The 72,089-nt window shown below is 38.4% G+C and overlaps 1 protein-coding gene across 2 annotated transcripts; it reads right to left on the bottom strand.

The window, feature by feature from the left end:
* Positions 1-29,643: 29,643 nt before the first annotated feature.
* On the bottom strand, positions 29,644-34,362 carry LOC141677550 (putative serine/threonine-protein kinase PBL16). Of its 2 annotated transcripts, none has more exons than XM_074483535.1 (6): positions 33,749-34,362; positions 32,678-32,988; positions 32,437-32,572; positions 31,567-31,703; positions 31,356-31,479; positions 29,644-30,171 (listed from the first exon to the last, which is right to left on the bottom strand). In XM_074483535.1, the coding sequence occupies exons 1-6, from the start codon at positions 33,810-33,812 to the stop codon at positions 29,840-29,842; spliced, it is 1,104 nt and encodes a 367-aa protein (XP_074339636.1). In that variant the 5' UTR covers positions 33,813-34,362; the 3' UTR covers positions 29,644-29,839. The 2 variants fall into 2 exon arrangements, with proteins under 2 accessions (XP_074339636.1, XP_074339635.1); XM_074483534.1 differs by having other exon boundaries at positions 29,644-30,234; positions 33,749-34,348.
* Positions 34,363-72,089: the final 37,727 nt, after the last annotated feature.

Here is a 72,089-nt window from a genome sequence, read left to right as displayed (position 1 = left end):
ATCATACCCGGGATCTTATTACTTGGGTTTCCTTAACCTTTCTCAATATATTATATTCCTTTTATGATCCTCTTATAATCCTTGAATTTAAATCCTTTTTATCTTGTTACCTTATACTCAATTCTTTCGGTATCTGGTGGATTTTCAGGAAAAAATCAAAGTGTTCGGATTTGGATTCTGACGATCTTTACATACAATTATTTATCATATAGAGTACTAATACGATCTCAGAATAACAATAAAAGAACCCCTACATAGTGTGGCATGAAAAGTTTTCTTATGCAGCATAATCAGCAAAAAGCACTATTCATAAGGGTTTCAAAAATTCCAAAATTTGGGGTTATTACAAAGCTTCATATGGTGGCATCCCTATACTGGCATGGTAGATGTTATTATACGAGAACTCAATCAAAGGTAGGTGCTCGTCCCAATTACCCTTAAAATCTAGAACACAGACTCTCAACATATCCTCTATGGTCTGAATCGTTCTCTCACGTTGGCCGTCCATCTGAGGGTGATAGGCGGTGCTCATATTCAATTTCGTTCCTAGGTACTCTTGGAATTTAGTCCAGAACCTGGAATTAAATCTAGGGTCTCGATCCGACACTATAGAAACAGGAACTCCATATTTGGTAACTATCTCATCCAAGTATAACTTCACTAGCCTTTCCAACGAATACCTCTCATTAATCGGAAGGAAATGCGCCGACTTAGTCAATCTATCAATGATTACCCAAATAGCATCATGATTTGCTCTCGTCTTTGGCAATCCCACTACAAAATCCATAGCAATGTCTTCCCATTTCCATTGAGGAATCTCCAGAGGTTGTAACAATCCACTCGGTCGTTGATGTTCTGCTTTCACCATCTGACACACGTGACATTTACTTACCCAATTGGCAATATCCTTCTTCATTCCTGGCCACCAGAAATTTTTCTTCAAATCCTAGTACATCTTGGTATTACCAGGGTGAATAGAAAACCTAGAGTTATAAGCTTCCTGCAATACTTCGTTCTTCAACTCTGTTACATCAGGAATCCAAACTCTGGACGAAAACCTATATAAACCTTGACTATCTTTTTGAGTACACAACTCTTCTCCTGTCAAAGTATCCAAATCCTGTTCCATAACTCCTTCTTGACATCTTCTAATCTTTTCCATCAAGTCCGTTGAAAAGTAATTTCATATAGTTGCTCTTGACTTTCGCTAGATCCTCGAACTTCAATTTCCATTCTTTCTAAGTCTTGTGCCAACTCTTCAGCAATCTTAACCGTATCCAATCTTTCCTTCCTACTTAAGGCATCAGCCACTACATTGGCTTTACCTGGGTGATAATTAATCGAACAATCATAGTCCTTAATCAACTCTAACCACCTTCTCTGCCTCATGTTCAGATCTTTCTGCGTGAATATGTACTTCAGGCTCTTATGATCAGTGTAAATATCATATTTCTCTCCATACAAGTAGTGACGCCATAACTTTAAAGCAAATACTATAGCCGCCAATTCAAGGTCATGAACTAGATATTTTTGTTCGTGAGGCTTTAGTTGTCTGGAGGCATACGCAATCACTTTGTCATGCTGCATTAACACACATCCCAATCCTTTCAGAGTAGCATCACTATAAATTACAAAGTTTCCCGTCTCATCTGGCAATACTAACACTGGAGCCGTCACTAATCTTCGTTTTAACTCCTGGAAACTCTCTTCACACTTTTCCGTCCAAACGAACTTCTCATTCTTCCTGGTTAACTTGGTTAGTGGGGATGCAATCTTTGAGAAATCTTTCACAAACCTTCGATAATATCCTGCTAATCCAAGAAAACTTCTTATTTCCGTTGGTGTTTTCGGTTGCTCCCATTTTGATACGACTTTAATCTTTACCGGGTCTACTTTAATACCTTCTTTACTTATTACGTGACCAAGGAATTGTACTTCCGTCAGCCAAAACTTACACTTAGAAAACTTAGCATACAACTGCTTTTCTCTTAACTTTTGAAGGGCAATCTGCAGATGTACCGCGTGATCTTCTGGATTCTTCGAGTATATGAGGATGTCATCAATAAATACAATAATAAACTTATCCAGATACTCCTTGTATACCCTATTCATCAAATCCATGAAAGCTGCTGGCGCATTCGTCAATCCAAACGACATTACTAGAAACTCGTAATGGCCATACCTTGTTCGAAATGCAGTCTTAGGGATATCCTCGGGCTTTATCTTCAATTGGTGGTAGCCAGACCTTAAGTCAATCTTTGAAAAGTAACATGCTCCTTTAAGCTAGTCAAACAAGTCATCGATCCGCGGCAAAGGATATTTATTCTTTATCGTCAACTTATTTATCTCTCTATAATCAATACACAATCTCATACTTCCATCCTTTTTCTTCACAAATAACACTGGAGCACCCCACGGGGAAACACTGGGTCGAATAACTCTTTTATCCAATAAATCCTGAAGTTGCTTAGCCAATTCTTTCATTTCAATCGGGGCCATTCTATATGGAGCCTTAAAAACTGGTTCAGCTCCAGGTACCAAATCAATGGAAAACTCTATCTAACGATCAGGTGGCAATCCTGGTAATTCTTCTGGAAAAACATCTGAGAATTCTCTTACTATAGGGATGTCATCCAAAATAGGGGTCTCTTTCTTCGTATCCACTACATGAGCCAAGTACGCTTCACATCCTTGTCTCAACAATCTTCTTGCTTGCATCACTGAGAGAAACTTTCTATCTTGCCTTTGCCCTTGGTAACTGATCCTTCTATTATCGGAGGTGTACATAACAACTATCTTTTTCTTACAATCAATATTTGCCCTATATCGAGACAAACAATCCATACCTAGAATAACATCAAAGTCTCCCAACTCGAAGGGTATTAAGTCAACAGGGAACATATACCCCGAAATCTCTAGGGAACAACTAGGACAAAATTGTTTTACAAGTACTTTATCCTTATTAGCCACTTTTATAGTTAAGGGTTCATCTAAATCTTCTAGCATCAATTGCATTTTATTCACACAACTCACAGATATAAAAGATTTGGACGCTCCCGAATCAAACAAAACGTTAACAGGTACGGAATTTAGAGTAAGCATACCTGCAACCACATCAGAATCATGAACTGGAGACTTCTGGGTCATCTTAAAAGTCCTAGCTCTCGCAGTACTGGTTGCTGGTCCTTGAGACACACTCCTTCCCGCATTACCTTGGGTCACTGATATTATGGATAAAGTACTAAGGTTATTATTTGTTGTATTTAATAAAAAGGAATGTGAGCTCTAAGGCTCGATTTGACTGCTCTTGTGTTTCGTGACTCAATCTGCCTTAACAAGATGCCTACGTACCTTGCTGATTGCCAAGGATCAAGTCAAAAAACGTAGTTCTGATCTGTGGGGTGAGGCCCCTTATATAGATGTTGGGAGTCCTTGAATTGGACTTGGTATAGGAGACTTGGTGGGCAAGTCTCATAATTAGAATGGACTTTGGAGTCCTAGATAGTAGGAAATTGATTCCTTATCCTTTTAGGTCCCCTTGAGGCTAATCTGTAAGGATTTATATCCTTATCGGGACTCTTCTCAATAGCTGATTTTTCCCTTATTAATTAATTACGAAATTAATTAATAATCAGGGTTTTTGGGCCTTCTTTGTTCCATCAGGCCTGATCTGGTCCATCAGGCCTGATCAGCATGTTAACCTTTCTGGTCTGAATGTCATACATCTTCTTATTGGGCCTAGCAGTCCACACCTTAACGCAATATTTAATTAAACTATCATAATTTATTTATCCCTATCATTTGCCCCCCAACTTTTGGGAAACATTGATTAGGTTTCGCAAAAGTTAAGTCTATTCGTTCCCTTACAGGGTTTCGTTTTTCCGTAAAGTGTGGAGCGACCTACACATTTACGATGAATTTTCCTTTTATTCAGGAATTATCTTAATTTCCAGGAATTTTTCCCTTATTTTCGGGATTTGTCCCTAATTTTCTGGATTTTTCCTTTATTTTCTGGGATTTTTCCCTAATTTCTGGATTTTTACCTAATTTTCTAGGATTTTTCCCTAATTTTCAAGGTTTTTCCCTTAATTTCTGGATTTTTCCCTAATTTTCTGGGATTTTTCCCTAATTTTCCGGGTTTTTCCCTTAATTTCTGGATTTTTCCCTAATTTTCTGGGATTTTTCCCTAATTTTCTGGGATTTATCCTTTAATTTCTGGATTTTTCCCTAATTTTCCGGGTTTTTTCCCTAATTTTATCCTTAATTTCCTGATTTTTCAGATTTCCAGCCCTTTTTCGACTAGGATCCTAGTCGAAATTTCGACCTGGATCCTAGTCGAAATAGGGGTCAGCCTTGCCATCCTGGTCGAAGGAATTCGACTAGGATCCGCGACCTGGAATTCGACCAGGATCCTAGTCGAACTTTCGACCTGGATCTAGGTCAAAAACTCCCCCACTTTTTTAGCTCCTAGTCTTGAGCCTATGGACTAGGATTTCGACCAAGATTCTAGTCGAAATTTTGACCTGAATCCTGTTCGAAAATTCTTTGATTCTCTTGCTTCCTGGTCGAAGGATTTCGACTAGGATCCACGACCTGGAATTCGACCAGGATCCTAGTCGAACTTCGACCTGGGTTTTTAATCCCCATTCTTAAAAGATGCTTGGTTTATTCGACCTCATTCCTGGTCGAAGTTTCGACCTCAATTCAGTCCTATTATTTCCGTTGTTTTCGTGTGTCTAGTCGAAAAATTTCGGGCAGGATCCACGACCTGGAATTCGACTTGAATCCTGGTCTTTTTTACCCGTTATTTTTGGGTGCCTGTTCGAAAGTTTTCGGGCAGGATTCACGACCTGGATTTCGACCTCAATCCTGGTCTTTTTTACCCGTTATTTTCGGGTGCCTGTTCGAAAGTTTTCGGGCAGGATTCATGACCTGGATTTCGACCTGAATTCTGGTCTTCCACTAGCCTTCTTCATTTGGCTTTAATTTAAGGTATTGTATTTTCCAAATCCTAATTGGATTTGGGCCGGGCCTTCTTTATTGGGCCTTATTGGGTTTTTCCAAATCTTACTGGGCCTCTTTTATTGGGCTTTTCCAAATCTTACTGGACCTCTTTTATTGGGCTTTTCCAAATCTTACTGGGCATCTTTTATTAGGCTTTTCCAAATCTTACTGGGCCTCTTTTATTTGGTTTTTCCGAATCTTACTGGGCCTCTTTTATTGGGCTTTTCCCTGTTTAAAATCCTCTAGAATTCCTAGGAATATTCTGGAATATTCCTTTTTCTGGGCTTTTTCCCATGGGCCTTTGTCCTTAATGGGCTTTCGTCCCTTCAACTTCCGTGTCCTCTTATATAAAGGACTGAGGAGAGGCTACTACTCCTTACCTTCTCATTTCTAAGTTTTCTTCTTTCTCCTCCTGCTAAGATTCTCAGAGCAATAACAGCAAGTCGGAGCTCAAAGCCTTTTTTAGGAGCGTTTCTTCAGGTAAAATCCCTCCCTTTTTCTTTTCGCGTCTATTTTTCTATTGTGTGCCCTTTTAAGATATCCTGTATGTGTCCTTTTTTGCAGATGGCTGACAAGAAAATGACTCGTTTGGCCAAGATGAACGTGGCTAGAAAGTCCAATGAGTTCCCTATCCGATCGAGGTACACTTCTTTAATCGACATGATCAATACTCGAGGGGACGAGTACCCGTCTGATACGCATCTGGACGCGCACGATCATATTAGTGCTTTAAGGGATCCCAAGGAGCTGGAAAAGTTGAGCAGCTGCTTCAAAATCAAGGAACCTTTTAAGCTGGTTCTTGCAGGTCCGGCCGACAGGGCCTGTCAGTGGAAAAAGGACGCGCTATGCATCTATAGGGATACTCTAAGGGCAGGTATCAGACTCCCTTTTCATCCATTCATTCCTTTATTACTGGCTGATGTGGGCATCAGCCCTTGCCAACTCCCCCATAATTCTTGGAGGCTGATTCTGTGCTATCTGTCACAATGCGCCAAGCACAATGTCCCCACTTCTGTCGTTGTCTTCAGAAAGATTTTTCAGTTCAAGAACAGCCCTGATAAAAGTCCGGGTTGGGTTTCTCTAAACCAGCGCCCCACTATTCCCCATATCGTGAATGGGAAGTCCATCCCCGACAACAACTTGGGGTGGAAGAAAGATTTTTTGTTCATTGTTTGGGAAGGTGGAGACTGGGGCTCCCTGTTTCGATCATCCTTCGGGCTGGCCGTGGATGGGAGCCCAAATGATATAACTTTTTCTGAGGAGGAGGCTAGAGCTTTCAACCTCCTTACGCAAGACAATGGGACTTCCCATTCTTGGGACCTTATCCGGGAGACCGTCCTGGTAGAACGCGGCCTCTCGCCCGTTCATAAGAAAAGTAAGTTCCCTTTCTTACCTCCTTTTTATTTCCTTCATTTTCTATTCCATTGATTTTTCAACTGACTTCGTTTGTTGCAGTGGCTGAGAAGATTGAGGAGGCTACCAAGCCTAAGGACCTGGAGACAACCAGGATGAAGAGGGCTGGGAAGGTCTTTAAAGACCCTCGCCTTGGTGACCGCTTCCCTGAGTTCCTCCTCCAGGCAACGGAGCCAAGCGAGGAAGGCCCCAGCCAAGTTTTGCGCACCAAGCAAAGGCCAGGGGCCTATTTTCAACCTGCTTGGGGGATTCGGGGCAAGGATTCAATCGTGGGCAGCACGGCGCTGTCCAAGGAATGCTCTAAGCATTCCATCTCCCCGGTGGACTATCAAGACTTTGTCCTTCAACAGGACTTAGAGGGGAATGAGCTTTTTGGAGCCCAGGCTCTGGCGACAGTACGTCCTTTACCTATGCCCTTCATACTTGCCTTTTCATGTTTCTTTTCTCATACTTTTGCTGCTTCTCTTGCAGGCTAACGCCCATTTCCAAGGGGCAATTCACCAAGCTAAGGCTTGGAAGGTTGACCTGGAAGATGCTAACAAGAAGTTGGAGGAGGCCAACCAAAGAATAGAGGCCCTTGAAGCTCAACTGGCCTCTTCCACTTCTGACCTGGAAACGGCCCGGGCCGAAAATGTTATTCTGAAGGCGCAGAAGGACAAAGCCTTTGACGGCTGGATGGATACCCAGGAATTCAAAGACTTGATGGTGGAGCATGATGCCCTTCTTCACCCAGTTAGCTATAAAGAAGGCTGGGATGCTGCTGTGGAGGCCATCCCGGATGATTTTCCAGAGGTCCTCGAGCAGTCCTCCTTTCCTTGCCCTATGCGAGTTCCGGAGCTTGGAGGCGTTACTAACAAGCTATCTGATATGATCAAAGACGGCCCTTTAGGAAGTCCAGGCCACAAGAGGAAGGAACTGGAGTTTAGCTCTGGGGAGGAGGAAGCTTCATCCGAAGAAGACCCTGCGCCTGCTGCGAAGAAGATCAGGGTGGAAGAGCCTCCAAGAGCTGCGCCTCAGAATCCAGTGTCTCCCGCATCCTCCAAAGCATCTGAAGGCAGTTCTGACGGAACCTCTGCAGGGACTTCTGAAGGGACCACTGAGACGTCCGAGAAGACCTCGGATAGTGGTTCCGAAGAATCTCAGCCTTCCGAGGCCTAAGTTTTTTTTTGTATATCTTTTTTCGGGACAATATGTGAATTTAGTTTATGTCAGAAGTTGTTACCCTTCGGGGCTATATTAGATATGTTGTTTTCCTTATTTGCCTCTTTCTTCTTTACAATACTTAATATGCACTTAAACTTTAAGCATCCTTAGATTGAGAAATAATTTCAAACTCTTTAATACGAAGTCCTTACATAGCATGGGTTCGACCCTAATCAATAATAACTTGACAATGTAAACTCTAATAGAATATAAAGTCCTACGCAAGCAAAGCTTTAAGGTGCTTTTAAACCTGCTTGTCATAATGACAAGCAAGAATCGTACTTCGACTATCTTACACATAGTAAACCTTCAGGTTTTGTGCATGCCAGGTTCACGGGACTTCAAAACCATCCATAGTTTCCAGCTTGTAGGTTCCTCTACCCTGAACGCTCTTGACTTTGTACGTCCCTTCCCAATTCGGGGCAAGCTTTCCTTTTTGTCCGACACCAGAAGCTTCTATCTTTCTCAAGACTAGGTCACCTTGTTTGAAAAACCTCTCTTTAACCCTTAGGTTGTAGTAGAATGAAGCATTTTTCTGATATTCTACTATCTTTGCATGTGCCTTATCTCGCACTTCATCGATTAAATCCAGGGCTAACCTCTGCCCTTCTTCATTTTCTTCTGCATTGAAAGCCTGAATCCTTGGAGAGGAATGTGATATCTCTACTAGAACAACTGCTTCTACCCCATATGCCAACATGAAGGGAGTTGCTCCTGTCGTGACTCTACAGGTAGTCCTGTAGGCCCATAATATTGGAAGTATTTCATCCACCCAATTATTTCTTGACTTCTCGATCCTCTTCTTTAGTCCATCCAGTATTATCCGATTTGCTACCTCCGCTTGCCCATTGGCTTGCGGGTGAGCCACAGAGGTAAACCGTAACTCAATTTCATTTTCTTCACAATACTTCTTGAATTCCTCATTGTTGAATTGTGTTCCATTGTCAGTGACGAGGATACGGGGAATTCCATATCGACATATAATGTTTTCCCACAGGAATTGTGTAACCTGCTTAGTTATGATTTTGGCCAAGGGCTTGGCTTCAATCCACTTGGTGAAATAATCAATGGCTACAATCAGAAACTTCCTTTGTTCCGTGGCCATAGGGAAAGGCCCTAGAATATCCATCCCCCACATAGCAAAGGGAATAGGCGAGTTGATAGAGGTCAGCATCTCGGGGGGTTGTCTAACAACTGGTGCATGAGTCTGACAGTGATCACACTTCTTCACATATTCTTTGGTATCAGCCATCATTTCTGGCCAATAGAAGCCTAAATGGGTTATCTTATGAGCCAAGGCCCTGCCCCCCAAGTGTTGCCCACAAATACCTTCATGCACTTCCTCAAGAGCCAAGCGTGCCTCATCGGGCCTGAGACACCTTAAGTAGGGAATCACGAAAGATCTTTTATAAAGAATCCCATCTATTAAAGAGTACCTTAGTGCCCGAACAATTAACTTCCATGCTTCAGTTGCATCGCTTGGCAACCAACCGGTTTGAATATGAGCCTTAATTGGATCAATCCAGGATGTCCCCAGGCCTATAGGAGCCACAAGCTTAACATCTATGCTTCGTGTCTTCAAAACACTGAAGTACACACTTCCTGAACTTTCTTCTATCTCAGATGAAACAAACTTTGATAGCGCATCTGCTTTAGCATTTTCTTCCCTTGGAATGTGTTCAACAAGGCATTCATTAAATTGGGTCATCACAGCCCTTACTAGGCGGACATACTTAGCCATCGTATCATCCCTTGCCTCAAATTCTCCCTTTACTGGGATATGATCAGCTTCGAGTCTCCACGGACCTTTAAGTTTTTGACTCTAAGTGTCCCAGCTAGACCAAGGCCAGCTATCAGGGCTTCATACTCTGCTTCATTGTTTGTGGTTGGGAAATCTAGCTTCATAGCATAGTCAATTAAGAACCCATCAAGACTTTGCAAAACCAAACCTGCTCTACTGGAATTTGTTTTTGATGCTCCATCAAAATAGAGAACCCAATATTCTTTCTCCTTATCATCCTTCTCTCTGTCCCCATTATCGACTCCCTTGTCTTGAGGTATGGTATCTTCCTGCCCCCCAACTTCTTGGCTGGGTATGGTACATTCCACCACGAAGTCCGCTAGTGCCTGGGCTTTTATGGCCGTACATGGCTTATACTTGAGATCGAACTCTCCCAACTCTATTGCCCACTTAATCAATCTCCCACTTGCCTTGGGACTGTGAATGATATTTCTCAGTGGCTGATTCGTTAGCACCTCAATCTGATGAGCCTGAAAGTATGGACGCAGTTTTCTTGAAGCCATTACAAAGGCTAGAGCAAATTTCTCAATAGTTGAATAATTTAATTCAGCACCATGCAGAATTTTGCTGACATAATACACGGGTTTCTGGACTTTTAGCTCCTCCTTAACCAACACCGCGCTCAAGGCGCTCTCTGAAACAGCCAAGTACAAGAATAAAACTTCACTCAGAACTGGCTTGGCCAACAACGGGGCCTGGGCCATATACTTCTTTAACTCTTCAAATGCCTTCTGGTTTTCCTCACTCCATACAAAGTCTTTGATGCTCTTTAGTGACTTGAAGAATGACAAACACTTGTCTCCCGACTTGGAGATGAATCGTCCTAGCGCAGCAACCCTTCCTGTGAGCTTCTGAACATCCTTGACAGTTTTTGGTGGTTCCATGTCCAGGATCGCCTTTATTTTATCCGGGTTAGCCTCAATTCCCCTCTTTGAGACCATCAGTCCCAAGAATTTTCCAGATCCTACTCCGAAAGCACACTTCGTAGGATTCAACATCATCTTGTGGTACCTCAGGACCTGAAAAGCTTCCCTCAAATGGGTTATATGATCAGTCTTTACTAGACTCTTGACTAACATGTCATCAACATAGACTTCCATAGTCTTACCAATAAGATCCTTAAAAATTTTATTCACCAACCTTTGATAGGTGGCTCCTGCATTCTTGAGACCAAACGCCATAACAAGATAACAATAAACAACAAAGTCAGTGATAAATGATACCTTTGGAATGTCATCCTTATGCATTTTGATCTGGTTGTATCCGCTAAATCCATCCATGAAACTCAGCATCTCATGTCCAGCAGTGGCATCAATCAAAGTATCAATTCTAGGCAGCGGAAAACAGTCTTTGGGGCATGCATCATTCAGATCAGTGAAGTCTATACACATCCTCCACTTTCCATTAGCCTTCTTCACCATTACAGGGTTTGCTAACCACTCCGGAAATTGAATCTCCTCAATGAAACCAGCCTCTAAGAGCTTTTCTACTTCCTGTTTTATAGCCTCTTGTCTTTCCGGGGCAAAATTTCTTTTCTTTTGTTTCACTGTCTTCCGGCTTGGATCTACGTTTAGCTTGTGAGTAATTAACTCCGGGTCTATGCCTGGCATATCAGCTGCTGACCATGCAAATACATCACTACTTTCTTGCAAAAATTTCACTAACTTCCCTCTAAGGGGCTCCTCTAATGTGGCTCCAATGAAAGTCATCCTCTCAGGATTCTCGGGGTCTAAAGGAACCGAAACCAATTCTTCTGCTGGCCTTCCTCTATTCTCATCATTTTCTCGAACATCCTTATCTTTAATAGGAAGAACCTGCCCCCCGACTCCATCTGCCCTCAAAGAGGCCACATAACAGCTTCTAGCCATTTTTTGATCTCCTCTCTCTTCTCCAATCCCGTTTCGGGTGGGAAACTTCATGACTGAATGGTAGGAAGAGGGGACTGCCTTGAAGGCATGTATCCCTGTTCTCCCCATGATAGCATTATAAGTTGAACTAGCCTTTACCACCACGAAATCCAGCATCTGCGTTGCTTGCCTTGGTTCCGTACCTATGGTGGTCGGCAATTTGATTATCCCTTCCATAGGACATTCTACTCCAGCAAATCCATATATCGGCATGTCGGTTGGTGTCAACTGGGAGTCGTTATACCCCATCCTTAGAAAGGTGTCCTGAAGCAAGATATCGACAGAAGCACCATTATCCACAAGGACCCTTTTAACCGGGCTATTTCCTATTATCGGTGTTATGACCAGCGGGTCGTCATGGGGAAACTTCACACCCTCTAGGTCGGAATCATCAAAAGCCAATGTTACTTCTGTCCTGGCCCTCTTCGGGGCTTCTCCAATAATATGCATAACATCCCTAGTATATGTCTTTCTGGAATTTTTGGACAATCCAGCAGCAGTTGGACCTCCAAAGATCGTGTTTATCATAGGTCCTCGAGGGCGTCGCGGTCCTCCAAAAATTGCATTTATAACCGGCCCTCTAGGTTGGGGATTCCGCCCCTGATCGTCTTGGTCCCTCCTACGATCTTCAAAGTTCTTCCTTCCATTATTGTTTCTGTCCCCTCCATCTCCAGTATACTTGTTCAATCTTCCTTTTCGAATTAAAAACTCAATTTCAACTTTCAATTGCCTACACTCATCGGTGTCATGGCCAACATCTTTGTGAAACCTGCAATACTTGCTCTTATCTAGCTTGGCGGGATCAGCTTTCAAAGGCTTAGGCCAGTGAATATCTCTATCTTTCTCAATCTTCATCAAAATCTGACTTCTCGGAGCATTCAGCTTAGCGTATTCAGTGAACTTTTGCCCAGGTCCTCCCTTCTTGGGGGTTGAATCAGGGTTTTGTTCGGTTCTAGGATAATTGTCCTTTGCAATATATTCTATCAGTTTTCCGCTTCTTGCCTCCAGTGGGATCATTACTTACTACGGTCTTCCTCATACTTTCTTCAACCTTGATATACTTCCCTGCCCTCTCTTGGAGCTGCAACATGCTTTCAGGGGGACGTTTGGCCAAGGACATCTTAAAAAACTCATCCCTAGTTCCTTGTTGCAGTGCTATCATGGCTACCTTATCATCAAGGTCCGGGACTTTTAAAGCCTCCTTTGTGAAACGATTCAGGTAATCTCTCAAGGATTCCTTAGCTCCCTGCACAAGACTCATAAGAGATGCTGAACTTTTCTCATGGACTCTTCCACTGATGAATTGGTTAATAAAAGCCTGACTTAATTCTCTGAATGATCCAATAGAGTTTGGGGGCAGGCGACTGTACCATCTTTGAGCCATACCCGACAGGGTTTGAGGGAAGGCCCGACACTTTATAGCATCATTCACGGGTTGCAGCAGCAGTGCATTAGAGAATGTCCTAACATGATTAGTGGGGTCTCCCGTGCCATCACAGGCTTTGATAGTGGGAATCTTGAATTTCCTTGAGATATGGGCATTCATTATCTCTTCTGTGAAGGGTGGAGTTGGATCATCAGGATTTCCAAGGGGAAGGAGATTGCTTGGATCAGTTCTTGGGACAACAGCCCTTCTTCGTACCGGACCATCCAGGTCTATGACAGGAGGAGGATTTCTCCCCCTAGGAGGTATCTGGGGTCTCGTGGCCTGGTGAGCCTCCAAGTCACGCCTCAGCCTTTGGATTTCAGCCTCATGAGCCCTGATCCTTTCCTGCACTTCTTGGGGATTCGCCCCTGGGGTGCTTTGGGGGCGTTGCCTTCCATCGGCCATTCGCTCTTTTCCAGGACGTCTCCTTCTCGGGGCCACTTCATCCTCCGAAGATTCGGAGTCTCTCTCAGTGTAAAGACCAGAAAATTCTCGATCCTCAGGGATAGGAGCCAAACCTCGTATATAGGGGGTGACTGCCCTCGTGCTTCGCTTCGCCCAACATATCCACTTCCTCCAACCTCAGGGTGAAGGGGCATCCCATAAGGGGGGTTAGTAGTAACAATAGTTGAATATTCATACCCGACGGGTCGAGAATTCACAGGTATATGTACTTGTTGAACTTGAGGATTCGTACCTTGAATAGTCGGGGGAGTTGTCCCTTGTGGCTGAGGTTGAGTTGCCCCTATCTGGGCTTCCCCCTGAGTAGATGCATAAGTTGAATGGGGAGGAACCTCCACGGTTGACAAAATCACCTGGGTTGTCTCTGATGGTCTTCCTTCCTCTAGAGCTCTAATTGTTCTCCGTGTTCTCGCCATGGTTGTTGTTGTGCTTCCCACAGACGGCGCCAAATGTTATGGATAAAATACTAAGGTTATTATTTGCTGTATTTAATAAAAAGGAACGTGAGCTCTAAGGCTCGATTTGACTGCTCTTGTGTTTCGTGAGTCAATCTGCCTTAACAAGATGCCTACGTACCTTGCTGATTGCCAAGGATCAAGTCAAAAAATGTAGTTCTGATCTCTGGGGTGAGGCCCCTTATATAGATGTTGGGAGTCCTTGAATTGGACTTGGTATAGGAGACTTGGTGGGCAAGTCTCATAATTAGAATGGACTTTGGAGTCCTAGATAGTAGGAAATTGATTCCTTATCCTTTTAGGTCCCCTTGAGGCTAATCTGTAAGGATTTATATCCTTATCGGGACTCTTCTCAATAGCTGATTTTTCCCTTATTAATTAATTACGAAATTAATTAATAATCAGGGTTTTTGGGCCTTCTTTGTTCCATCAGGCCTGATCTGGTCCATCAGGCCTGGTCAGCATGTTAACCTTTTTGGTCTGAATGTCATACATCTTCTTATTGGGCCTAGCAGTCCACACCTTAACGCAATATTTAATTAAACTATCATAATTTATTTATCCCTATCAACTGACTTGCAATTCCTAGCTATGTGTCCAACTTTGCCGCAACTAAAACAAATAACTCCTTGAATCTCATACTTCCACTCCGTAGAATAGTGACCTTTCTGTCCACACTTAAAACAATTAACATTCTCTCGGCACTGTCCACTGTGCTTTTTCCCACACGTCTTACAATCAACTACTGGTTTACTCATCCTCGTCAGGGCAGAGTTAACTGATGTTGCACCGGGCTTAACTTGGGGAAAGTTCTGCCCTTTAAACTTTTTATTCTTATTTCTGCCGAACCAACGCTGAAACTTCCGACTCGCTATTCCTGATTCTGACTTTGCAGGTCCACTTTCAAATTTCCTCTTCTTTTCACCCTGCTCCTTTGCAGCTAACTTCTGATCACTCTCTATTACCAAGGCAGCCTGGACTACCGAAGTATATGTCTTGAGTTGTAAGGCTACAACTCCACTCCTTATTTCTAGCTTCAACCCTTGTTGAAACCGCTTCTCTCGTTGGGCTTCTGAACTCACATATTCCGGTGCTATACGAGCCAATTCCGTAAACTTCGCTTCATATTCCGTGACACTCCTATTTCCTTGTTTCAGCTCCAAAAACTCCATCTCCATTTGACTTTGGAGACAGGCTGGGAAATACTTTTCCAAGAACAACTCTGTGAATCTGGCCCAGGGAACTGGACCTTCTCCTTCTAGGGCTCGCGTAGATTCCCACCAATAATTCGAATCATTTCTCAGAAAATAACTAGCATAATCAGTTTTTAAATCCTCACTCACCATGGTGAGTGCAAACGCCTTTTCCATTTCCTTTAACCATATCCTGGAAGCAACAGGATCTACCTCCTTTAAACTCTGGGGGCTTCACTGCTTGAAAAGACTTAAAACTAACACCTTGATTTGCCCCTCTCATCTCATGCTGCTATTGGATTTGTAGTTGCTGCTGTTGGATTTGTTGTTGTTGTTGCTGTATGAGCTGTTGTTGTTGTTGTTGTTGCTGTTGCAATTATTGCTGCTGTTGCTGGAATTGTTGTTGCTGTTGGGCCAGCTGTATAGTCTGCTGACGCAACAAGTTCATCAAATCACTCATGGAAGGATCCCCAGCAGATCCGTTATTGGGCTGAGAATTTTTCTTTGGTGGCATCTCCTGAAACATAATAGTCATATATAAGGAAATGGATTGCTCCAGCAGTTTATATTTATGCATCAGGAGAGCGTTGCCACTAAGACATTATTCTCATCCCCCATTATAATTGGATCCGTCCTGAGTGAATGATTATAATCTAAAAATGCCAGCAACAGAAACAACAATAATAATAGCAACAATAATAGCAACACACGATATATAAAAACTGAACGATAATATAAAGCAGTTGAACTACAGTAACCAACAGAATCCAACTAGTACAACTGAAAATCCAAATACAAAGAATCATTCGAATACACGCCAAAATTGGTTGTCATAACAGCCTCGCCTACTACAAACTATCATAACATAATGTACATATACAAAGTAAACAACCACAGAACTCCTAGAAGTCAACTCTGAGCTCTGCATCCCTCTACTGCAGCTCTGTCTAGTCTCTACCACTGCCACCAATGGAACCTAGCTCAAACACTAGCCAATTCACTAGGTCCTGATACTGCATAGGTCTGAACTCTGAACTAATGAAATGGTCAACAGACCTAGCCCTCTCTACAGCCATCTGGGTCAATGCTCTCACACGGGCTCGCACCTCAGGGGAAGGGGCAGAAATACCCTGAAATGGTGCAATAGGTACCTGGTCCAACTGGGCAGCAAACTCTGGACTCTGATCTCCGATAAAGGAGTATTCACCTCCCTATGCACATGATAAGGGATCGGTGAAGAAATACCACTAGGGGCCACAGGGGGTGCCGGAGGTATCATCATAGAAGAACTGGGACCGCAGCCGTGAGGGAAATCCCTGACAGCAGACATAGACCTACGTACCCAACGGGGACGAGGACCAGATCCAGGGATGTCTCGAGGCACAAAAGAAGGGACTGGTGGAGGAGGCATAGGGGTCTACTCGACAGCAGCATCAAGGGGTTTCTCCGAATCTGAGCTATCCGAATCAGAAGCCCGAGATGGAGAACTCGAAATTGCAATAGGCCACTGTCAACATAATAGTATACAGACAAGACACAACCAGGTCAAGGCAATTCTATCAAAACATTTAATAGATGTCAGGGTAATGCCGTCGGAACCCTCGACTGACTCTAAAGGTTTGCTCCTCTATAAGAGTTGCTGACGCACACTTAAAGACTCACATTATCACCTACTTAACACAATCCCTAACCTGAATCAGGGACTTGAACCTGTAGCTCTGATACCAACTGTGACGACCTCAACCCCGGGGTCAGGAGTTGACGTCACTAAACATAATTACCCAAAATTATAACAATAGAGATATTATTAAAATATACTAACTTGACCCCAAACCAAGATCCGATCCAGGTTCAAGTATAATTCAGATTCTCATTATTACAAACTCTTTATTCACTATCTAAGACACACTAACTTTATTCAGCAACTCTTCAGACCTCATGGTCTGATACAAACTACCTCAGAGGAGCCAGGTCCAGTAGGGGCGGGAACACGGGTCGGTCTAACTGATCTTCTAGGCATCTGCGAAATATACATAACAGTTTACAAGGGTGAGCATAATCGCTCAGCAGTACCAAATATGAATAACAGATTAAAACAGTAATGTAACAATAATGGGAACATAGCTGTAATCATGATATCAACATTTCATAATGATAATCAAAGTAACTGGATATCACTAACTAGCATGCTTTGTGAAAATAACATTATAGTGTGCTGCGTAATACCAGAGTCCAATTTTAGCATGCTAATCATTTTATAAAAACCGTTGTATCAATCAATCATGCTTTCATATAATTCACAAATCCCAATCAGATACATAGCAGATATATGAAGACAGCTGATCAGACTATCAACACCAGACGGCTCTAACTGCCATCCCATTTACCTGTTCCGGAACTCAGAGACTAGCTAGGTCTCTGACCTGCTGGACTAATCGGTTTTATAATGTGCGCAACCGAATTAGCCTCTTACGCCACCTCAATAGGCCTACTCTGGCCCCAATGTATCCCATATCTGACCGTTTTATCCAGTTTTCAAAACACTCGTACCTATCTCATTTCAAAACCATTTATTTAACCAGCACACATATAAAAATCCAGTTCGCAAATCATTTCATTCGAGATAGGTACCTTTCGAAGTTACTTCTCCCCAAAACAATTCGAAAACAGTGATTTTATAACTACGGGGGATACGTAACTTAAAACATTTCTGTTCCATTACGAGAATAAAACATTTAGCTATTCATATACACTGAACCATAAAAGAATGGTCAGGGGTACTTGCCTTGCAACGCTTTACAAACCCTAATAGCTTTCACGCTGACTTTGATCCTAGAACAACTCGACTGGGATCTACAATTACAGAATACCCTAATTAGTTATACCGACATGCTTGATATCCTCAAATCCTAATAACCCCAAATCCCACAACCCGACTCGTAATATTATTATACATATAACCATGTAATTATATTTCTCGAACATAAATAGGAATATCACGTAAAACATAATTATGTACGATTACAAATATATTTCTCAGGGGCTGATTCGTTAGCACCTCAATTTGATGAGCCTGAAAGTAAGGTTGTAACTTTCTTGAAGCCATTACCAAGGCTAGAGTAAATTTCTCAATAGTTGAATAATTCAACTCAGCACCAAGCAGAATTTTGCTGACATAGTATACGGGTTTCTGGATTTTCAGTTCCTCCTTAACCAATAAAGTGCTCAAGGCACTCTCTGAAATAGCTAAGTACAAGAATAAAACTTCATTCAAAGCTGGCTTGGCCAACAACGGGGCCTGGGCCATATATTTCTTTAATTCCTCGAATGCATTCTGGTTTTCCTCATTCCATACAAAGTCCTTAATGTTCTTTAGTGACTTGAAGAATGACAAGCACTTGTCTCCTGACTTGGAGATGAATCGTCCCAGCGCAGCAACCCTTCCTGTGAGCTTCTGAACATCCTTGACAGTTTTTGGTGGTTCCATGTCCAGGGTTTCCTTTATTTTATCGGGGTAGCCTCGATTCCTCTCTTGGAGACCATCAATCCCAAAAAATTTCCAGACCCTACTCCGAAAGCACACTTTGTAGGATTTAATATCATCTTGTGGTACCTCAGGACCTCAAAAGCTTCCCTCAAATGGGTTATATGGTCAGTCTTTACTAGACTCTTGACTAACATGTTATCGACATAAACTTCCATACTCTTGCCAATAAGATTCTTAAAAATTTTATTTACCAACCTTTGATAGGTGGCTCCTGCATTCTTAAGACTAAATGCCATAACTAGATAACAATAAAAACCAAAGTTAGTGATGAATGATACCTTTGAAATGTCATCCTTGTGCATCTTGATCTGATTGTATCCACTGAATCCATCCGTGAAGCTCAGTATTTCATGCCCAACAGTGGCATCTATCAAAGTATCGATCCTTGGTAACGGGAAACAGTCCTTAGGACAGGCATCATTTAGATCAGTGAAGTCCACACACATCCTCCATTTTCTATTGGCCTTCTTCACCATTACAGAGTTTGCTAACCACTCTGGAAATTGAATCTCCTCAATGAAACCAACCTCCAAGAGCTTCTCCACTTCCTGTTTTATAGCTTCTTGCCTTTCTGGAGCAAAACTTATTTTCTTTTATTTCACTGTCTTCCGATTTGGGTCCACATTCAGCTTGTGAGTAATCAGTTCCGGGTCTATGCCTGGCATATCAGCTGCTGACCACGCAAAAATGTCACTATTTTCTTGCAAAAATTTCACCAACTTCCCTCTAAAGGGCTCCTCGAGCGTTGCTCCAATAAAAGTCACCTTCCCAGGATCTTCGGGGGCTAAAAGAATTGAAACCAAGTCTTCTGTTGGCTTTCCTCTTTTCTCATCATTCTCTCGGATATCCAAATCTTCAATAGGAAGAACCTGCCCCCAACTCCATCTGCCCTCAAAGAGGCCACATAACAGCTTCTAGCCATTTTTTGGTCTCCTCTCTCTTCTCTGATCCCTTCCCGGGTAGGAAACTTCATAACTGAATGGTAGGAGGAAGGGACTGCCTTGAAGGCGTGTATCCCTGTTCTTCCCATGATAGCGTTGTAAGTCGAACTAGCCTTCACCACCACGAAGTCCAACATCTAAGTTGCTTGTCTTCGTTCCTGTCCTATGGTTGTTGGCAACTTGATTATCCCTTCTACGAGGCACTCCACTCCCGCAAACCCATATATTGGCATATCGGTTGGGGTCAATTGGGAGTCATTATATCCCATCCTCAAAAAGGTGTCATGGAGCATGATATCCACTGAAGCACCATTATCCACAAGGACCCTTCTCACTGGGTTGTTCCCTATAATTGGGGTTATGACCAACGGGTCGTCATGGGGAAATTTCACACCCTCCAGATCGGCATCATCAAAAGACATTGTTACTCCTGTCCTGGCCCTCTTCGGGGCTTTCCCAACAATATGCATAACTTCCCGAGCATATGCTTTCCTAGAGTTCTTGGATAACCCAACAGCAGTTGATCCTCCAAAAATTATGTTGATCACAGGTCGTCGGCGACGCGGTCCTCTGAAGATTGTATTTATCACCGGTCCCCTAGGTTGGGGATTTCGCCCCTGATCTTCTTGATCTCTCCTTCGGTCATCAAAGTTTCTTCTCACGTTGCTACTTCTATCCCCTCTTTCTCCAGTGTATTTGTTCAATCTTCCTTTTCGAATGAGGAACTCAATTTCATTTTTCAGCTGTCTACACTCATCGGTGTCATGACCAACATCTTTGTGAAATCTGCAGTACTTGCTTTTATCTAGCTTTGCAGGATCATCCTTCAAGGGCTTAGGCCAACTAATATCTCTATCTTTCTTGATTTCCATCAAGATCTGGCTTCTAGGAGCATTCAACTTAGCGTATTCAGTGAACTTTTGCCCAGGTCATCCCTTCTTGGGGTTTGAATCAGTGTTTTGCTCGGTTTTAGGATACTTGTCCATAGCGATATACTCCAGGTCAGTTTTCCGCTCTTTGACTCCAGTGGGCTCATTACTTAATACGGTCTTCCTCATGCTCTCTTCCACCTTTATGTACTTCCCTGCCCTATCCTGGAGCTGCAACATGCTTTCAGGGGGGCGTTTGGCCAAGGACATCTTGAAAAACTCATCCCTGGTTCCTTGTTGCAGTGCTATCATTACGACCTTGTCATCAAGGTCCGGGACTTTTAAAGCTTCCTTTATGAAACGATTCAGGCAGTCTCTCAAGGATTCCTTTGCTCCCTGCACAATGCTCATGAGGGATGCTGAACTTTTCTCATGCACTCTCCCACTGATGAACTGTTTAATGAAAGCCTGACTTAACTCTCTGAACGACCCAATAGAGTTTGGGGGCAAACGACTATACCACCTTTGAGCCATACCCAACAGGGTTTGAGGAAAGGCCTGACACTTAATAGCATCATTCACGGGCTGCAACAGCAGTGCGTTAGAGAATTTTCTAACATGATTAGCAGGATCTCCCGTGTCGTCATAAGCTTTTATAGTTGGCATCTTGAACTTCCTTGAGATATGGGCATTCATTATATCTCCAGTGAAGGGCGGAGTAGGATCATCAGGATCTCCAAGGGGAAGAAGATTTCTTGGATCATCCCTTGGGACAACAGCCCTTCTCTGCACTGGACCATCCAGGTCTATGATAGGAGGAGGATTTCTCCCCCTAGGAGGTACTGGGGGTCTGGTGCGCCTCCAAGTCGCGCCTCGGCCTTTGAATCTCAGCCTCGTGAGCCCTGATTCTTTCCTGCACTTCTTGGGGATTCATCCCTTAAGTGCTTTGAGGGCGTTGGCTACCATCAGCCATCGGATCTTTGCCGGCACGTCTCCTTCTTAGGGCTACTTCATCATTCGAAGATTCGGTGTCTCTCTCAGTGTAAGGACCCGAAAATTCTTGATCCTCAGGGATAGGAGCCAAACCTCGTATGTATGGGGGCGAACGCCCTCGTACTTCACTCCATCCAGCATGTCCACTTCCTCCAACCTCGGGGTAAAGGGGCATCCCATAAGGGGGGTTAGTAGTAACAATAGTTGAATATTCGTACCCGATGGGTCGAGAATTCACAGGTGCATGTACTTGTTGAACTTGGAAGTTCATACCTTGAGTAGCCGAGGGAATCGTCTCTTGTGGCTGAGGTTCAGTTGCCCCTATGTGGGCTTCTCCTTGCGTGGTTGCATAGGTTGAATGAGGAGGTACCTCCACAGTTGAAGAAATCACTTGGGTTGTCCCCGTTAGTGTTCCTCCTCCAAGGGCTCTAACTGTTCTCCGTGTTTTTTCCATGGTTATTGTTGTGCTTTCCCACAATCGGCGCCAAATGTTATGGGTAAAAAACTAAGGTTATTATTTGTTGTATTTATTGCTAAGGTTCGGGAGCTCAAGGCCTTTAATGGCTGCTCTCGTGTTTCGTAGCTTAACTCTGCCTTTACGAGATGTCTACGTATCTCTGTGAATTAGAGAATCAAGCCAAAAAATGTCGTTCTGATTTGTGGGGTGAGACCCCTTATGTTGATGTTTGTGGTCCTTGAATTAGACTTGGTATAGGAGACTTAGTGATCAAGTCTCTGAATTAGAATGGATTTTGGAGTCCTATATAGTAGGGAACTGATTCCTTATCCTTCTAGGTCCCTTAGAGGCTAATCTGCAAGGATTTATGTCCTTATTGGGACTCTTCTCAGTAGCTGATTTTTCCCTTATTAATTAATTACGAAATTAATTAATATTCAGGGTTTTTGGGACTTCTTTGTTCCATCAGGCCTGATCTAATCCATCAGGCCTGATCTGATCCATCAGGCCTGATCAATGTGTTAACCTTTTTGGTCTGAATGTCATACATCTTCTTATTGGGCCTAGCAGCCCAAATCATGTATAATTACTGTAATATTTAATTACACAGTCAGGATTTATTTATCCCTATCAGGCGTAGTCACCACAGTTTCAATAACATCAGAGTTTAATCCATTAGAGTTTGCAGTATCAGGATTTAGACTGTCAGGATTTACAGTATCAGAATTTAAAACTCCATTCTCAAATCTCAGCTGATCATGATCATTGAAATCTTCAAGTCCTGTAATCTTTTTATCATCAAAAGAGACACTGATAGATTCCATGACAACCCTTGTTCTTAAATTATAGACTCTGAAGGCTTTTGTGGAAAGTGGATATCCAACAAAAATTCCTTCATCAGCTTTTAGATCAAATTTGGATAGCTGTTCAGGATGAGTCTTAAGAACAAAACACTTGCATCCAAATACATGAAAATACTTCATATTTGGCTTCTTTTTCTTTACCATCTCATATGGTGTTTTTCCATGCTTGTTGATGAGTGTTGCATTCTGAGGAAAACAAGCAGTCTACACAGTTTCAGCCCAAAAGTAGGTTGGCAACTTTGCTTCATGAAGCATAGTTCGTGCAGCTTCAATAAGAGTTCTATTCTTTCTTTCAATAACTCCATTTTGTTGTGGAGTTCCAGGAGCAGAAAATTCCTGCTTGATTCCATGGTCTTTGCAGAACTCTTCCATAATCAAATTCTTGAACTCAGTGCCATTATCACTTCTTATGATTTTCACAGAGTCTTTGACCACTTTATCCAGTTGTTTGACATGATCAATCAAGATAGATGCAGTTTCACTTTTTGTGTGCAAGAAATACACCCATGTGCTTTTTGTGTGCAAGAAATATACCCATGTGTATCTGGTGAACTCATCCACTATGACCATAGCATATTTCTTCTTTACAATAGATATGACATTCACTGGACCAAATATATCAACATGTAGTAGGTGATAAGGCTCAAGAATTGAAGATTCAGTCTTGCTCTTAATTGAAGATTTTCTTTGTTTTGCCTTTTGACAGGAATCACAAAGGCCATTAGGAGCAAATACTGATTTTGGCAAACCTCTCACAAGATCTTTCTTGACTAGTTCATTTTTGTTGTTGAAATTTAAATGAGAGAATTTCTTGTGCCAATTCCAGCTTTCTTCAATTGATGCTCTACTTAACAGACAGATTGCAGAACCATCAGTACTTGTTGAAAGCTTGGCTTCATAAATGTTACCATGCCTGTATCCTTTCAGAACAACTTTGCCTGCAGATTTGCTTACAACTTCACAGTATTCTTCAAAGAAATCAACATGATAACCTCTGTCATAGATTTGACTAACACTGAGCAGATTGTGTTTAAGTCCTGAGACTAGAGCTACTTTTGCAATGATGACATTCCCCAGATTTATATTTCCATATCCCAAGGTTTTTCCCATGTTGCCATCTCCATAAGAAACACTTGGGCCAGCTTTCTCCACAAAGTCTGATAGCAGGGCTTTATTTCCAGTCATATGTCCTGAACATCCACTGTCCAGAACTAGGATGTTTTTCCTGTTACCCTGCAATCACAAAGACCACTAATGATTAGTTTTAAGGACCCAGACTTTCTTGGATCCTTTGGCCTTATTAAGTTTGTTAACATTTGCAGCGGATTTAGCATCAGAGTTTATGTTAACATTTTTCTTATCAGCATTTAAACTATCAGGCTTTGCATCAGAACTTACATTAGAAGGAACAATGCTAACTTTCTTTAAAGAAGGTTTTATTTGATAATAATCATAGTACAAACTATGATATTCCTGACAAGTATAAATGGAATGCCATAAACTACCACAATGAAAACAAGGATTTTGTGGCCTATATCTAACAGACTGACTCTTAACTCCTGACTTTGAAGGTAAGGAGTTTATGTTCTTATTTTTCCTGCAAAAAGAAGCCAGATGGTTAGAATTTCCACAATTATGACATGTTTTTCTAGGAGCATTAGGAACAGGCTTATAATCATTACTTTTATTCACACCTTCCTTTCCATTACTATTTTTCCTAGGTGGCTTTACCTTGTTTACATTCTTAACATCTTTCAGCTTATGCTTAAGCTGCTTCTTTGTCATTAAGCCTATGTTTACTTCAGCTAGCTTACCCTGTTTTGGTTTGTCAGAAGTTAATTTCTCTTTAACTTCTAATTTATCAATATCAGACTTTACAGCTACAAACTTAACAGGACTTACCTTTGGCTTTTGTTTAACAACTATAGGCTCAATCTCTACAGTTCCCTTATCATTCTTATCATCTCCATAACCTAAGCCTTCTTTCCAGTTTCCACTACTTAACAAATTCTGAGTTGTTCTGCCAGAGTTAGTCCAAGTCCTGATAATCTCTCTTTTCTTTTCTAACTCAGTTTTTAGAGATTCATTTATTTTAAGTAATTCATCCCTAACATAAAAGGCATCATCTCTATCTTTCTGAGTTTGATGGAACATGGCTAACTCTTTTTCTAAATAATCATTCCTCTTTTTATAAGCAAGATTTTCAGAAGTTAATCTTTCATATGTTAAAGTTTGATCTATATAACTAATGAACATGGTTTTAAGATATCTTCTCAACTCAGTAATATCATCAGTATGAAAGGCATAAGTAGTTTGAGGTACCTTTAACTCAGCAGTATCAGAACTGCTATCAGCATTTTCCATCAAGGCATAGTTCACCTCACTTTCAGAATCTGAATTGTATGTCCAGCTTTTCTTTTTTGTGACAAGAGCCTTGCCTTTGTCACTCTTCACTTTCTTGCAATCAGGAGATATGTGGTCTTTCTCACCACAGTTGTAGTACTTGACATTTGAGTAATCTCCTCTGTCAGACTTTCCTCCTTTGCCCTCAGATTTTCTGAAACCCTTCTTATCAAAACTTGCACCTTTCCTAGAAAATTTCTTTCCCTTTCTGAATTTCCTGTATGCAATCCTTGTGATTTCTTTCACCATAAGAGCACACAGCTTCATCATCTCTTCATCAGGATCCATCTCAAGTAAGCTTTCAGTTTCTGAGTCATCATCAGTATCAGAACTTGATGATTCAGTATCAGAACTTGATGATTCAGTATCAGACTTTGTGATGAGAGCTTTTCCCTTGCATTTCCTTGGTGTAGCTGCTTTGGGGGATTCCTCATCATCCTTAAGAGTAACAGTCCTTGACTTTCTACCATTCCTCTTGCTTCTTTGTTCCATCTCAAGTTCATGAGTCTTGAGCATCCCATAAATTTTATCAAGAGTTGTTTCTTCAAGAGCATAGTTGTCTCTTATAGTGGTGGCCTTCAAATCCCAACATTCAGGAAGAGCTAATAGGAATTTAAGATTTGAATCTTCAAGATCATATTCCTTGTCAACTAGTGACAAATCATTCAAGAGTTTGACAAATCTGTCATACAAACCAGTTAATGACTCATCAGGCTTTGAGTCAAAGTGTTCATACTCTTGAGTAAGTATAGTCTTCCTGTTCTTCTTAACTGAATCAGTTTCCTGGTATCTTATCTCCAAGGCATCCCATATCTCCTTTGTAGTCTTGCAGTTAATTACCCTATTTGACATGACATTATCAGTGGCACTATGCAGCAAGTGTCGTACCTTAGCATCCTTAGCAATTGATGAGATATCTTCAGCAGTGTAATCACTCTTCTCCTTTTGTACAGACTTTGCTGGTTCACCTGCAACTACAACAGAGAGTTTGGTTGGCTTGTGTGGTCCTTCATTGATTCTTTCAAGGTATTCTGGATCAGTAGCTTCTAGAAACATAGACATCCTCACCTTCCATATGGGATATTCAGATGGTTTCAGTATGGGAACTCTAATAGTCTCATATCAACTATGGATTTAAGTCTTTGGAGGTTCTTCAGTTTTGGTGGGCTTGGTTGGAGTTTGTTGTTCTTCAGACATGATTGTTTTTGGATCTTAAATTGTTTGTGTGTTAACAGATCTGCTCTGATACCACTTGTTAGGTCACACACACTATAAAAGGGGGTTGAATACAGTGTTTATCATAATCAAAACGAATATAATAACACAAGTAACAGAAAATAGATTTTATTCAACACTATAAACTCTGTTACAATATAGAAATGTCCTCTCTCAGTGATGAACAAATTATCACGAGAGCTGCTAGGGTTACAATGAATAATAACTTCGATTATGATAACACATATAGTGTAAACCCTATGTCTGTGTTTATATACTACACAGTTACAAGATAATCTCTAATTGATATTGAATATGATTATGTATCCTAAAATGTATCAATTAGATATCTTCTTTTCCAAGTCTTCTATTTTCCATAGAAATCTTCTCCATGCATATCTCTTCTTTATTTAGTCTTGATCTTCTTTCCTTTCAATCAGCCTTTCCTTAACTGTTCGTCCTCCCGCACTTAAGTTCTGATATCCATCTTCTGATAATTATCTCCTGATAATTTAAGTACTGATATCCTTAAGTTCTGACTTCCAGTAAGTGTTGATTTCAGTAAGTACTGATATTTCCTATTTGTTAAGATCTGAAAACTAAACATGAAACACATTAGACATGATATCTCAAATATATCTAACAAGAAATCTGGCCTAGGCACCCCGCACGGCAGCCCAGCTCTCCCACGCGGGCGCGCACGCTCTTTGTCAACCTGGCGCGGCCGCCCCGCTTCCCGCGCGGGCGTGCCGTGCCTCCGGACTTTTCTTCATTTTCTTGTTTCTGTTGTAGTTTGAGTTCCGTTCATCATATTTCAGCGAATCAGTAGTCCACGCGAAGCTATCGAGATGCTATTTAATATGAACATGGACTAGGCTGCCATTTCTGATATCTTTTCAGCATATTTCATTGAAAAGCTCATTTATTCATCCAGCTAATGCCTGTAATGCAATAACACAAAAATATATCAAAAGTGCCAATAACTTGAGTCCAAAACACCAACTTAAGATTGTAGTGAAGCGTTCCTAGTAGATATAAAATCCAATTATCCTCCCTTAAGAGTTGATGCGAAGAACCTTGACTTTGTCAAATCATTGTAGTAATATATCTCTGTAATCTGCTCAAAGTAATTCAGATGTTCTTTGGGGTCTCCCAGACCATCAAAAGAATCAAAGTTTCCCCAATTTCCATTCCAGAGTCCTTGTCCATTTTCCTTTGTAGTTCATAGATCATAACTTTAAGATCTTTTTGATTCTCTTCATCATCATCAGAAATGACCTGGGGAGTGGGATCCCTCCCGGTCCTCTTAGTCCTGGACTTGGTCAGTAGCTTCTCTTCTTCTAGTTACGTCCTATTTTTAATCTTTAGTTCAAGATTTACTTCTTCTTCTTTTCTGATTTGTTCTCTCATCTCTTCTAACCTCTTTTGTTTGGCTGCTTCTGTTTCTTTCTTATCACCCTGCTCATTTTGGTTTCTCTTCCCCTTAGTTCCAATGCGGTCAAAGACAAATCTCTTCCATTGCTGGGAGTCCCCGGACTCTTCCGGTTCCTCCTCTAATTCAGCTTCTTCCTAGATCTGGGCTGGCTTTTGCCTATAGAGCCGGATTGCTTCTGCTAGTTCATTGTTGGTGAGGTTGGCCATATGTTCCTCAACTACCGGGACATTAGTGTACTTGTATTGTTCAGCTCAATAAGCCTCTTAGCGTCCCGGGTGTTTATGACTCTCTCCAGGACGAGAGTGTGTTGCAATGGTTGCTCCTAGAGCTTTTCTAGGTCGGCTCCCTGGTCTTGAGCCTGGGAGTGCTCCGGCTCCTGGACCTGGGTACTAGCGAGGGTCTCCCAGAAGTATGATTTCCTGCTCTTGCCATTGTTTCAAAAGTACCAACAACAACTAATCAAAATTCCAAGTTAACAATATTGATCTAAGGTTACTTTTTGAAAATTGTGAAAACTATTCAGAACAACAATATGTAGTTTTCTGGGAGCGGTTTAAACAACTTTCTGGTACTAGTTGACAATATGGTAGAATGAGTATAGTTGGGTTTTAGAATACAAAGACGATATACAATTTAAAGCAAACTCGGGGTTCTAAAATAATAGAAACTAGAAATAGCACACACAAACGTGGCGTAAATCAACGGAACGGGGCTCACACAAACGTCTCCTAAAACAACGAGCACACACAAATGTGGCTTAAATAAACGAAATTCATATTTATGAGAGAGTTTGGTTGTTCAGGTTCTTACAGGTTAAAGAAATGTACTCTTTCAAGAGTTTGCTGATGAAGGTGAATCTAGGGGCACCGAGGCCTAAGGATGGAGAGCCCCTCCTTCTAGCGCCAAATGATAACTCCTGGTGGTGGGGCTGCTCCTTCGACGCCGCTCCTGGATCCTTCGCTGCGGTGGTGGTGTAATTGTTGTGGGGTTCCTACAAAACAACACTGGAAGGGGGTTTGGGTCCCGCGGTCCCTCCGGTGTGAGAGTAAGAACTCGCTTTTGGGGAAGATGAAGATAGGTAGGAATGTCAGGTGGTTGTGTGTGTATATGAGTGTAAGAGAGTGGTTAACCACAAAACCTTACCTTCTTGGGTTATTTATAGCCCAATGATAGAGTTTTTGGATTGGTACCTTTGAATCGTAGTCGTTGGTTCTAGGAGCGGAGGGTACCTGGATGGGATGGATGCCTTATACGTGTAAGGATGGGATTGGTTGAGGAATGTTCTAACGATCTCCTGGCACGTACCCTGATTGTGCTCATGATTGATGAATGATAGTTGTCCCTATCACGCGCTTGGGAATGTGCCTTACGTGCCGGGATTCCCCAAGTTTGCGCTGTCAGGACTAGGTTAGTCTGGACTAGTTGTGTGCAAGACTGGATGGAGCCGGGAGTACGGGGTTGGTCCTTCCGAGAGCTATATGTACTATCAATCGGCCCGCTAATAGTGGTGTTCAGAATTGAGAAAGTGTGTGCACGGTGTTGGGAATTCAGGAAGCAGGGGAATGTAACACTTATTTGGGGTTGCCTAACATAATAGGAAAGAATAAGTCTGTGATTCTTTGGTTTTTAAAAGACAAGGAAAAGAGTTCAGAATTGGGAAACAAAATGGCTAACCAAAGAGGTTTTTAAAAGACAAGTTAAGGAAAAGAGTTCAGAATTGGGAAACAAAATGGCTAACCAAAGAGTGAAAGGAGTTGCTTCAGAAAATAGTTGCCTAAGCATTACCTAATTATTATGCTATGAATGTGTTGTTGCTACCCGTAGAAATGTGAAAGGAAATGGAGCAGATGTAAAAGTTTTGGTGGAAGTCTACATTATGTCAAGAAATCACAAAGGGTATCAACCGGAAAAGTTTGGGAGAAGCTAACAATTCACAAGTCCAGATGAGGGATGGGATTTAGAAGCCTCAGAGACGCAACCAAGGATGGAGACTATTGGGTAAACCATATTCGTCGGTTGGGAGAATTTTCAAAGCAAGAAACTAAAAAAGAGCCCAAATTAAAACACATACTTATATTTTAAAAACCATACATACAAGTGCACCACTTGCCTGTTATCTATCATATACATCTCTTTACATTGTCAAGAACGCATTTTGAAATACAAACACCCAGTAATAAATATTTCTATACGGTTAGAAAACTCTTCACTACAGATTGCAGGAATAAAAACCAAAACTATAGAGGACGAGTTCATGCTTTGTGTGCATCATCTTCTCCGGATACTGTATTTGGATTTTTTACAATCACAGTTACATCAGCTTTTTCAGCAGTGACATCACAAGGAACCTGCAGAGGTTCCAAGGAATCTACTATATCTCGCATGAGTGGCCTTGCTTTAGGATTACGGTTTAAGCAATGGTAAGCTAGCATTGCCCCCTTTTGAAATGCTTTAACAGGATAATCCCCCTCCAACCTAGGATCGACAAGATTAAGCAACTTCTTCTTCTCTTTTAGCATAGGGAGTGCCCAATCAGTAAGATTTTGTTCACGGGGTGGCCGAGATTTTTCCAAAGATTTTCTTCCTGTTAAGAGCTCAAGAAGAACAACACCATAGCTGTAAACATCACTTCTAGGAGTCAAATGACCTGAATGATTTATAGGGTTACATTACTAACAGCTTGGAATGGAAAGGATTTCCACCAGTAACTATAATAAACTTTAATCAGCATTAATGGTAATGAAGTCACTGTTGAAAATTAGTGTGTATGTCCAAAACACAATGGAAACTATATAGCAGATATCAGTCTAGCGTCCGAACCAAGAGGTTGGCTGGGTGGGCACCAGCCTCTTGGTTTTGTGATATCTAAATGATGTACTTAAAACTTACAAGTTATAAACTGTTAAGTAGCTCATATGGTAATTGAATTATTAAGAAAAGAATAACATTAGAGGTACAAAACAAACACAGGTGGTATGTGCTAGTTCCTAGAAATTCTATCTGTACTTCAAAGGTTATACATCCCTTGCTAATTCAATTAAATAGAACGTGACAGATACAAATTCGGGATCCAATTGGAAGCTCTAGCATTTTCCTTAAAAAACTATAGCATTCTAGAATAAATGACCAAGTGCCAACCCTGGTCAGTAGGATTGATATACAAAGTGCTCACCAATATAAAATAAATGTACTTGCATATTACGCACTATTGTGTATATTTCCAAAACTACCGAGTACGTGTCAATACTTTTATATTCTACAAAATTCTATTAGAAATATAATCTAAGATACTTGTATTTTTGAATTGAATTGTATATGAACATGTATTTTTATGTAGATTATTACCAATTTTGAGACGCTTAGTGAAAAAATGCACCTAGCTCTGTATTAAAATAAAGGATCAAGCCCCTCTACAAAACTGCAGGTTCTGGTTTCCAACTTTCTTTTATTTGCAAGATATTAGGCTTATAAATTTAATAATTGGAAATGTCCATGTACATGAGGCAGGAAAAAAAAAATCATACCAGCTAGGAGAATAATATTAATAAAAGAGATATCATCACTAGTTAAATACGCAAGTGCTTTCCAAAAGTAAGTATAAAAAGCTGTACAATACTCCTAAAGTACTACAAGCGAAAGCACAGCCAGACTTTATACAAACTTAAAGAGTATCTTAGGAATGTTTTGTTTCTAAAGAATACCGTCTTACATAAAAATAGAACTATTGTTGCAGCAAACTAAGATATTGTTGCAACAAACTTAACTAACCTGTCATGATATACTCTGGTGCTGCATATCCATATGTTCCCATTATACGGGTAGAAACATGAGATTTATCGCCTACTGGTCCATCCTTTGCGAGTCCAAAGTCAGAAAGCTTTGCGTTGTAGTCCTTCAAGAAAATAAATAGAGTTTTTATCAAAAGTACTGATAGTCATCATTAAAAAGCATATGATTTATAATGTTCAACCCCAATAACCTTGTCTAACAATATATTAGATGTTTTAAAATCACGGTAGATGACAGGTTTTTCAGCCTCATGAAGAAACGCAAGGCCTTTGGCAGCACCATATGCTATCTTCATACGGATGGACCAGGGAAGCGGAAGCAGAACTCCTGTGACAGTCAAAAAGCAAGATTATGAGGACTGATTAATAGAATGCTCAGGGAACATAAGCTTTGGATATCCAGTTACTTGTTATGCAGGCAAAGATATTCAAACTTACACATACTCTTAATTGTAGTACTAAAATAATACAATTAATATATATGATCATAGCTGTACCTGAGGTTTCAATAACTTTAAGCATGCAAAGCCTTTATAAAGATGTTAACGTTATATATATCAGAGAAGGCACGCAGTTACAAAGTTATACCCTACGTTACATGAATGCAACTGCAAACTAAATTGTTTATAGCTTAATTACTGCCAATAATCATTGTTTTCAGTTATTTATAAAAACTAAAACTTTTGAAAAAAATGTTCAATATTTATCTCTTGTGCTGATGTCCCCTTTTCTTTTTTCTTGTGCAATTATTTATTTATTTATTCTATGAAAGGGGTAGTTTAAATGTACTAAGACTCTAGCAAATATGGAAAAAAAAAAAGTAAAGTACTTTCTTTCCTTAATATTCATCATTATAACCTTTATGAATAGATAAGGATTTGTACAGTTAACATATGACACTTGTAAAATAGACAGAAGTTCTCTCATTTTTATTTCAGCATCAAGGGGTCACAACTCACAAGGAAGCAGTCTATGGTATATGTGGGAAGGTTTCAATCGTTTATTATAAAATGAAAAACATGAGTTTAACATTTTTATAAAGAATGTTAAGAAAAACTTACTTGAAAATAGATTGTTCTCCACGCTACCTCGAGCCATATACTCATACACTAGAACACGATACTCATCCTCGCAGCAGTACCCAATCAATTTAACCAGATTTGGATGTGAAAGTTGGCCCAAAAATATGACTTCAGCCTGAGAAAAAAGAAAAGAGTGCAGAAGGAAAACAAAAATCAAAACTCGAATGCATGTTTTTATTATTATACACTGAATACCAATCAAGAAAATAAATTTATGTACCAGCCATTCCCTATGCCCTTGATAACTATTGTCACCGTCATGGACCTTAACAGCAACTGGAATTGGCTCAGGTTCCTCATTTTTATCATCAGAAATAAAGCCCTTGTAAACACTTCCAAATCCTCCCCCGCCTAACATATTGTCTTGTCTAAAGTTCGAGGTGACTGTCTTCAATTCATCGTATGTAAACACGATCAATGGATTTGTAGCTGAACTGCGTCGCAGGTATTCGACTTCTTCGGGATTTGTCGGAAGCTTCCTTTCCTCATTCCTGTCCTTGGATGTTGATGTGCAACAATCATTTGGAGACTCTGAAAGCAAGAAAACAGCATAACTAAATACCAAATGTTATAGTTTCACAATCAGTCCATCTAGTGAAGTTGCAGTTGAAATTTTTCAAACAGAATAACATAATGCCCATGTATAGAACTAATATTAAATTTTAGTTGAAGAAAAAGAAATATTTAGTTTTAAACAAAACAAAGAAACTGAAGTATAAGATGATTCATCAACCAATAAGTAGAAACTATATTAGATTTAAAGAAGAAAAGTAAAAGAATGGAAAGGGAGGTTAGTATTAGAAGGCAACAACAAACATAAACGTGAAAAGAAATAACTTTCTGTATTTGCACAAATTTGACCAAAAACAGCACAACTTTAGTTGTTTATTGTAAATACTGTTTGTTTACCAAACACAGGTAAAACATTCACTGCTTAATTCTGGATAAAGAAAAAGAGAGAATAATTTTAGAGAATGAAACAAATAAAGGGATACGATGACAATTACACAAAAACCTTGTTCGAATCATTACAAGAAACCCTAAGGACAGAAGATACATATTAGTGATGTTAAGACACAAGAAGTGTGGTAATACAACAGCAACTGAATTGACATAAATTAAGGTTAGCATGATGTACAAGAATCATGATATGATACACACAAGACAACTCCAATCACATAAATTACAGGTAACTGTGTTGCAAAACAGAGAGAGAGAGAGAGAGAGAGAGAGAGAGAGAGAGAGAGAGAGAATTGTGAATTGGGGAAGGGGAAAGGGCAAGGGAGGGCACCTGACTTAGCATTAGCAGAAATTCTGTAAAAAGAAGGTCTCAAACCACAACTGCAATTACCCATTTTTACCCAACACCCCCTCCAATATATTGAACTCAACTAAGAAATACTCCTAAAACAAAAGGGGGGGTAGTAGTTTATGTATATAATTATACATGTATATGCATATAAAATTAGGGGGGGGGAGAGTGTTGTATATTCTAAAATCTAAAATGATATAATGGGGAGTAGGGGGGAATAGTCATAGTGGGGGGTAATGATGAATGAGCAACCCGGGGGGATAGTCATTAACTACTCATAGTAGTTTAGTAGTGGGTGTTTCTGTTGAGGAGAGGTGGACCGGAGAGACTGCTTCTTCTTTTTTCATTTTTCATTTTTCATTTTTCATTTTTTTGGCTTCAAATCAACATGTAGTATGTATGTATATGTACTCAGTGTCTCTCTCTAGTCTCTATGCTCACTCACTGGTGCGCCTTTCTCTTTCCTTCCTTCCCTTTCTAAGTGCGCCTTTACCATCATTCTTTCCCCCCTCTTTTTCTTCTCTCTCTTCCTTCTTCGCATCCCATGCATGTGCCATCACCCATCCATTCTTCTTTTCTTTTCTTTATTTCGTTACAATTTGTGGAGGGGTTGACGGACACCTTCACGCAAAACTTGCGCAATCTGGTCCGATATGTTCTGCATTCGGCTCCAAATTATCTGTGGTCCATTCGGCTCTCTTGACACAAACCTTTTACTTTTTTTTGTCAAAACTTGGCTTTTATTTTCTCCTTTTTTATAATTTTCTGTGTTAGATATATTTGTGATGTCATGTTTAATCTGATTTGTTTAGTTTCAGAACTTATTATCAGAACTTAACTGAAAATCAGAACTTACTGAACACAGGAAGTTATCAGAACTTAAGCCATCAGGACTTATATCAGAACTTAAGTGCGGATACATTTCAGGGATGAAAAACGGCTGATTTACAGGAGAGGATCTGGATTAAACAAAAGAAGATATACTCGGAGAGTTGTACAGCTAAAGGACTACAGTAGATAATCTCTGATTGATGTATTTTAGGAAACAGAACATATCATATCAATTAGGAGATATCTTGTAACTGTGTAGTATATAAACACAGATTAGGGTTTACACTATATGTGTTATCAGTCACGAGAATATTATTCATGGTAACCCTAGCAACTTTTAGTGATATCATACATCACTGAAAGAGTAGATTAAACCTATTGTAACAGAGTTTAATATATTGAATAAACTTGTTTTATGTTACATACTTGTGTTTATAATCGAATTGATTGTAGATACTATATTCAACCCCCTTTTATAGTATCATTGAGGCCTAACAAGTGTGTTAGTAGTCCCTAACAATGCAACAAGAATTACAGAAGGGGGGTTGAATGAAATTCTTGAACCTTTTTCAAAAAATATATATAAAATGTTCTATCTTAATAATATATAAGTGTTTGATTTGCAAAGTGCGGAATAAGAAGTTAGTAAAATCAAAACACAAGTAATTAAAAACACAAGTCTTTAAAAACATTCTGGTGGATTTGAATTTATCCACCAGAGATATATATTATATCAAGAGAACTCTATGTAGCAAGATTAGCTCACAGCTGCTTACAAATATGAACAACTAAGTTTACAGAGAAATGCTAATGATGCAGCTTACAATTGTTTCTCTGAGATAATATTCTTAGTCTAGTTCTTGTTGTTCTACTTGCTACTTCTTAGTTTATATATCACCAAGATTACAAAGTAATAAGACAAGATAATAAAACAAAACCTATTAAGTCTAATACTATGCTGCTTCATTATTCTATTCCAGCATCTTTGAATATCTTCATAATAGCATGGAAATGGCAATGCTTCTTTGTTCTCTAAAACCCAGTTGAATAGGCTTCCACATTCCTTTTGCATATACTCGACGCATGTGACTGTGTTGTCACTGTCAACATATGTTTGAATTGATTATCCGTCGGGTACATGATCATCTGTCGGGTTGCCTTCTTGATCATCCGTCGAGTGACATTGTTGTTTATCCGTCGGGTAGCTATCTAGCACTTGACTTCATTTCAATTATGCAGAATTACAAGACATCATCTATGTACAATTAATCAACCTATTCTGCATATCTAATTAAAGTCAACATGACTTGAGTGCTACTACAGAATCTAAACAAGATGTATGCAGAAATGTGCTATAGACTCATTATTACACAAGCTACTCACTCGATGGATAATAAATCATCATCCATCGGGACTATATTGAGTCATCCGTCGGGACTATATTCCTTATCCGTCGAGTGCTACATTTTTCACTAAGTAAAATCTACTAAGGTGTTTTGTCAATGAAATCATCAAGTTCACAACATAACCACAACAGTCTCCCCCAATTTATGTCTACTGGAATTGTAGCCATAAATTAAGAGAAACTTGATGATAACAAAATACCCTAAAAATACAACTTTAAAAGTAAGTAGATAAAACTCTAAAGTGCTTCAAATAACAAAATGCACAAAGATTAGCTCACAGTCATTTTCAAGGTGCTCCTCTAGCCTGAGCAGATTAATCTAATTCTTGAAGATCTGGATCTATTTCCAAGCTTTCTGTTGTTTTCTTCTATCTTATTTTGGAGCTGTCTGTGGAATTCCAGTTCATCAGATTCTGAGAGATTTAGCCTTTCTTGCATTTTCAAAAGAGTCTCATTGCTAGAGATGCTCAATTGGTCTTCTAATCTGAAAAATCTTTTAACTCATTTGTCATCCATGAACTCCATCAGCCATAGGGCCTTAGATGCACTCTACTCCCTGTGTAAGGAATAGTTAGAGTCTTTGGGAGTGCATCTTTAGCTCTAATACTCCTCAGTTCTTCAATCTTCTTTAGAACAAGTCTTCTTGCAGTAACATTGAATCCAAAGTTCTTCTTGAATGATGAATAAACCTTTATCAGCACAAATTGGCTTTCTTGAAGGATCCTGTGAAGTGGCCATTGAATCTCCTTTCCTCCCTTGTACTTGAAAACTAACCTTTCAGGTAGATTCATGTAGGCATCAATCCCTCTAACTTCTACCAGTTCATCTAGATAAAGGTTTAGATCAGAGAATTCCTTGATGTCACATAAGTACATGTAATCTCCCTTGTTGACTTTGGATTGAGCTTTGGTTAGAGATTTAGATTTGAGAGGTGACATCTTCACTTTCTTGACTGCTCTTGACTTTGTTCTCTTTGGCTTGTTAAGGATTGGCAAATTGAAGTCAGGAATTGGTAGACTTTCCCAGTCTATTGGTTCATCCTTAGGCACAATAGGTTCACCATGAATATTCCTGTAAGGATCCACCACCTTAATGTCTTCAAATACCACTGAGGGTTTTGATGCTTGAGTTGTAGTTGGAATGGATTCCTTGGGAAACTGATCCTCCAATTCCTTACCAATAAAGTTCAATTTCCTTTTGGTTCTTTTGTCCAATTCCTTGTATCTGTGAGATTTCTTCTGTTGTGGTTCAACTTGCTTCTTTGGATCTTGAGATTCAGTGATTTCAGATGACTGGGCAGGAATTTGTTGTGTTGGTTTCACAGCTTGTAGCTTGGCCAAGATAGCAGGTTGCTCTTTCTTTTGTTTAACATTTTTAGCATCTAGAGCAGCTTGCTTCTTTTTTTGCTTCAATCTTGCCTTTTCTTCTCTCTTTGCTTCAGCAAATTGAGGATGTCCAGCCACCACACAAATTCCTGAAAACTTTAGCAATTCTCCATTTCAAAGCTGAATCAGCTGGATCCTTGTAGAAGGCAATGAATCTTGACAACAGTTTCTTCTCATCAGGTTTTGGTGTTTCATACACTGTATCCAAAGGGTTCTTTAGTGATGATTTTGGATAGTTCACCCTTGGTTTCAAAAGTACTTCAGCCTTTGGAGATTTGATGCAGGATGGTTGTCCTCTTTCCAGATAGTTCATGCTCATTTCATTCACAGAGATTTGTCTGATGCTTGAGTTGTAGTTGGAATGGATTCCTTGGGAAACTGATCCTCCAATTCCTTGCGAATAAAGTTCAATTTCCTTTTGGTTCTTTTGGCCAATTCCTTGTATCTGTGAGATTTCTTCTGTTGTGGTTCAACTTGCTTCTTTGGATCTTGAGATTCAGTGATTTCAGATGACTGAGCAGGAATTTGTTGTGTTGGTTTCACAGCTTGTAGCTTGGCCAAGATAGCAGGTTGCTCTTTCTTTTGTTTAACATTTTTAGCATCTAGAGCAGCTTGCTTCTTTTTTTGCTTCAATCTTGCCTTTTCTTCTCTCTTTGCTTCAGCAAATTGAGGATGTCTAGCCACTACACAAATTCCTGAAAACTTTAACAATTCTCCATTTCAAAGCTGAATCAGCTGGATCCTTGTAGAAGGCAATGGATCTTGACAACAGTTTCTTCTCATCAGGTTTTGGTGTTTCATACACTGTATCCAAAGGGTTCTTTAGTGATGATTTTGGATAGTTCACCCTTGGTTTCAAAAGTACTTCAGCCTTTGGAGATTTGATGCAGGATGGCTGTCTTCTTTCCAGATAGTTCATGCTCATTTCATTCACAGAGATTTGCCTGACTTGAGAGTGATGAATGGCTGACTTTTCTGGCTTCTTTGTTAGCCCAAACTTGTTTTGAATATCCTCATCAATTTTCTCCCAATTGATTGGATTCAACTGCTCCTTTTCAGCTGCTTCAAAGTAGCTGTTGTTTCCTTTATCAGATCAATACTGTCCTTAGCTGGTGGCTTTGAGATAGTATTGTAGACACAATTACTTTACTAACTTGAATGTTGAGCACTTTTTGCTCCCCCTCACTCCTAGAACTCTCTTTCTCCTCCTTTTTGTTATCATCAAGCTGAGTAGAGGAGGAGGTTTGTGCAGCCACCAGTTTCCGAAGCAAGTCTGTTTGTTGAGCTTGGTGTAGATGAATTGCTGTAAGAGATGCTTCCATTGCTGTCATTCTTGTATCCAAGGCATCTATCTTTGTGGCAAGATCAGAATTTTTCCTGAGTTGTCTCTTAATGTCAAGCATTGTAGCTTCTGGAAGTTTAGAGTCCATCTTGTCAAGGATAGCCTTTTTCATCTCATCAATATCACCTTTGATAGTGTTGACATCTTGAGCATGTTGAAAACCTTGGATTTGTTGTAGTTGCAGAGAAGCAAGATGTGCTTGAAGGAGCTTTTTGGTGCTGCATTTGTGGTGGTTTGAAGAGCAGAATTTGTCTGATTTATGAGTTGAATCAGGGTTATCTTGAAGTAGTGTTCATCACATTGCTTTAAAAATGCCCAAGATGGCATGTCTGATCTTGAACTAGAGCCTACTTCTCCCCCTATGTCCAATGGCTCTTCTTCACTATCTCCACCTTCACCTCCAAAGAATTCTTCTGAACCACCAGTCTCATAATCAACATCACCAGCTGTAAGAGGCAAAGCTGTGATGGCATCCTTAGCTCTTTGCATGGACTTTGTGGTGTGCACCAAGTTGAGCATCCTGGCCAAATTAGGACTTCGCGCTAGACCGTTAACCGGCCACTCACGCGTGGATGGACTGTCACCCAGCCTCTTACACCTTCATAGACCGTACCCCGGCATGTCGCTTATGCCGACTCAATTAGATGGACTTACTTCTCGAACGTTGGGCAAGTAATCAAATTGTTTTCTCAAAATAGTAACCTTGTTGCGAATATAAAATACACCACAGAGTCGGATCCCTCAGATTTTTGAGCGAGTACTCAAGTCCCCTTCGAAAGGAAGATCTTAAATTTTAAAACGAGTTTTGGGATCCGCTCTAACTTTTAAAAATCATTCTGAAGACTCGAAAACAATTTAAAGAATGTTTAGAGTAATGATGATTTAATAAAATAAATCAGTCCCAATATGTTAGAGAATATCTGAATATTATTATTTAAATAATATTCCTATAAGGATAATCTTTATAAAAATATTTGAAGTAAAAGTTTTAAAACTCATACTTGAAATGAGTAATAAATAACAAAATATATACTTATATGAAAGTACGATCTTTATTTGAATAATTGAAAATAGTTTGATTATTATTCATAACTATCGAATATATCTTATCCGATTAATAGTTATAGAAAGATATATATATATATATATATATATATATAAATTATACTCGGGAACATCGACTCCCGGTTTAGAAAAATGTTCACCTTTGGGTCCCCTATACTAAGGGTATACGAAACTACTGCTTATCTATAGCATAGGTATTATGCAACTTATAAGCATTTGAATTGACAATAGAATATCAAGATTACGAAACAGGCATGCATATAAATATCATATCACATGCTCCAATATATCGTAAGACTTTGCTAATAATAACCATGCACTTATCTCAATATAATGCATCAATAAATTACATCACAATAACAGTATAACGGGTATAAAACTTGCCTGAGCGACTGGGGGTGGTAAAAGGCCTGGGGCGAGTTTGGTAACCTATAAACAACATATAAGTTGGAATTAAACCACGGTCGCTTAAGAAACTAGTCTTTAACCAATTAGACCCTAACGTTCGCTTTTGCGCTTAACGATTCACATAAGTTGCTCGAGTACCCTCGGCTCCACCATTTTTAATAAATTAACCGTTACGAAGTTTAAGGCGACGCTTTCGCGAATACCCTACCAACTGACCCTTTAACCTTACTTAATTATTTCATACTCTAAATAGTCATTTAAGGACCTTAACCAAGGTTTCAAAGTAAGACGAGGGGAAATGGTTTGTTCGCGAAACATCCTTACTTAAAACGGTCGTTTCTCCTAAACCGTACATCGGATTCAAGCGAACCACATATGAAAACGAAGCTTACGACACAATCTAGATAATCATGGAAAAGTTACAGATTTAACAGTTAGCTCTCTGTCCCAGATATTAAGAACAAGCAGTTGTATAAAAATGGGCATTACGACGGCTATATTTACGCGATTACCAAGTGTTAACCACTTCAAATCAAACACAAACCAACTCACAACCAACATTACAGCCAAACTCCATCCAAACCTCACTAAATCAGTCCATAACTTCATGATTTTTCCAAGTCATTCAATTACAACAAAAGCTACTACTATACTTACTTAATCCAATAACCAAGATTTACAACTCAAACTCATTACAAATCCAACCAAACTCTAAATATACATGAATCATTCTTCCCATGAACTATACCAATCATAACAAGCTCTAAATAGTCAAAAGTAAGGCTAGGGTATGAGATTATACCTTCCTTGGTGAGTAGAAGTAACTAATGAGCTTGAAACAACCCTTGAAAATCCTTACAAAAGCTATATCCAAACAAAAACACAAGATCAAAAATTTAAAATTCTTGAAAACACTATTCACTCTCTTCTTCAATGATTTATTGAAAAAGATTGTGAAGGAATTTGTGGCTTAGATTCCTAGGATAGCCATATCTAAGTATAAGGGACCTTGGATAATTACCTTACAAATTAACAAAGCTTGGATCTTGGTTTTTGATTTTTTTTCTTCTTGAAATGATGAAGAAGCCAAGAGCTTTTCTTCTTGAAATGGAAAGTCAACTTCCATTTTGTGTTATGATTTTCCTTGGCTTGGTTGCTACCTTTTTATTTGTTAATTAATTTTTACCATGGTAAAAAATGCATGGCTCACAATCAACCAACCATTCCTTCCACTTGTCATGCTTATGTCACCATGCTTAAGTCATCTTGTTAACACATGTCATCTCCTTGTTTGTGTGATAAAATCATCATCCACTAACCTCTTTGATTAACCCTTAGTTACTTGGCTAATGACCGCTTATCTGTTATACGGTTCGCTTAACTTTCGTTCTCGTTTATCGTTTGATGGATCAAACCCGGGATCTTATTATTTGGGTTCCCTTAACCTTTCTCAATATTTTATATTCCTTTTATGACCCTCTCTTATAATCCTTGAATTTAAATCCTTATAATCATGTTACCTTATACTCAATTCTTTCGGTATCTGGTGGATTTTCGGGAAAAATCAAAGTGTTCGAATTTGGATTCTGACGATCTTTACATACACTTATATACCATATAGAGTACTAATAAGATCTCAGAATATCAATAAAAGAACTACTACATAGCGTGGCATGAAAAGTTTTCTTATTCAGCATAATCAGCAAAATCACTATTCATTAGGGTTACAAAAAGTCCAAAATTTTTGGGGTTATTACAGTCTCCCCTCCTTAAAAGGATTCTGTCCCGGAATCATATGGAAAATGAATAGGGATACTTTCTTAGTATTGCACTTTGTAACTCTCAAGTCAATTCTCCACATTGTGGTTCCACCACCAAACTCTGACTAGCTTGATAACCTTTCTCCTAAGCACTTGTTCCTTTTCGATCTATAACCCTTCCTGGTTGCTCCATATAGGTTACGTCTGGTTGCATGTCTATGCGCTCATATGCCTCTATTGTCTGGCATCCGGATTACACTTTCTTAATATTAATACGTGGAAACAGGTTCGGGGGTAGGGCTAGCTCATATGTTAACTTCCCAATACGTCTTAATATCTCCAAGGGTCCAACACTTTGTGGGCTTAGCTTTCCTTTCTTTCCGAACCACATCCATCTTTTCCAAGGGAATACCTATAACAGGACTAGGCCCCCTACTTCCTACTCTTTTTCCTGTCGTGTCAAATCAATATACTTCTTATGTCCATCTTGGGCTACTACCAGCCGTCCTCTGATTAGATCTATTATATCCTTGGTCCTTTGGAACACTGATGGTCCGAGCATCTTGCGCTCTGCAACTTCATCCTAACATAAGGGAGATCGACATTGTGTTCCCTTAAGGATCTCATAAGGAGACATCTCAATACTGACACACGATCTATTGTCGTAAGAAAACTCAATCCGCGTTTAAGTGACCATTCCAAATTCTTTCAAGTCTATTGCACAGACTCTCATCATAGCTTCTAGCATTATAGGTTTTTCTTCTCAATACCCATTCTTTTCCAGTTCATAGTCATTACTATCTTCTGTACATAATACTATACTGGTTACACTTTTGCCTGTTAGCATTCTATAACCTTTTAATAATTACATAAACCTTAGTATCACGAACGCGTTAGATTCAGAATACCACCGCACTGATACTGATAGAAAAGACCTTGGTAAGCATAGAGATATTGACAGAATTAAAATTACTGATTTTACCAGAAAAGACCTTGGTAACTACATCACACAGATAACTTCATTCCTTTCTAAGACCCAACCTCCTAATTTCACTTAATTTAGAAGTAGAGAGTGCATAGTTCATGGAGTTAATCATGTTAATAATGTCAGTGTCTGTGTGTGGTGAAGTTACAGTATTTTCAGGAATCTTCAAACATGCTTTAACAATGTCACTATTAACACATAATTCCTTACCTTTAAAAGTGAAAGTGATAGTCATATCAGCTGAGTTGTATGTAGCAGTTGTCCACATCTCTTCAACAACCTCACACTAGATGGTGGGTGATTCCAGCATGGCAGAGTTAAGTTTGCAGTTCTTCACAAAATCCATCATCTTGTGGTAGTCACCAGACTGTTGAATCCCCTTTTTCGCAAGAGCAGTGAAGTTGTTCTTCTCATAAATAAATCCAGCTTGAGACATTATCTTGACGACAGGTTCCATTGTTAGAGAGTAAAAAACTTGCAGAGAGAGAGTAAGCGCTTTTGAGAAAGAAAGAAATTAGAGAAAATGATTTGAGAATGATAAAAGAAAAGTAATGAAAATGAATTAAGCTTTTATACTATCTCAAAAATAACTGTCAAAAAATAATAAAGTAAAATAAAGTAACCAATAAGAATTGCCTAAAATAGCCGTTTAAAAAAATAAACTGTAAAAATTCCATCAATTATCCGTCGTGTTATGCTTACAAACTATAAGTATACTCGATGGATAATGTGCAGAGAATCAACGGCTAATAATAAGACAATTCGACAGATGAGGATAAATCAGTTATCCTTCGAGTCATAAAATATTCCAGAAAAGTAATTGATTTTATTAACAAATAGTATACTGACGGATGATCAAACTCGATGGATAGGATCATCCATCGAGATGTAAATTTTGACTTAGCCAAAATTTCATCCATGACTGAAAAATCAATTAAATTTCTGGTTGCATTACAACTTGCAAACAATCTATAAAGATTCAAGAGTAATTTAGCATACCTAACTCACTTACCAACCTTGAAAAGGTGAATTCATCCAGTGGCTTAGTAAATATATCTGCAAGATGCTTTTCACTTGGAACAAAATGTAGTTCCACAGTACCATTCATTACATGTTCCCTTATGAAGTGATACTTGATGTCTATGTGCTTTGTCCTTGAATGCTGTACTGGATTTTCAGTAATGGCAAATGCACTTGTGTTATCACAGAAAATGGGAATCCTTTCAACTTGCAAACCATAGTATAGAAATTGGTTTTTCATCCACAAAATCTGTGCACAACAACTGCCAGCAGCAATATATTCAGCTTCAGCTGTAGAAGTAGAAACTGAATTTTGCTTTTTACTAAACCAAGACACAAGCTTGTTTCATAGAAATTGACAGGTTCCTGTTATACTTTTTCTATCAATTCTACAACCTGTATAATCTGCATCTGAATAACCAGTTAGATCATAACCAGAATCTCTATGGTACCAAATGCCAAGTTTTGGTGTTCCCTTGAGATATCTGAAAATTCTCTTAATAGCTACTAAGTGAGATTCTCTAGGATCTGCCTGAAATCTAGCACACAAACATGTAGCAAATATTATATATGGCCTACTAGCTGTTAAGTACAGAAGTGAGCCAACCATGCCCCTATAACTTAAAACATCCATAGACTTTTCAGTAGTGTTTAATTCAAGCTTAGTTGCAGTGGCCGTGGGAGTTTTTGCAGATGTGCAATCCATTAGATCAAACTTCTTTAAAAGATCATAAATGTATTTAGTTTGACTAATGAATATTCCATCACTAACTTGCTTAACTTGCAAACTAATAAAGTAAGTTAGTCTCCCATCATACTCATTTCATACTTACTTTGCATCAATTTGGCAAACTTTTTGCAAAGTTTTTCATCCGTAGAGCCAAAAATAATGTCATCTACATAAATTTGAACAAGTATACTAGAGGCATTAACATTTCTAAAGAAAAGAGTTTTGTCTACAGTACCTCTAGTGAAGTGATTCTCTAAAAGAAACTTTGACAAAGTGTCATACCAGGCTCTAGGTGCTTGCTTCAGTCCATAAAGTGCTTTCAAAAGATAGTAAACATATTCTGTAAAGTTTGGATCTTCAAAACCAGGAGGCTGACTGACATAGACTTCCTCCTCCAAATCTCCATTCAGAAAGGCACTTTTGACATCCATTTGATAGACTTTGAAATTGGCATGGGTTGCATAGGCCAAGAAGATTCTGATGGCTTCAAGTCTTGCAACAGGAGCAAATGTTTCATCAAAATCTATTCCTTCTTGTTGACAATAGCCCTTAGCAACCAATCTAGCTTTGTTCCTGACTATTATGCCATTTTCATCCATCTTGTTTCTAAATACCCATTTGGTGTCTATTGGATTCTTTCCTTTAGGCTTGGGCACCAGCTTCCATACCTTATTCCTCTCAAATTGGTTTAGCTCCTCCTGCATAGCTAAAATCCAATCAGGATCAAACAAAGCTTCTTCTACCTTCTTTGGTTCTTCCTTAGAAAGAAAGCTGCTATATAGACATTCTTCTTGAGTTTCTCTCCTTGTTTAAACTCTAGAAGATACATCACCAATGATGAGCTCAAATGGATGATCCTTTGTCCATTTCCTTTGTTGAGGTAGATTAGTTCTAGATGAAGAGGCCTCATTGTTGTCTTGATGTGTGATTGAGTTTAGATTATTAGAAACTCCCCTGAGTTAATGGATCTTTGATTTGAGAAATGGGAACTTTCTGTAAGTGATCTATTCTGACCTCCGGCTTCTTTTGATGACCCGACGGATGGTGAATTTTGAGTACCGACGGATGAAGCTGGTTGTCTCCCGACGGATAAAGCAGATTGTCTCCCGACGGATGAAGCATTATGCAACTCGACAGATGTTGAATTTTTTGCTTCATTGGTAGTGGATTTTTCTGCAATATCCTTTGATACTATTTCTTGATCACTTTCATCATCACTGTCATCACTAACCATCTCCACATTGTCAAATTTGAGGCTCTCATGGTAATCTCCATCTTGCAGTCCTTCAATCTTTTTATCATCAAACACAACATGTATTGATTCCATAACAATGTTGGTTCTTAGATTGTAGACTCTATATGCTTTACCAACAACATATCCAACAAAAATTCCTTCATTTGTTTTAGCATCAAACTTCTCATTTTGATCAGTTTGATTTCTCAAGATATAACATTTACAGCCAAAGACATGAAGAAAATTTAGAGCTGGCTTCTTGTTCTTGAACAATTGATAGGGAGTCATGCATTTTGCTTGATTAACCGGAGAAATATTCTGAGTGTAGCATGCAGTATTTACAGCTTCAGCCCAGAAATATGTTGGTAACTTAGACTGTTCAAGCATTATCCTTGCAGCTTCAATAAGTGATCTGTTCTTCCTTTCTACTACTCCATTTTGTTGTGGAGTTCTTGCTGCTGAAAACTCATGCAAAATCCCATTTTCTTCACAAAATGCTCTCATGACAGAATTCTTGAACTCAGTTCCATTGTCACTCCTGATTCTTCTAACTTTGAAATCAGGATGATTATTGACTTGCCTTATGTGATTGATGATGATTTCACTAGCCTCATCTTTAGACTTTAGGAAATATGTCCAAGAGAACTATGAGAAATCATCTACAATTACTAGGAAAAAACTTTTCCTTGAGATGGACAACACATTGACTGGTCCAAACAAATCCATGTGTAGCAGTTGCAAAGGTTCTTCAATTATTGAATCAAGCTTCTTTCTGAATGATGCTTTGATCTGCTTTCCTTTTTGGCAGGCATCACAAAATCCATCCTTAGAAAACTCCACTTGAGGAATACCTCTAACCAGTTCTTTCTTTACAAGTTCATTCATGGTCTTGAAGTTTAAATGGGATAGCTTCTTGTGCCATAACTAACTTTCACCCTGACTTGCTTTGCTGAGAAGACAAGTAACAGATTCTGCATTTGATGAGTTGAAGTCAGCTAGTACACATTTCCTTTTCTCACTCCAGTGAGAACCACTTTGTTGCTCCTTTTGTTTGTCACAACACATGCTTCAGAGCTGAAGTTTACTGAATTGCCTTTATCACATAGCTGGCTGATACTTAACAAATTATGCTTAACACCATCCACTAAGGCAACCTCCTCAATGATGACATTGTCTTTTGAAATCAAGCCATATCCCATAGTATAACCCTTGTTGTCATCTCCAAAAGTAATACTTGGGCCAACTCTCTCCTTGAACTCTGTGAGCAGGGTAGAATCACCAGTCATGTGTCTTGAACAGCCACTTTCCAAGTACCATAGATTCTTTCTGTTTCCCTGCACACATCAAAATCAAATCAAGTTGATTTTGATACCCAAGTTTCCTTGGGTCCTGCCTTATTAGCTTTCTTTTTCTGTTTCTTAGGTTTGATCTCATTTGACTTGGGGATATCAGATTCATCCTTAGTCATTTGAGTTGGACCTTTGAAACCATTCATTATAGCAGAATTATCATGCATATTTTGATTAACAGGAAATGGCATACTAATAGTAAACATGTTATTCCAGTAAGGCATGCTAAATGGAATTTGTGGCATACTAAATGCACCATAATAAGGATTAGGTGCAAATGGCATATTAGCAAACTGTGCATTCATATTCTGTGTAGACATAGAATTCATAGGCATAGAAGGCATGACATTTATGTTGGCAAAATGAGGTGGCACATATATGGGAGTAGGCATGGCAGTTTTGCAATTAACAGACAAATGATTTACACTACCACACTTGACACATATTTTTCTAGGAGCATATTTATCAGGTGTGTAGTTGTTATGCTTGTTAATTCCTACTTTACCATTTCTATTATTTTTCTTTTTAGCCTCTATTTTAACCTCAATCTTTTCCAGTCTGTCACTCAATTGCTTGACAGTCATATGACCAACATTAGCCTTTTTCTCCTTCTTCACTTGACTGGATTCTCCTGGAACAAAATTCTTGGAAACTGATCCATATTTCTCATTTAACTTGGCAAGTTTGGCTTTACTCACAGGTTCGCTCACAGTCGACGGATGAGGATTTATATCACTCGACGGATAACCCTTTTTGTTATTCGACGGATGACCCTCATCATCCGTCGAGTCTACATCTGTTAGCAATCCTTCAACCAAATTGGATTCCAGCTTCTCCTTATTCTTCTTCCAGGCTGCATCACAAAAGGACTCAATACCTTGAACTTTGGTGATTTGAGCATGAACATCTCTAGATGTTTTCCATGCCTTAATCACCTCATGTTCTCGTTCAAGCTGCTTCTTCAAGATCTCTTCTTTCTTCAAGGACTCAGTTAGTTCATCCTTAGCAATTTTACACTCAATTCTCAATTTTTCAAATTAAATAAACTGAGACTCTAGCACATTATTCCTCTCACTTAAAAACAAATTATTTTCTTTGATTTTAGCATTTTCCTTAGTAAGAGACTTAAGTGTAACACGCAAATGATATAATTCTGTAGACATGTCATTTATTGCATCATTACACTCGGCTTTAGATAAATATGCAAGGTTAGTGGTGATTACCTGATTACTTGAAGAACTTGTCTCTATTTCATCAGACTTGGCCATTAGGGCTAGATTGACATAGCTGACATCTTCATCCTCATCCAGACCATCTGTTGCCCAGTCATTTTCTTGTGTAATGAAAGCCCTTTCCTTTTTTTTGAGCAACTCAAAGTATTTATGTTTATAATCCATAGGCTCAAACTTCTTTTTGCTGGAATCTGACTTTCTATACTCACTTGCAAAGTGCCCTGCTAAGCCACATTTAAAACATTTGAATTTTGATTTATCCACCATGTTTCTATTTAGCTTAGCTGCTCCAAAGTTCTTCTTGAACTTGAGCTTGTCAAATCTTCTGGAAAGAAATGCAAGATGTTCATCAATATCCTCCATATCATCTTGGCTCAAAGAATCTTCATTTTCTGCTACCAGCCCCTTGCCCTTATTTTCACAGACCTTTGAAGCTGATTCAACAACTTCCATCTTCATCTCCTTCTCTTACTCTAACTTAGCAACTAGTGTAATGGATCCTCCTTCCTTCTTTCCTCTCTCCATCCTCTCATCTTGCTCTATTTCAAGCTCATAAGTTTTCAGGATTCCATACAGTCTCTCCAAAGTAAACTCCTTGTAATCTTGAGAGTTTCTCAATGAGACTGTCATAGGTTTCCATTCCTTTGGAAGAGATCTAAGGAACTTAAGAGTGGAGTCTTTTGTCTGATAGACCCTTCCATGCAACTTCAGAGCATTTAGTATTTTTTGAAATCTACTAAAAATGTCAGTGAGAGACTCACTATCTTCACTATGAAAGTGCTCATATTGCTGAATTAACAGCTGCATCTTATTTTGCCTGACTTGTTCAGTGCCATCACAGATAATCTGTATTATATCCCAAACTTCCTTGGCAGTTTTGCAATTGATGATGTTGTCAAACATATCACCATCAACTCCATTAAACAGAATATTCATGGCCTTCTTATCCTTCCTAACTTGTTCAATATCAGGATCTGACCATTCATGCCTTGGCTTGGAAACTGATGGCTCATTTCCAGTTGCAGCTCTCATTGGTACATGAGGGCCTCTCTCTTTGCAATCTACATAAGCCTCATCTTGAGAAAGTAAGTGAAGATGCATTTTTACCTTCCAGTGATGGTAATTATCTTTGTCCAGAAAAGGAATCTTGACTCCTACATTCTTCTTGTTCATCTTGTTGTTTGTTGTGATCTTTAAACTCTTTGTTCTTCAAGAGCTTGCTCTGATACCAATTGTTAGACCCTAACAATGCAACAAGAATTAGAGAAGGGTGGTTGAATGGAATTCTTGAACCTTTTTCAAAAAAAAATATAAAATGTTCTATCTTAATAATATATAAGTGTTTGATTTGCAAAGTGTGGAATAAGAAGTTAGTAAAATCAAAACACAAGTAATTAAAAACACAAGTCTTTAAAAACTTTCTGGTGGATTTGAATGTATCCATCGGAGATATATATTATATCAAGAGAACTCTGTGTAGCAAGATTAGCTCACAGCTGCTTACAAATATGAACAACTAATTTTACAGAGAAATGCTAAGGATGTAGCTTACAATTGTTTCTCTGAGATAATATTCTTAGTCTTGTTCTTGTTGTTCTATTTGCTACTTCTTGGTTTATATATCACTAAGATTACAAAGTAATAAGACAAGATAATAAAACAAAACCTATCAAGTCTAATACTATGCTGCTTCATTACTCTATTCCAGCATCTTTGAATATCTTCATACTAGCATGGAAATGGCAATGCTTCTTTGGTAAGTCACACACACTGTAGAAGGGGGTTAAATACAGTGTTTACTACAATCAAATCGAATATAAGAACTCAAGTAACAGGATACAGATTTTATTCAACACAATAAACTCCGTTACAAAGAACTGTTCTCTCTCAGTGATGAACAAATATCACGAGAGCTGCTAGGGTTACAATGAATAATAATCTCGATTAAGATAACACATATAGTGTAAACCCTATGTCTGTGTTTATATACTACACAGTTACAAGACAATCTTCTAATTGATATTGAATATAATTCTGCTTCCTAATATATATCAACTAGTTATCTTTTCTTCCAAGTATTCTATTCTTCATAGATTTCTTCTCCATGCATATCTCTTCTTATGTTTGTCTTGATCTTCTTTCCTTTCAATCGATCGCCTTCCTTATCTGAACATCTCCTGATAAATATCTCATGATAACTTAAGTTCTGACAACTTAAGTTCTGATATCTTAAGTCTTGACTTCAGTATAAGTATTGATTTCCAGTTAAGTATTGATTTGTCATGTTAAGTAAGATCTGAAAACTAAACACAAATCATATTAGACATAACATCACAAATATATCTAACAATCTCCCCCAACTTGTAAATTAGCATAATATACAAGTTTAACAGATATTTGATGATGTCAAAAACATTAAGTACAAATGCCTAAGAATTTGACTAGATAACTAAAACTTACAGTCCTTGTAGCTTTACCATCCTTAAAGTCTGATATCAGCTTCAGTCTGTATACACTTCAGAATTTAAGCAGTTGTAGATCTTTTACTTGGCTTCAATTTATGATCTTTTTGATGTCAGGAGTTGTTCTGAGATAGTTCTTCAACAGACATCTCTCAGCATATTCAAGTTCATTGACCATCTCCTCTTAGCATTTTTCAGTTCAACTGTATCTTTACCAGTTTGAAAAATAGCAGCCCTGAGATCATTTATTTTAGCTTTCCTTATATCCTGATCTAGTCTGATGATATAGGCTTTATCAGAATCTAGATTGAATTCAAGTCCCTTAATACCAGAAAATGTAGTAATGATTTTAGCAGTATTAGGCTTCATTTCAACAATTTCTCCACTGTGAGATCTGTACTTAGGACATTATGGGCTTTCAGACTTTACAGAGTAAAGCTTCTTCTGTCTTTGAATATTTGATTTTAAATAACCTGCAACATCATATGTTGATATGTTTTTCACTTGAAGTAGAAATAGAACATGTTCCAGTTCTTCAAAATACTTCAATGGAATAGCATTCTCCCTGATCTGGAATACCCTCCCATCTGTCATAAAGTATAATATAACATCTTCTTTCAAAATAGAGTGGTAAACCATTTGTACAGATTGAAGTTGATTCAATCTTTCAGGAGTTGCTCCTACTCCTGGTTCACTCAAGGAAGTTGGATAATTGGTAGTATTATTTACTCTCTTCTCTTTAGAACTACCCAATCCTGATTTGTCTCTTGCTTCCTTTCCTGTAACAACTCTTGCTTCAAAACCACTTGATGTAGTCTTCAAAGGTTGAGTCTGTTGAGCTTTGGTGAATCCTGGTAGTAGCATCTTTGAAGGTTTAACATGAGCAATGTCAGAGGTTTCCTTTTCCTTATCTTCTGATATCAAGCCAACTTGAGCTATGTCAGAGGTTGCTTGCTTCACTGTCATATCAGAATTTACTAAGTCCTGATCTTGAACAACTTGAGCTCTGTCAGAGGTTGTTTGAATATCCTTTTTCTTCAAAATCAGACTAGCATCTTCATCAGATTTTTCTTCCAGATCCATGACTGGCATATATACCTTTACAGGTTCACCTATTTTTTCTTTGCCCTTGGATCTTGGATCTACCTCCACTTATGATTTGGCTTTGGTTGCCTCAGAATTTGTCCTCTCCTTAATCACAATACCCTTAGGTTTTGGAAGTTTCTTTTCAACAACAGAAGCTTTAGACTTGGAGTTGACATTTTCTGCTTTAAGTCTAGCTTCTTCTTCCTTTAGACTTTCAAAGTCCATTCCTGGATTTTCTTCGAGAAATAATCTCTTTGAAATTTCTTCATCAAGCTCCAGATGTCCAGTAGAACTTATCCTTTTACCAGTATCAGAACTTATTCTTCTCCCAGCATCAGAACTTGTTCTTTGTGTAGAAATTTCAGTTGTCCTTAATGAAGAACCTTTACCTTGACCATGACCTCTACCCATTCCAGAGTTTCCCTGGTCATCATTTCCATCATCCTTACCCTTCAGTGGTTGAATAGATTTGTATTTGGACTTAATCACTTTCTCCCCCTTTTTGGCATCAGCAGGTAAAAGAAGAGAGACAAACAATTCCACTGAGGATTGGATCTCATTGAGTTGAGTTTGCTGAGAAGCTTGAATCTTTAGAATTTCAAAAATTTGATCTTGTTGCTTCTCCTGATTCTTTTCAATATACCCAATTTGGTCAAAGGCTGGCTTGAAAAATCTGTTATTTTCCAATTTTATATTCATATCTTGCTGGATCAGAGATTCTTAAATTTTATTCACCTTGTCATTATTGAGTGTTGACCTTGAAGGTGCCTTGTACTCAATGCAGTAACTCTCAGCTGTGCCTTAAAATCATCATTTATCAGCATTTCATCAGCCTTAGCCAGGTGCTCAGCAAGAATTATTTTAGTAGGAACAAAACTAACTGTGTTCCATTCCTTAGTCCACTCCTTTCCTCTAGGAGTTTCACTCCAAGGTACTTGTGCATCCTCTCTAACAAACTTCTTGATCAAATCAGCTTTGTTAACTGTTTGTTGAGGTGCATGTCCTGAAGGACCAGCTGCATCAGCATCTACATTTGTAGCAGCTTCACTAGTAATTTCAGCATTGTCAGCATCAGAACTTACAGAGCCTGCAGTATCAGCATCCTCTGATAAAATAACAGTATGTGAGGCTATAGAGGCTTCAACATCATCCTCTAAATTCTGATCTACAACTAAGTTCTGATCAACATCCAAATTTTGATGCCCACCTAAAATCTGATCTTCATCGTCTAGATTCAAAACTGGTGTTGATGGAATTTCTGCATTGCAATCAGCATCCAAAAGTTGTGTTGTTGGTGGAGTGAGTTGAGTTGATGGAGCTTCCAAGTACAGAACCTCAGGCACAATCAAGTTATGTATATCTATTTCAGCACTTGTACCCGGGTCTTCAACATGTACTGGATTAATGATAGGACAAAGGAGGTGTAGGCACTTGCTCTGGAATATCCTCTTACTCTTGAATATGAGACTTTTGAGCTTGAGTAAAGTCTGATTCAGCTGTGGGAAGTAATTTAATTACTATAGGTTCTGTTGGGATCAGAGATTCCTGACCCCCTTCCTTAGCTGCTTCTTCCAGAACTTCTTCAGAGTGTGACGATTCACTTACAGCCCTCCTGGCTCTTTGCTTCTTAAGTCTCTTTGCTGAAGTTCAGACTTTGGGAGCTTCATCATCAGAATTTAGCTTTCTAAGCCTTTTGAGGGGCCTAGAACTCCCAGTTTCAGTATCTTTCTGAGAAAAGATCTTCTCAGCTTCTACAATAACAGGTTCTGATATTGGAACTTGTTCCTCATTTTCTGACTCATCTCTTAGAACAATTCTCCTTCTCTTCTGTTGAGACTGAGGTACTATCTTAGTCCTCTTGGGTTTTGAAGATGAAGGCTTCACTGGATGTGCTGAAGGTTGAGGTTGAGATGACTGTGTTGGTTTGTAATATGTCCTGATGGAGGGTTGAGTTAGTTGAGGTTGAGAAGTTTGAGGTTGGTGAGAGATGGTATGCTTTGATGGCTGTTGTGTTGGCTGTGATATGTTGGTGGGTTGGACATCAGGGTAAACAGATGTGTATGTTTGTGGATCAGCATTTACCAAGATTTGTTTTACTGACTGAGGAATCTGTAAGGGTCTCAGCTTTTATTTCTTATTAGCAGCATTTAACAAATCATTAAAAGCCCTTTTTGCAAGATTAAAGGGAAGAATTAAATCACTGGCAGGTTGGGGTTCATCAGCACAACAAAAAGTATATATAAGCTGACAGAATCTAGAAAAGTATACTACATTCCTATCCTTTGCCATCTTATCCCCTATGAAACCTAGCACAACACTTGCAAAATCAAAATGAGTTTGATGAATAAGGGCATACCCGATTTGCTGACTCATGATGGGAATAACATCAAATTTGGAGCATTTATTGGCGAATGCCTTTGTGATACAATCAAAGAAAAAGCTCCATTCCTTTCTGATATTAGATCTTTTCAGTTGACCCAGCTTTCCCAAACTTTTCTCATAGCCCAGACTGGCCATAAGCTGCTGTAAGACAGGATCCTCCACTATTGAGAATGTGCAACCTTCAGGTAAATGGAGAGCTTTACGAACTGTTCCAGGAATAACCACATGCTCGACATATCCTGATGTGAAAACAATGCTTGGAGTACCAGTAGCACCACCATTATCAAAAAGCCCAGTTCGCCAAAATGTCAGCAATTGTTCGCTTGAAATAGTTTGAGGATGGGTCAAAGCATACCCAATCTCAGTATTGGCTAATAAATCTTGCACAAAGTGCAGATCTGATGGAGCTTCAGCCTTATTCAAGATTACAGCATAGTTATTTGGTACAAACTTGGCTCCATTAACAATTAAATCCTTGGGCGCCATAAAAATAAGTGAGAAATTAGTTTTTCTGAAAGGTGTTTGATGAAATTTCTGTATAGAAAACCGTTAGAAAATGTGAGAGAGAATAAGAAAAGAGAGAGAGTGAGTAGAATAAAAATGAAAATAAAAGATTTGAAAATCTTTTATCTCTTTTACTTAGACACCCCACGTGACAGCAGTTAATGAGAAGTGGAGTCAGCCATACAGCAGTTAGGGCAAAAGTTAATGGGCACGGTAAATAAGTAAGAATTACATTGCACGTTCAGTTTTTAAAAAAAACTGTTCCCACTAAACAAATGATTATTACTGCTTTATCTCACATAAACCAATATTCTGTAAAAATATGACCGTTCAAGTAATGACCAAAAATAAACCAAGTAAATAAATATTGCCACGTCAGCATCAGAACTTGATTATTATCAGAATTTAAAAGTCATCAGAATATGGCTTCTTAACTCGAAAAGTGAATGTTTATTTCCGTAATTCTTCACACAAAAACTGATATGAGTACATCAGAACTTAATCATCAGAACTTCCATCAGAACTTGTCCTCAGAATTTATGCAACTGACACTTAAACTGTTCATCTGAAACAACATTTATCACCACAGTAATTTTCATCATGCATATGGAGTGTAAATGTGTGCAATAAGCTAAGTACCAGACAAAGAGTAAAGTCTGATTCACTTCAGTACATCTTAGAAATAAGGCATAACTAAGAACTTTGCTCAAAATCTTTCATTATTCTGAAGTCTACTATAGAATGAGTTCATGCATGAGTCTACCTCAACTGTTTTGTGCTCATTTTATGCATCTTTTAAAATTCCTTTTTACAGTGACTTCTCAGTGTAAGTGAGTCACGACTGCTTATCAGAATTTATGCTGTTATCAGAGTATTTCAAAGGAGTACCTGATATTTATTTATTATCTTTTTCTTTTTATAAGTGAGGCTTATCAGCACTTAGTACATCCATCAGATTTACTAACATCAGAACTTAACAGATAAGAAGCACTATTCTAGTTTTAGACTTAGTAATAAGATACACAAAGTAAACCTAACCAAGCTCAGTATCATAATTTGCTTGTGTTAAAAGATTTCCACATAAACAATTACTTCAAACATGGGATCATTAGTATATTAAAGACTACTAGGTCAGCATCTAGCACAGTTATCCTCATTGGATTAAATAGTCACAGAAACATTCATATCACTATCAGAGTTTAGAAATTCACATCAGACAATAATCAGCACTTAGAAAAGTTCAAATTAAGCACAGAATACACAAAGATAGTAATATCTTTAAATACTGATCATAAAGTCTGATATATCATAACTTAAACTAAGCAGATTTAGAGAAAGAACCCGAAACCATTCCAAGTTCATTTACCAATCTTGTAAAAGTAGCCTCACACAGTGGTTTTGTGAAGATATCTGCTAGTTGTTGATTTGTTGGAACAAAATGCAATTCCACTGTACCTTCATCCACATGTTCCCTTATGAAGTGGTACCTTATGCTGATGTGCTTTGTCATTGAGTGTTGAACTGGATTATCTGTCATAGCAATAGCACTTTGATTATCACAGTAAATAGGGATTTTAGAATATGTTAACCCATAATCCAGTAACTGATTCTTCATCCAAAGAATCTGTGCACAACAACTTCCTGCAGCAATGTATTCAACTTCTACAGTTGTTGTGGAAATCGACTTTTGTTTCTTGCTAAACCAAGAAATCAACCTGTCTCCAAGAAATTGGCAGCTTCCACTTGTGCTTTTCCTGTCAATTTTGCATCCTGTAAAATCTGCATTTGAGTAACCTATTAGCTTAAAGTCTGATTCCCTAGGATACCACAATCCTAGATCAGCTGTACCCTTAAGGTACTTGAAAATTCTTTTTACAGCTGTTAAGTGAGGTTCTCTTGGATCTGCTTGAAATCTTGCACAAAGACAGGTAGCATACATGATATCAGGTCTACTTGCAGTTAGATAGAGTAGTGAGCCAATCATACCTCTGTAATCAGTAATATCTATTGATGTACCAGTATCCTTATCCAATTTTGTTGTAGTGGAGCCATAGGAGTGGATGCACATGAACAGTCTTGCATTCCAAATTTCTTTAACAAATTTATGGTGTACTTATTGACAAATAAAAGTTCCTTCTTCATTCTGCTTGACTTGAAGGCCTAGAAAATAGCTAAGTTCTCCCTTCAATACTCATTTGATATCTTGACTGCATTAGCTTGCCAATTTTTTTACAAAGTCTGTCATTTATAGAGCCAAAAATGATATCATCAACATATATCTGCACCAAACGGAAGTCCTTTCCATGGTTGAGATAAAACAAGGTTTTATCAATAGTCCCTCTGATAAATCCACTTTCCAGAAGAAACTGAGCTTGTAACACCCCCAAATCCGGGGTCGGGGATCCGGGTTGTCACGAGTTCCATTTCCCTTAATAACACCCAATCTTAATAATTAATCAACTACTCTGTACTGTGACCCCACAATAAAGACACACACCACACGTTATAGTCTCAGAGATGAACATCCAAAAATAATCACAAGTCATTTTATTCCACAATTATCTGCCAATACAACTTAAAAGGTTTTCTGAATAAATTTACATTTTCTTTGCCATTATTACAATTCATAAGTATACATAAATCTGGTACATCAAAAGTTGAAGCCTAGTCTATTGGTAGTTCCCACCTTAGCTACAGCGACTTCAATGCCTATAGGAAGCTGCAGAACGTTTCCTATCCGCTCGCGAATTGGGAGCTTGGTCCTGTTCATCTTGTCTATCTGATGTTGTGTGATGAAAGAAGAAAGCAAGGGTGAGCAGCAAGCCCACCAAAATAATATGTATAATAATTTACAATATATGAGCCTTCTCATAGTACTCATGAAAGTCTTGGTCAAAAGAAATGAACCAAGTTTGATATCTTAATGCGATGAAGTCGCAAAATATTCAGTATATATACATATATACTTTTCAAAATATGGGAAGTCCTCTTCCATGCATAATACACACAGAGTTCCAGTGTATAACTGTATAAAAATATCGTTACAAGGTGATCTCATATATCTAACCTTGTCTCAATGTTTTTCTGAAAATCTTTGTCATGCATAAGATAATCATTTACTAGATATAAGTTTAAAAGATGAAGTTACAAGATACTCCAATATACTTATATCTTTTCCAAATACTACGTGAACTACCACCGTTCAAGTTACAATTAGTTTCAAAAGTTCATCACACTGATGAGACTACAAGATAAGACTTGAATAGATTCAATCTTTGAAATATTTTGAAGGAAATGAAGTTATGATATACTTCATTAAGTCCCGATATATATATACACCTATATATATACATACGTTTCCTGAAAACCTCTGTCATGTAAAGTATGAACAGAATTACAATATCCAATAAATTTGGAAAGGAAAGAATTTTGGCATAAACCTGATATCTTGCTGATCAGCCAAAGATACCAATAAGTAACCTTTTCTACTAGTAGATGGATGAATCCCCCACCGGTCATCACCCTGGCCACATAAGGACCTTGGGCTGGACCGCCACCCGGCCTTTTACGCGTTGATGGACTGCCACCCAGCCACTTACACTTTGATAGACCGTACCCCGTCCTGTCGCTTATGCCGACTCAATTAGATGGACTTACTGCCCGAATATTGGGCAAGTAATCAAATTGTTTTCTCAAAACAGCAACCACGTTGCGAATGTAAAATACACCACAGAGCCGGATTCCCCAGGTTTTGAGCGAGTATTTAAATCCCCTTTTTAAAAGGAAGATCTTAAATATAAAAATGAGTTTTGGGATCCGCTCTAACTTTTAAAAATCATTTTGAAGACTCGAAAATACTTTAAAGAGTGTTTGGAGTAATGCTGATTTAATGAAGTAAATCAGTCCCAATATATTTAGAAAATGTCTGAATATTATTATTTAAATAATATTCCCATAAAGAATAATCTTTATACAAATAATTGAAGTAGAAGTTGTAAGACTTATACTTGAAATGAGTATTAAATAACCAAAGATATACTTATACGAAGGTACTATCTCTATTTGAATAGTCGAAAATAAGTTTGATTATCGAAACATTATTCTTTAATAAAATAAAGAATATATCTCAGCAAATAATCGGAGTCATAGATCCTCAAATGAATATTCATCCCTCAAATGAATATTCAAAATAATATTCAATAATAAAATAAAGGAGTCATAAGTCCTCGGATGAATATTCGAAATAGTATTCAATAATAAAATAAAGGAGTCATAAGTCCTCGGATGTATATTCGAAATAATATTCAATAATAAAATAAAGGAGTCATAAGTCCTCGGATGAATATTCGAAATAATATTCAATAATAAAATAAAGGAGTCATAAGTCCTCGGATGAATATTCGAAATAATATTCAATAATAAAATAAAGGAGTCATAAGTCCTCGGATGAATATTCGAAATAATATTCAATAATAAAATAAAGTTATCGAATAAACCTTATTCGATTAATAGTTTTTAAAAATCTACTCGGGATCCTCGACTCCCGGTTTTAGAAAATGTTTTCACCTTTGGGTCCCTATACTAAGGGTATATGCAATTTACCGCTATTCTCTAGCATAGGTATTATCAACTGAACCAACAGATATATATGATAAGAATACGAAACAGGCATGCATATGTACCATATCACATGCTACAATATATCGTAAGAATTTGCTAATATAACCGTCATGCATCTATTACAAGATAATGCATATACAAGTGTATACATCACAACAACAGTATAACGGATAGAAAACTTGCCTGAGCGACTGGGGGTGATAAAAGGCTCGGGACGAGTCTGGTAACCTATAAACAACAAGTAAGTTGGAATTAAACCAAAGTCACTTGTAAATCTATACTCTAACTACCTTAGACTCTAACGCTCGCTTTGCGCTTACTGATTCTCTTAAGTCACTCGAGTACCCTCGGCTCCACCATTTTTTATAATTTAACCATTACAGTTTTAAGGCGATTCCTTCGCGAGTGTCTTACCAACTGCCTAACACTCTTACCATAATTGTTTCATACACTAATTAACCCTTTTTGATCTTTAACCTATGTTTCAAAGTAAGGCGAGGGGAAAAGTTTCGTTCGCGAAACGCCGTTACTTAAAACGGTCGTTTCTCCTAAACCGTACATCGGAATCAAACGAACTACATATCAAAATGAAGCTCGTAACATGAACTATCTAAACATGGAAATGGTCATAATCTAGAAGGGAGTTCTTGGGTCCAAATGTTATGAACAAAAGCAGTCTAAAGTAAATCGGACATTACGACGGCTATGTTTACGCGATTACCAATGTTTAAACTACTCCAATTAACCACCAACCAACTCATAACCATCAATACAACAAAACTTCACCTAAACCATACCACATCAGTCCGTAATCTCCAAGGTTTTCAACTCAAACAACCACAATCAAGACCTATGAACTATAATCAAGCTTCAATTACCAAAACACTTCCGAATCAAACCAAACTACTAATAATCACAATCTATGCTTCTCATTTCACAAAACCAACCATTAAACTTACTAACAAATAAAGTAAAGGCTAGGGTTTGAAGTTTATACCTTCCTTGGGAGGTGTTAAGTTGCTAGGAAGCCTTAGAGAGCCTCCTACAAGCTTGATCTTTCCAAAGAAATCAAGAACACAAAGTTAGGCTTCGAAGTTTCTAAAAGTCCGATTTAAAGAACTGTAAAAAGGAGGGTCTTACCATGATTATTTGGACGAGACTTGTGAACAAGTGGTGTAGGCCATCTCAATACCTTTCCAATGAGCTATAGAACACAATATTTGAGTGAGAAATGAAGGAGATACAGCAGTTTTAGTGTGCTGATTCTGTTTTGGCCGAGAGCAATGGAAATGGGGGAGGAAATGCTTTTGCTTTCTTGTGTTGGTGGAATAATGTGGTGGATAATGATGGGTTGTCTTGATATTTTGCTAGGTTAATAATAAACAAATGAGTTAGTGGAAGATGATCTCACCATTTGCCATGTGTTGGTGATTTGTGGTGAGATGAGATCATCCCTAGTTAACTATATAATTAACTAGCCATTCCTTCCTAACTATCACTTGGTTTCTTGTTTGATCAACCATCCACTTGCCTTGCCACTTGCAAAGGTATTTACAAGAGTCGTTATTCATTTCTTTGTCCGGTTATCACTCAATCTCGTTGATCGTTTGGTTAAATACCTTAATGGTTTTATTGATAAAATCTTCTTGGTATTTTTAATACCTAAATTAATTCTCCTTTATAATTCTTGAATTTAAAATCCTTCATCTTAATATTAATTCCTTAAATCCTTTAATGTCTAGTGGAAATCTCGGGGAAAAATAAAAGTGCTCGTTTTCAAAATCCGACAGCTTTTACATACACTTATTTTCTTTATGGAATACTAATACGATCTTAGAATTTCCATAACAGTACTCCTATATATCGTGGTCTGATAATTTTTCTTAATCAGCATTGTCAGCAAAAGTTACTATCCATCCGGGTTTCAAAAATCTCCAAAAATTGGGGTTATTACAGTCTCCCCTCCTTAAAAGGATTCCGTCCCGGAATCAGATAGAAAACAGTTGGGGATGCTTTTCTAGCATTGTGCCTTTTAACTCTCTAGTCAATTTTCCACATTATGGTTCTACCACCAAACTCTGACTAGTTTGATAACCCTTCTCCTAAGCACTTGTCCCTTTTCGATCTATAACCCTTCCTGGTTGCTCCATATAGGTTACGTCTGGTTGCATGTCTATGCGCTCATATGCCCCTATTTATCTGGCATCCGAATTACATTTTCTTAACATTGATACGTGGAACACGTTATGAACTTACTACATATTCGAGGGTAGGGCTAGCTCATATGCTATCTTCCCAATATGTCTTAATATATCCAAGGGTCCAACAATTCGTGGACTTAGCTTCCCTTTCTTTCCGAACCTCATCCTTCCTTTCCAAGGGAATGCCTATAACAACACTAGGTCCCCCACTTCCTATTCCTTGTCCTTTCGTGTCAAATCAACATACTTCGTGTTCCCATCTTGGGCTACTACCAGCCATCCTCTGATTAAAATCTATTATATCCTTGATCCTTTGGACTACTGCGGGTCCGAGCATCTTGCGCTCTACAACTTCATCCTAACATAAGGGAGATCGACATTGTCTTCCCTCAAGGATCTCATAAGGCGATATCTCAATACTGACATATGATCTATTATCGTAAGAAAACTCAATCCGTGTTAAGTGATCATTCCAAATTCTTTCAAGTCTATTGCACAGACTCTCATTATAGCTTTTAACATTAGAGCTTTTGCTTCTCAATACCCATTCTTTTCCAGTTCGTAATCGCTACTACCTTCCGTTCCTAATATTATACTGGTTATATTTTTGCTCGTTAGCGTTCTATAACCTTTTAATAACCATGCCAACCTTAGTATCACGAATGTGTTTCCATTCCGAATACTACCATAACTTTATTACTCCTTTTTCAGCTGTTTCTATTTTCGAAAGCTTAATCCTTCATATAGAAGTAAAAGAATTTATTGAGAGATCACTATGATCATGAACACTTGTTATATCGCATAGTTAGTACAGAAGGTGGCCAGCCTTTAGTACTTGACAAGCAATTAAACAATAGATGGTATCCTACTAGGCTTCTATCACACAGATAGATAGTCATTCGGCAATACCTCCCCTTTCTGGAAGGGTTGTTCTTCTCAGCTTACATGAAATGAAAAGAAGAGAAAAGAACGAATTGAAGAGAATTGTATATATGAAAAAAATATACTGCCACAAAATATCTGGCTTGGAACCTACCTCTGAACTATAGAGGTTTGTCATAGGAGAACAAAACATATATGTATTTATATCAACATCAAGTATTATAGCATCGCATTTCACATGCCTAAATATTTTCGCCATTCCGTCCATCATTCTATGGACCCATGCTCTTCCTCGAGCTTATACACAATCACCGTTGAAACTCCCTCGATATCAAAAATTGAATCTGGGATCTCATTCTAGACCTCATCGTTACTAGAATCCATTTCTATACCGCAACCTTCTTCGTATGGGTAATACTACTCTTTATTGATAAGAAGGAATAAATATATCATAGGTAGATAATCGACTTAATTAGTCTATCAATGATAACTTATACACCACCATGACCCGATTAGTGGTACTTACTCTCAACATCCATTCCAATACAACTCTCACGGTTGTAAGTAATCAGCTCATTACTCTCAGAATCATTCCTGCATTACTAGGCCCACCGTTGACCTACTGTAGTCATTCATTTTCCATGAAGTTTTAATACCTAACCATACGGAGTCCATTCATATCATATCGAATTCTTCTAAGGAGGTAACATGATCACCGTTCTTGATTCATGAAGAACACTCCTGACCCTGACGTACATTCATGACGTGAAGCAGATAAAATTACAGAAGAGTTTCAATGAAAGTAATGATAGCAGGTTAATACCATTCTTAATCATATACCTTCAATAGAAGACTTAACTCAAAGGTTTGTTTAGTCCTTTTTTTTTGAAACATGGTCCAGGCTCATTCTCAAGATAGTATCTCCTGAGATAGATAGCCCGCTCATGGCGATTACACGAATTAAACCTTTACCAACAATTATTACGGTTGGGTATTGCACAGTCATCAGAAGGAATGTCAATCTTCCAAACTATAATACAACCTTCATAGCTTTAACCATCATCACTGTATTCCTTTGGCACAAGCGCCTATAATTATCCTCTTACCTTTAAAGTGTCGGCCACCTCTTTGGCCTTTCCTGATAGTAAAATTTCCTTACAGTCAATGTCATTTTAACCACCTCCAAATAAAATTTCTACCTTATTTCAATCACAGCTTATGTGAAAATGCTTTTCTTTAATATCTGATGAGTAAATAAAAAAAAATATCACCATTTTTCCATAAGTTATTGTCTCAATCTTTAGAGGTTAATCACTGTCACGACTGACTCTCAATCATACTTAGAACATCTTTTATCTTAGGTCATAATTTCCCTGAACAATTTCGACCTTTACTGGTTCGATCCATACTTTCTCGTGGTTTGACACGTGCCCCACTTGGCATCATTATAATTATGTCATATTTCCTTTATCAACATTTTTATTCTTGAGAATTTCGAATATTTCCTTTCTCCTTGTAAAACCTCTAAGGTTATCCTTCAATCGTTCCTTCTGTATTCCCTATATACAGGGCATATCAAAATACCATTTACTAATACTAGAACCATTGTCTATATACTTCTGAAAAATTTCTCCACTGATCCTTAAAGGTTATTATTACCTTAATCCTTTCCAATTCATACTGTCAAAACTCATACTATCCCTATTAAGGGTGAAATGCCAACCTTTATGCATTCCCCTAGGATTCATTTTAAGTTACCGATATTCTATCCTTAATTCCACCTTTAAAAAGGTACAAGCATCCTTCCATGGATAAATAAAGTCATATATCCCTGATAAGGGTATCTTATTCAATCATTTCCACCTCGATAGTCTATACCGAATTTCACAATAGCATCCTTATTCAAGTTAAGGTCAATCCACATGGCCTCCAAAAGATAAAAATGGTTATCCGCTTTTCTTTCCTGATTTGGTAATGATCACATGGATGATCTGGAAGATATTGGTCTTGTTCAACGTGAACTTCTTCTTAATAAATCCTTATTTACTTTTGTTGTTTATCTCAACAGTCATCTCAATGTTGGGATATCTTTCATACCTGGTGTCTCCCGTCCTGGGTATCAAGCCACCGGTCTTACACTTCACATTCTTGAAGGTCACTTCCTTTATCCAATTTTTCCTAATTTCTTACTTCCTTGTCTCCTCAGTCTATCCGCGTCTCAATATTTATCCTTCGAACTATCTCAAGGTTTCCTCAAATCCTCCCAACTTACAGGGGATAAAATATATTTATCTCTTATGCCTTCAACCATCAATTTAACTCATGGTGAATCACCCTCATCCTGACGATTACATACTTTTCTATTTCTATTGCTACGAGTCTTTAGGGTTTCCTCATACCCAACTTCCTTATCATTCCTCAAACTCTATTGCCTTTATATTCGTTTCCACTTCAGTTTCTTTTTATTTTCCTTTCTCTTATCATTATTTCATGAACCAACACAACATAAGCATTGATTTCAAATATCCCGTCATTCTGGATTCGTGTCCTCAGAACGAATCTTGATAACTTTTACAACTTAGATTCATAATTCATCATACTCATCCGCTTTTGTTCTAGCTCCAAAGCTTTTACACTACCTCCATAACCTTGGGAAGTACTTTCCCGAAAATAATTGTCTGAACTTAAATCAGTTTATTATAATCTCTTGCTCCGTGCCTTCCTTGGCCTTTCACCAGCGGGTGGCCTCTCTCTTAGGAGGGTAAGTGACAAAAATAGTCTTTTGTGATTCGTCAATCATTTAGAATCTCAAATGATTCCTGTATTTCCTTTAGCCAGGCTCTTGCCTCGACTGGGTCAGCTTGTTCCTTGGAACTCTGAGAGCTTAGCGACTTAAAGGTCCTGAAAGAATTTCTCACCGCATTGTTTCCTCAGGGTGGTGGTTGGGGATAATAGTCTAAGTTCTGTCTAGACTGGTCCATAAATTGTCATATAGGAGTACCATCTCGGGTCTCCTTTCCTTACTCGACTTTCTGTTTCCTTAGTATGAAATGTTTCAACCTTCTCCCATAATCGGGGTTATCTTATACATTAAAAACCTAGTTTTGCACTCTATTATGTTATGGGTTCTTTCTTTCTTGATGGCAACCTCCCTGACTATCACATTTAGGGTTTGCCCGAAATCTTATTCCTCAAACTATGGCTCTCATCTAAGTTCTCATCCTTAAGCTCTTGAACTTTTGGAACCCAATTTCTGTAGGAACACCTCACTATCCCCTTATCATCCTTCTCGGTGTGGATCTCTTCTCCAGTCATTGACTCTCTGCCTTCATTCATCACTTTTTCTGGCACAATATGTTCTTTTCCAAAAATTCGGTCTGTATTGCAATCTCAAATAGCTTTTCGGTACCGGCTCCGGTTACCTTCACTTCTATTTCCATTTTCTCAAAATCTCTTATAAACTATCCCAAAGACATTATCATCTTGGGTCTCTCCTTTTTACTAAGGGCATCAGCCACCACATTGGCTTTCCCCGAATGATAAAGAATCTCCCAATCATAATTCTTGATTAGCTCTAACCGCCTCCTATGGCGTATGTTGAGCTCTTTCTACGTAAAAATGTACTAGAGCTCCTATGGTTTGTGTAAATCTTGCACTTCTCTCCATACAAGTAGTGCCTCCAATCTTTAGGGAAAAACTATTGCCACGAGCCCAAGCTCATGGGTGGGGATATCGAATTTTATATTCCCTTAATTGTCTTGACGCGTACGCGATTACCTTGCTGTGCTGTATATGAAGCACCCTAATTCCTTATGCGAAGCGTCACTACACATCACAAAATCTCATTTTCCATTCGGCAACGCCAACATAGGGAACGTCACCAACCTTTGCTTCGGTTCTTAAAAGTTGTTCTCGCATTTCTCTGTCCATTCGAACTTCTCAGTCTTACGAGTAAGCCGCGTTAAAGGGGCTACTATCTTTACAAACTTGAACGAACCTCCGGTAGTGACCGGCCAATCCTACCTCTGGTAGTTTCCCTAACCATGGTCATCAATTTCTCAGTGGTCCTTTATTCATTCTTGTCAGGATCCTTCACGGGATCTTCCTCAGCAACAATCCCTTCTAGGACAACATCCTCAACCGCTACATCCTCAATATGAACATCATCCGGTCCTGCATTAGGATGCTCTATCGGATCCATAATCCGATCTCCAATTAGTAATAAAACATCATCGCGTTGTTGCTCCTCAACCTCAGGGTTCGGAGTCCCGCTACCATATACGATAACGAACTACTCTTCTATCACGATATTTATAAGGGTTCCCATAAGGGTTTTAACTGTCAGTACTATGTTAGGTAGCCCGACTATGAACTTGGCAAGAGTTCTTATTATCTTAGTTATTATCTTAACGTCACATCATCTCTGAGGTTTATAACGCTTAGCTCTGATACCACTTCTGTAACACCCCCAAATTCGGGGTCGGGGATCCGGGTTGTCACGAGTTCCATTTCCCTTAATAACACCCAATCTTAATAATTAATCAACTACTCTGTACTGTGACCCCACAATAAACACACACACCACACGTTATAGTCTCAGAGATGAACATCCAAAAATAATCACAAGTCATTTTATTCCACAATTATCTGCCAATACACCTTAAAAGGTTTTCTGAATAAATTTACATTTTCTATGCCATTATTACAATTCATAAGTATACATAAATCTGGTACATCAAAAGTTGAAGCCTAGTCTATTGGTAGTTCCCACCTTAGCTACAGCGACTTCAATGCCTATAGGAAGCTGCAGAACGTTTCCTATCCGCTCGCGAATTGGGAGCTTGGTCCTGTTCATCTTGTCTATCTGATGTTGTGTGATGAAAGAAGAAAGCAAGGGTGAGCAGCAAGCCCACCAAAATAATATGTATAATAATTTACAATATATGAGCCTTCTCATAGTACTAATGAAAGTCTTGGTCAAAAGAAATGAACCAAGTTTGATATCTTAATGCGATGAAGTCGCAAAATATTCAGTATATATACATATATACTTTTCAAAATATGGGAAGTCCTCTTCCATGCATAATACACACAGAGTTCCAGTGTATAACTGTATAAAAATATCGTTGCAAGGTGATCTCATATATCTAACCTTGTCTCAACATTTTTCTGAAAATCTTTGTCATGCATAAGATAATCATTTACTGGATATAAGTTTAAAAGATGATGTTACAAGATACTCCAATATACTTATATCTTTTCCAAATACTACTTGAACTACCACCGTTCAAGTTATAATTAGTTTCAAAAGTTCATCACACTGATGAGACTACAAGATAAGACTTGAATAGATTCAATCTTTGAAATATTTTGAAGGAAATGAAGTTATGATATACTTCATTAAGTCCCGATATATATATACACCTATATATATACATATGTTTCCTGAAAACCTCTATCATGTAAAGTATGAACAGAATTGCAATATCCAATAAATTTGGAAAGGAAAGAATTTTGGCATAAACCTGATATCTTGCTGATCAGGCAAAGATACCAATAAGTAACCTTTTCTACTAGTAGATGGATGAATCCCCCACCGGTCATCACCCTGGCCACATAAGGACCTTGTGCTGGACCGCCACCCGGCCTCTTACGCGTTGATGGACTGCCACCCAGCCACTTACACTTTGATAGACCGTATCCCGGCCTATCGCTTATGCCGACTCAATTAGATGGACTTACTGCCCGAATGTTGGGCAAGTAATCAAATTGTTTTCTCAAAACAGCAACCACGTTGCGAATGTAAAATACACCACAGAGCCAGATTCCCCAGGTTTTGAGCGAGTATTTAAATCCCCTTTTTAAAAGGAAGATCTTAAATATAAAAATGAGTTTTGGGATCCGCTCTAACTTTTAAAAATCATTTTGAAGACTCGAAAACACTTTAAAGAGTGTTTGGAGTAATGCTGATTTAATGAAGTAAATCAGTCCCAATATATTTAGAAAATGTCTGAATATTATTATTTAAATAATATTCCCATAAAGAATAATCTTTATACAAATAATTGAAGTAGAAGTTGTAAGACTTATACTTGTAATGAGTATTAAATAACCAAAGATATACTTATACGAAAGTACTATCTTTATTTGAATAGTCGAAAATAAGTTTGATTATCGAAACATTATTCTTAAATAAAATAAAGAATATATCTCAGCAAATAATCGGAGTCATAGATCCTCAAATGAATATTCAAATAATATTTAATAAATAAAATCAACGGAGTCATAAGCCCTCGAATGAATATTCAAAATAATATTCAATAATAAAATAAAGGAGTCATAAGTCCTCGGATGAATATTCGAAATAATATTCAATAATAAAATAAAGGAGTCATAAGTCCTCGGATGAATATTCGAAATAATATTCAATAATAAAATAAAGGAGTCATAAGTCCTCGGATGAATATTCGAAATAATATTCAATAATAAAATAAAGGAGTCATAAGTCCTCGGATGAATATTCGAAATAATATTCAATAATAAAATAAAAGAGTCATAAGTCCTCGGATGAATATTCGAAATAATATTCAATAATAAAATAAAGTTATCGAATAAACCTTATTCGATTAATAGTTTTTAAAACTATAACCATATATATATATAAATATATATATATATATATATAAAATCTACTCGGGATCCTCGACTCCCGGTTTTTGAAAATATTTTCACCTTTGGGTCCATATACTAAGGGTATATGCAATTTACCGCTATTCTCTAGCATAGGTATTATCAACTGAACCAACAGATATATATGACAAGAATACGAAACAGGCATGCATATGTACCATATCACATGCTACAATATATCGCAAGAATTTGCTAATATAACCGTCATGCATCTATTACAAGATAATGCATATACAAGTGTATACATCACAACAACAGTATAACGGATAGAAAACTTGCCTGAGCGACCGGGGGTGATAAAAGGCTCGGGACGAGTCTGGTAACCTATAAACAACAAGTAAGTTGGAATTAAACCAAAGTCACTTGTAAATCTATACTCTAACTACCTTAGACTCTAACGCTCGCTCTGCGCTTACTGATTCTCTTAAGTCACTCGAGTACCCTCGGCTCCACCATTTTTTATAATTTAACCATTACAAGTTTTAAGGCGATTCCTTCGCGAGTGTCTTACCAACTGCCTAACACTCTTACCATAATTGTTTCATACACTAATTAACCCTTTTTGGTCTTTAACCTATGTTTCAAAGTAAGGCGAGTTGAAAAGTTTCGTTCGCGAAATGCCGTTACTTAAAACGGTCGTTTCTCCTAAACCGTACATCGGAATCAAACGAACTACATATCAAAACGAAGCTCGTAACATGAACTATCTAAACATGGCAATGGTCATAATCTATCAGGGAGTTCTTGGGTCCAAATGTTATGAACAAAAGCAGTCTAAAGTAAATCGGACATTACGACGGCTATGTTCACGCGATTACCAATGTTTAAACTACTCCAATTAACCACCAACCAACTCATAACCATCAATACAAAGGAAATGCTTTTGCTTTCTTGTGTTGGTGGAATAATGTGGTGGATAATGATGGGTTGTCTTGATATTTTGCTAGGTTAATAATAAACAAATGAGTTAGTGGAAGATGATCTCACCATTTGCCATGTGTTGGTGATTTGTGGTGAGATGAGATCATCCCTAGTTAACTATATAATTAACTAGCCATTCCTTCCTAACTATCACTTGGTTTCTTGTTTGATCAACCATCCACTTGCCTTGCCACTTGCAAAGGTATTTACAAGAGTCGTTATTCATTTCTTTGTCCGGTTATCACTCAATCTCGTTGATCGTTTGGTTAAATACCTTAATGGTTTTATTGATAAAATCTTCTTGGTATTTTTAATACCTAAATTAATTCTCCTTTATAATCCTTGAATTTAAAATCCTTTATCTTAATATTAATTCCTTAAATCCCTTAATGTCTGGTGGAAATCTCGGGGAAAAATAAAAGTGCTCGTTTTCAAAATCTGACAGCTTTTACATACACTTATTTTCTTTATGGAATACTAATACGATCTTAGAATTTCCATAACAGTACTCCTATATATCGTTGTCTGATAATTTTTCTTAATCAGCATTGTCAGCAAAAGTTACTATTCATCCGGATTTCAAAAATCTCCAAAAATTGGGGTTATTACAGTCTCCCCTCCTTAAAAGGATTCCGTCCCGGAATCAGATAGAAAACAGTTGGGGATGCTTTTCTAGCATTGTGCCTTCTAACTCTCTAGTCAATTTTCCACATTATGGTTCTACCACCAAACTCTGACTAGTTTGATAACCCTTCTCCTAAGCACTTGTCCCTTTTCGATCTATAACCCTTCCTGGTTGCTCCATATAGGTTACGTCTGGTTGCATGTCTATGCGCTCATATGCCCCTATTTATCTGGCATCCGAAATACATTTTCTTAACATTGATACGTGGAACACGTTATGAACTTGCTACATATTCGGGGGTAGGGCTAGCTCATATGCTATCTTCCCAATATGTCTTAATATATCCAAGGGTCCAACAATTCGTGGACTTAGCTTCCCTTTCTTTCCGAACCTCATCCTTCCTTTCCAAGGGAATGCCTATAACAACACTAGGTCCCCAACTTCCTATTCCTTGTCCTTTCGTGTCAAATCAACATACTTCGTGTTCCCATCTTGGGCTACTACCAGCCGTCCTCTGATTAAAATCTATTATATCCTTGATCCTTTGGACTACTGCGGGTCCGAGCATCTTGCGCTCTACAACTTCATCCTAACATAAGGGAGATCGACATTGTCTTCCCTCAAGGATCTCATAAGGCGATATCTCAATACTGACATATGATCTATTATCGTAAGAAAACTCAATCCGTGTTAAGTGATCATTCCAAATTCTTTCAAGTCTATTGCACAGACTCTCATTATAGCTTTTAACATTAGAGCTTTTGCTTCTCAATACCCATTCTTTTCGAGTTCGTAATCGCTACTACCTTCCGTTTCTAATATTATACTGGTTATACTTTTGCTCGTTAGCGTTCTATAACCTTTTAATAACCATGCCAACCTTAGTATCACGAATGTGTTTCCATTCCGAATACTACCACAACTTTATTACTCCTTTTTCAGCTGTTTCTATTTTCGAAAGCTTAATCCTTCATATAGAAGTAAAAGAATTTATTGAGAGATCACTATGATCATGAACACTTGTTATATCGCATAGTTAGTACAGAAGGTGGCCAGCCTTTAGTACTTGACAAGCAATTAAACAATAGATGGTATGCTACTAGGCTTCTATCACACAGATAAATAGTTATTCGGCAATACCTCCCCTTTCTGGAAGGGTTGTTCTTCTCAGCTTACATGAAATAAAAAGAAGAGAAAAGAA

The sequence above is a fragment of the Apium graveolens genome, chromosome 8 (genome assembly GCF_009905375.1).
Source record: "Apium graveolens cultivar Ventura chromosome 8, ASM990537v1, whole genome shotgun sequence".
Lineage (NCBI taxonomy): Eukaryota > Viridiplantae > Streptophyta > Magnoliopsida > Apiales > Apiaceae > Apium > Apium graveolens.
The sequence above is the reverse complement of the archived record's forward strand: the minus strand, read 5'-3'. Positions and strand labels throughout refer to the sequence as shown.

Excerpts from the sequence above, each read along its gene's own strand:
- LOC141677550 (XM_074483534.1), bottom strand. The coding sequence starts at position 33,812 with ATGGGTAATTGCAGTTGTGGTTTGAGACCTTCTTTTTACAGAATTTCT. Across the intron at positions 32,989-33,748 it reads TTCTGCTAATGCTAAGTCAG|AGTCTCCAAATGATTGTTGC; the intron begins GTGCCCTCCCTT and ends TCTTGCTTTCAG. Across the intron at positions 30,235-31,355 it reads ACCAGAGTATATCATGACAG|GTCATTTGACTCCTAGAAGT; the intron begins GTTAGTTAAGTT and ends TAAATCATTCAG.